Genomic DNA, 72089 nt, shown 5'->3' with positions numbered 1-72089 from the left:
TATTTTTTATGACTATATGTGGCCATATGTTGTACCTTCGTATAATTTCATAGATTTCTGAGGCTATTTATATATTATTAATTTCTTTCTACATAAAATCATCAAAGTATAATTAAAATTCATAAATACACTAGTTTTGATCCAAAATTGCAAAAAGCTTACCAAAACAAATAAACATTCTATTCAAATAAAACCTCAAGTCGCCACATGAAAATGATAAGTGAAATATTAATTATGTTGAAACTTCGATACATAAAATGATTTCACATGTAACTCACGCAATAAGTGGGAGTAGAATGGAAGAAACACCAACATCTTGTGGATTTTATAGTCTAAATGTTTTTGAGAACTATATGTGGATATATGTTGTGTCCCCGTAAAAATTCATGAATTTTTTAGGCTATTTGGTGTATTATTAATTTCTTGTTGTAGAAAATCATCAAAATACAATTAAATTCATAAAAATATTGTAGCGTCGACCGAAAATTGCAAATAAGTTACCAATATTAATAAATAGTTTATAAAAAGATAATCCTAAGTTCCCACATGGATATAATCTTAAGTCCCCACATGAAAATGATAAAGTCTATTATTTTGATATAAATTTAGACATTATTTTAATGATTTTGGCCTAAAGATATGTTTAAACAAAAATGTGATGTACTACAAAGTTATAGATCTCTTCGAGCTCTACAATTTTCATATAAACTTTATCTTCATCCGATTTCATATGTAAAAGTTATGATTTTATAACTATATTATTATGCAGAAAAAGAAAAAACGGGTACCCGAATTCCGGGTACCCGTATCCGACCCGAATATCCGGGTATTTACCGGGTAATACTCGCTCCGTATCCGACCCGAATCCGAAGCCATACTATCCGGGTATTACCCGTATCCGTCCCGAATCTAAAAAATACCCGTATCCGTATCCGAAAAATGGTCCCGAATCAGTATCCGTATCCGGTACCCGTTTCGGGTACCCTACCCGTTTTCACCCCCTAATCGCTCGCATGCATGCATGCACGCATGAAATGAACGTCGAACGCACCTCTCTCTCTCTCTCTCTCTCTCTCTCTGAAGCGCAAGTCCGGCACGCAACGCCGCTGCGTGAACCGACGGGGACGGGGGTGGGTGGTGGTGGTTGTGGTCCACGGCGAGGCGGACACCGTACCGCCGGAGGGAGAAACAAGACCGAAAGCATACAGTGAAAGCGGACCGCTGCTCGTGTCGTCTGAATTCTCACTCATCCAGCGAAGGAAATATCAGTCGCACGGGGAGAGATATTTTCTGCAAAACCGCAAACCAGCCCAATCGTGCTGACTGCTGAAGATGGGTTGAATCATAAACCAGCCTTTTGGTATTGATGCAGTGCAAGGAAACAACAAATTTTGACTGAAATTGGTGCTATCTACGGTTTCATTTTTTTTGGATTTTTTTAGTGGAGGGAGTTAGTTTCCTTTGTTCCAAGAGTAAATCTGGACGTGCCGGCAAATTTGTCAAGGGGGCCATGACCAAGCACCAGAAGCAGCGGTGACCATCAGCTGCACCTGCAAGCAGCCAAGCACTTGGGACCATGGCCAAGCGTCTCAAAACAAAACAAAAAACAAAAAAGCTCGCATATTTCAGATCAGATGTAATAAATGAAGCGGACGCAACACTGCAACAGAGGAGAGTAGTAGGAGACAAGGGAATAGTCGGTGCGTTGAACCAGAGCCACAAAGCGCACTCCCGGAGGGGCCCCCAAAAGGTCACCACCGACGCCGAGGCCCGCGGGCCAAAGCAGGCAACAGAAAAAAAAAAAGCGCAAAAGAAGCCAAGCCAAGCCAACGAAAGCAGCTGGCCGGCGAACATGGGGTGGAGATGGCGCGGCGACGGGGGCGCGCGGATAAGACCGCCATGCGAGCCACGCGTTTGCTCTTGGTGCCCGCGCCTGGCCGCGTCACCACCAGCTCATCGCCTACGCAGCAGCAGCAGGACCAGTGTTTCTGCCAGGACTATGGTAATTAGCACACTTACTGTTTCTATTTCCAATCCCATCGCCAATGCTACTACTGACAGTATCAGTACATCTTCTTTGGCTTCACCTAGCAATCAAATCAAATAGCAACGATTGCGACTACAGCAATAGTGACATGCGAAAGGACAAGAGGAGAGAAAGGACGGACGAGGCCCGTCTAGCTCGGCCGCCGTCCGCGTATTTGCTGACTCACTCGCTCGCCTTTAGGCTGCTGTCCGCAAAGGCGCATCTTCCAAAAATGACTTGGGCAGCAAAAAAACACAACACTCGTGCTTGTTCCGTTTATACTACGCAAATGCCCAATCTCGGCTACCGAGCTCAAATTCCACTGGAGGTCCTTGCTCCATGCCCCTTTTTTTTCTTCACACGTTCATGTTTCTATTTCTCATTTTTCTTTATTATAGACAAAGTGCATCGCCATAAAAATAAAATGTACTACCATGTAAAAATTGAAATAACGACAGTGTGCTGCCCAAAGGTTCCCGATTTCCCAGTGGCCACCGGCGCAAGTGGGCCGGCCCCACGCAGCCCCGCCGGCGGCTTCGCGGTTTGAACACGTCCACCCTCGCGCCACATCGGCCTCCAGCTTCGAGGTCGAGGACGCACTGACAATACTTTTCTTATCCCTTGTAATAAAAAAAAGACTGCCTTTATTATCTGGCCTTGCTCTCTCTCTCTCTCAGCCAAGTGTAAGAAAACTGCGGACGTGGTGCAGCGCTGTGCGCATCCACCGGAATATCTGACAGCGTCGCGCCGTCCTGTAATGTAAAACCCATGCTACTCTCTGATCACACTCCTCGATTCGGTTGAAGTTTGAAATAAATCTATTTGTTTTAGCCATGTGGGGTGGACATACAATTTAACGTACAGGTTTGGTACATATTTTCACTCGTGGGTGTGACCCCGTACCTGATTCGCAAACTAACGGCTTCACATAGCGGCTGATTGGTTGCTCGGTCGATCACATCGAGAACCGCCGGATACGTTGACTATGGATGTGCGCTTGATTGGTAAAATGTACCTCATCGCTCGAGCATGTATACACGGGTGCAGATCAGGTCTAAAACCACGCATTTAGCTGCATGGGCGGACAAGCGAGACACGCGCGTTTGAACAGATGCAGGCCCTCGTGAGCCAGGAGGTTAGGCTGCCGCCAACCAATCAAGCGAATATAGATTTTAAATCTCATACGCGGGTGTCCAAGGGTGTCAAAAGCCATCCGAAACTCGATAGATTTAAGTGCATGTCCAATTGATTACGGACGAGTTTGAACAGGTGTCACCTAACGGTTTGTTCGTTGATGAGTTTTTGTTCTACCCGATCCAAATCCCCTACCGGTGTCATCCCTACTAGCAGCAAATTTGGTGTCCCACGTCAGCCATGAGCCATGGTACTGTACTGGTACTCCTAATGGTTGAAAACCGACGGATAAAATCCCATCCTACCGTATCATTTTCTACATTTGACCCGACCGCTTTTGTATTTACGAAAAATATGAAAGCGGGATAGAAACGGAAGAGGGTTTATTCCGTCCGTTTCTGTGGGATTCCGTTTTTATTCGAATTGAATCCATATTTATTCTGCATTTGATAAATATGAGATGAGCGTAATATGCATTAGTATATAAACTAAAACCTCGTGTCTTTAGGTGACAGATTATAGCACAAGTGGCCATTGTAACCATCGGCTCTTATGACAAGTGGTCTAAACTATTTGTCGGGGACCATAATTAGGGGTACCCCCAAGACTCCTAATCTCAGCTGGTAACCCCCATCAGCACAAAGCTGCAAAGGCCTGATGGGTGCGATTAAGTCAAGGCTCGGTCCACTCAAGGGACACGATCTCGCCTCGCCCGAGCCCAGCCTCGGGCAAGGGCAGCCGACACCGGAGGATTCACGTCTCGCCCGAGGGCCCCCTCAAGCAACGGACACTCCTTCGGCTCGCCCGAGGCCCAGTCTTCGCCAAGAAGCAACCTTGGCCGGATCGCCACACCGACCGACCGTATCGCAGAAGCATTTAATGCAAGGATGGCCTGACACCTTATCCTGACGCGCGCCCCTCAGTCGACAGAGCCGAAGTGACCGCAGTCACTTCGCCGCTCCACTGACCGGCCTGACGAGAGGATAGCGCCGCCTGCGTCGCTCCGACTGCTGTGCCGCTCGACAGAGTGAGGGTGACAGCAGCCAAGTCCGGCTTCGGGCGCCATAGGAAGCTCCGCCTCGCCCGACCCCAGAGCTCGGCCCCCGTCTCAGCCTCGGACGACGAACTCCGCCTCGCCTGACCCAGGGCTCGGACTCAGCCTCGGCCCCGGAGGACGACGAACTCCGCCTCGCCCGACCCAGGGCTCGGACTCGGCCTCAGCTCCGGAAGACGACGAACTCCGCCTCGCCCGACCCTAGGGCTCGGACTCAGCCTTGGCCTCAGACGATGGTCTCCGCCCCGCCCGACCCGGGGCTCGGACTCGACCTCGACCTCGGAAGACAGACTCGACCTCGACCTCGGAGGAGCCTCCGCCTAGCCCGACCCAGGGCTCGGACCGACCACGTCACAGGGGGGCCATCATTATCCTACCCCTAGCTAGCTCAAGCTACAGGGAACAAGACCGGCGTCCCATCTGGCTCGCCCCGGTAAACAAATAATGGTGGCGCCCCGCGTGCTCCATGACGACGGTAGCTCTCAGCCCCTTACGAAAGCAAGGAGACGTCAGCAAGGACTCGACAGCCCCGACAGCTGTCCTTCCGCAAGGCTCCAGCGCTCCTCCGACGGCCACGACATCACATGAACAGGGTGCCAAAACCTCTCCGGCTGCCACGACGACATGTACTTAGGGCACTAGCTCCTCTCTGCTAGACACGTTAGCACACTGCTACATCTCCTATTGTACACTTGGGCCCTCTCCTTACGCCTATAAAAGGAAGGCCCAGGGCACTCGTACGGAGGGTTAGCTGCGCGGGGAGGACGGGACGGCGCGTGCAGGCCTCTCGCTCCCTCCCACGCGGACGCTTGTAACCCCCTACTGCAAGCGCACCCGACCTAGGCGCAGGACAAACACGAAGGCCGCGGGTTTCCCCTTTACGCCTGTCTCCCTGTTTTCCCCCCTTCGTGCTCCGTCTCGCGCCGACCCATCTGGGCTGGGACACGCGGCGACAATTTACTCGTCGGTCCAGGGACCCCCCGGGGTCGAAACGCCGACAGTTGGCGCGCCAGGTAGGGGCCTGCTGCGTGTTGACGAACAGCTTCCCGTCAAGCTCCAGATGGGTAGTCTCTAGCAACCTTTCCAGCCCGGGACGGTGCTCCGTTTCAGGAGTCTTGAGTTCATGTCCCTCGACGGCGGCTACGACATGATACTCCTTCCCCCGCCGCGCGACAGCGACAATGGCGGCCGACAACCCGCCCGCCGGCGGCGGAATCGACGACGTCTTCCCCACGTGGCGGAAGAACAACATTCCGGTTTGTCCCGTCGCCTCCTCCGCCGACGGAGGAGGAGGCGGGGCAACCAAGGCCAAGCAGGAGGCGGCACCTCGTCAGCTGTCGAGCGAGTCGACGACGCCGACGCCCCAACGGGGGACACGTCGAGCATCGCCCTCGCGTCTGAGACGAAGACGAGCGCCGTTTCCCCGCAACACGCCAACTCCAAGCGGACGGACGACGCCAGCACGCTCGCAAAGGACTTGCTGGGCGTCACCCTCATACCTGAGACGACGGTGCAGTCTGCCCCTGACGCGACTTCGTCACCGCCCATCGACCAAGAGGTATCGACCGATTCCCATCTCGTGCCTTTTGGATTCAGCTTCGACCCACCAAGCGACTTCGCTTCGGTGGAAGCCTTCATAGAGGCATGTCCAAACCCTCCGGGGTACGGTATGCGGTCACCCTGGGACCGGCTGACAGCCGTCTCGACCTACGTGCCCTCGGGTTCCGAGGAAGATGACGAGCCTGACTTTTGTTGGGATTTCTCCGGACTTGGCAACCCCAGTGCCATGCAGGACTTCATGACCGCATGCGACTACTGCCTTTCCGACTGTTCCGACGGTAGCCGCAGCTTCGGCGACGAGGACTGCGGTCCAAGTCGTGAATGTTTCCACGTCGATCTAGGGGGTCCCGGCGAAGGCAACCATCTTGGTATACCAGAAAACGGTGATCCCCCTAGAACAGCGCCTCGCGTTGACATCCTTCGGGGGCTAGCTGTGGTCCCAGTCCCTGCGGGGGGTCAGGACACACAGCTCGAGAAAATCCGCAAGATGCAGTCCAGGCTCGACGAGGGAGCAGGAACCCTTGAGCCGTTCCGCCGAAACATCGAGCAGGAATGGGCAGACCAAGCTCCGGCCGGAGAAGCGCGACATCCACCCCAGGGCATCCAGCACCGCATCACCGACGATGTCAGGGCAAGGCCGCCACCGGCTTCCAGTGGGGTCAGCCAGAACCTAGCTGCAGCGGCAATACTTCTTCGCGCGATGCCGGAGCCATCAACCACCGAAGGGCGGCGTATCCAGGGAGAGCTCAAGAATCTCCTGGAGGATGCCGCGGTCCGACGGGCCGAAAGCTCTGCCTCCCGAAGGCAGGGATACCCCTCGGAGCATCGCGTTGCGACTTCCCGATTCATGCGGGAAGCCTCGGTCCACGCCGGTCGCACGCGCAACACAGCGTCTGCGGCCCCGGGTCGCCTCGGCAACGAGCACCATCACTGCAACCGTCGAACCCACCTCGACGAGAGGGTGCACCGAGGCTACCACCCCAGGCGTGGGGGACGCTACGACAGCGGGGAGGATCGGAGTCCCTCGCCCGAACCACCCGGTCCGCAGGCTTTCAGCCGGGCCATACGACGGGCGCCGTTCCCGACCCGGTTCCGAACCCCGACTACTATCACCAAGTACTCGGGGGAGACAAGGCCGGAACTGTGGCTCGCGGACTACCGGCTGGCCTGCCAACTGGGTGGAACGGACGATGACAACCTCATCATCTGCAACCTCCCCCTGTTCCTCTCCGACACCACTTGAGCCTGGCTGGAGCATCTGCCTCCGGGGCAGATCTCCAACTGGGATGACCTGGTCCAAGCCTTCGTCGTCAACTTCAAGGGCACGTACGTGCGCCCTGGGAACTCCTGGGATCTCCGAAGCTGCCGCCAGTAGCCGAGAGAGTCTCTCTGGGACTACATCCGGTGATTCTCGAAGCAGCGCACTAAGCTACCCAACGTCACCGACTCGGATGTCATCGGCGCGTTCCTCACCGGCACCACCTGCCGCGACCTGGTGAGCAAGCTGGGTCGCAAGACCCCACCAGGGCGAGCGAGCTGATGGACATCGCCACCAAGTTCGCCTCTAGCCAGGAGGCGGTTGAGGCCATCTTCCAGAATGACAAGCAGCCCCAAGGCCGCTAGCCGGAAGATGTCCCCGAGGCGTCCACTCAGCGCGGCACCAAGAAGAAAGGCAAGAAGAAGTCGCAAGCGAAACGCGACGCCGCCAACGCGGACCTTGTCGCCGCCGCTTAGTACAAGAACCCTCGGAAACCTCCCGGAGGCGCCAATCTCTTCGACAAGATGCTCAAGGAGCCGTGCCCCTATCATCAGGGGCCCGTCAAGCACACCCTTGAGGAGTGCGCCATGCTTCGGCGCCACTTTCACAAGGCCGGGCCACCTGCGGAAGGTGGCAGGGCCCGCAACGACGATAAGAAGGAGGATCACAAGGCAGGAGAGTTCCCCGAGGTCCACGACTGCTTCATGATCTACGGTGGGCAAGTGGCGAACGCCTCGGCTCGGCACCGCAAGCAAGAGCGTCGGGAGGTCTGCTCGGTAAAGGTGGCGGCGCCAGTCTACCTAGACTGGTCCGACGAGCCCATCACCTTCGACCAGGGCGACCATCCCGACCGCGTGCCGAGCCCGGGGAAATACCCGCTCGTTGTCGACCCCATCATCGGCAACGTCAGGCTCACCAAGGTCCTCATGGACGGAGGCAGCAGCCTCAACATCATCTACGCCGAGACCCTCGGGCTCCTGCGGATTGATCTGTCCTCGGTCCGGGCGGGCGCGGCGCCTTTTCACGGGATCATCCTCGGGAAACGCGTCCAGCCCCTCGTACAACTCGATCTACCCGTCTGCTTTGGGACTCCCTCCAACTTCCGAAGGGAAACCCTCACGTTCGAGGTGGTCGGGTTCCAAGGAACCTACCACGCAGTGCTGAGGAGGCCATGCTACGCCAAGTTCATGGTCGTCCCCAACTACACCTACCTCAAGCTCAAGATGCCGGGCCCCAACGGGGTCATCACCGTCGGCCCCACGTACCGGCACGCGTACGAATGCGACGTGGTGTGCGTGGAGTACACCGAGGCCCTCGCCGAATCCGAGGCCCTCATCGCCGACCTGGAGAACCTCTCCAAGGAGGCGCCAGACGTGAAGCGCCATGCCGGCAATTTCGAGCCAGCAGAGACGGTCAAATCCGTCCCTCTCGACCCCAGCAACGACGCCTCCAAGCAGATACGGATCGGCTCCGAGCTCGACCCCAAATAGGAAGCGGTGCTCATCGACTTTCTCTGTGCAAACGCCAAAGTCTTTGCATGGAGTCCCTCGAACATGGCTGACATACCGAGGGAGGTCGCCGAGCACTCACTGGATATCCGAGCTGGAGCCCGACCCATGAAGCAGCCTCTGCGCCGATTCGACGAAGAAAAGCGCAGAGCCATAGGCGAGGAGATCCACAAGCTGATGGCAGTAGGGTTCATCAAAGAGGTATTCCATCCCGAATGGCTTGCCAACCCTGTGCTTGTGAGAAAGAAAGGAGGGAAATGGCGGATGTGTATAGACTACACTGGTCTGAACAAAGCATGTCCGAAAGTTCCCTATCCTCTGCCTCGCATCGATCAAATAGTGGATTCCACTGCTGGGTGCGAAACCCTGTCTTTCCTCGATGCCTACTCAGAGTATCACCAAATCAGGATGAAAGAGTCCGACCAGCTCGCGACTTCTTTCATCACACCTTTCGGCATGTACTGCTACGTTACTATGCCGTTTGGTTTGAGGAATGCCGGTGCGACATACCAAAGGTGCATGAACCACGTGTTCGGCCAACACATCGGTCGAACGGTCGAGGCTTACGTCGATGACATCGTAGTCAAGACGAGAAAAGCCTCCGACCTCCTTTCTGACCTTGAAACGACATTCCGGTGTCTCAAGGCGAAAGGCGTAAAACTCAATCCCGAGAAGTGCGTCTTCGGAGTCCCCCAAGGCATGCTCTTGGGGTTCATCGTCTCCGAGCGGGGCATCGAGGCCAACCCGGAGAAAATTGCGGCCATCACCAACGTGGGCCCCATCAAGGGCTTGAAAGGCGTACAGAGGGTCATGGGATGCCTTGCGGCTCTAAGCCGCTTCATCTCGCGCCTTGGCGAAAGAGGCCTACCTCTTTACCGCCTCTCGAGGAAGGTTGAGTGCTTCAGTTGGACCCCCGAGGCCGAGGAAGCCCTCGGGAACCTGAAGGCGCTCCTCACGAACGCGCCCATCTTGGTGCCACCCGCTGCCGGAGAAGCCCTCTTGATCTACGTCGCCGCTACCACTCAGGTGGTCAGCGCCGCGATCGTGGTTGAGAGACGAGAAGAGGGGCATGCATTGCCCGTCCAGAGGCCGGTCTACTTCATCAGTGAGGTACTGTCCGAGACCAAGATCCGCTACCCACAAATTCAGAAGCTGTTGTACGCGGTGATTCTGACGCGGCGGAAGTTGCGACACTACTTCGAGTCTCATCCGGTAACTGTGGTGTCATCCTCCCCCCTGGGGGAGATCATCCAGTGCCGAGAGGCCTCGGGTAGGATTGCAAAGTGGGCGGTGGAAATCATGGGCGAGACAATCTCGTTCGCCCCTCGGAAGGCCATCAAGTCCCAAGTCTTGGCGGACTTTGTGGCTGAATGGGTCGACACCCATCTTCCAGTGGCTCCGATCCAACCGGAACTCTGGACCATGTTTTTCGACGGGTCGCTGATGAAAACAGGAGCGGGCGCGGGCCTGCTCTTCATCTCACCCCTCGGGAAACACCTCCGCTACGTGCTGCGCCTCCATTTCCCGGTGTCCAACAACGTGGCCGAGTACGAGGCTCTGGTTAACGGGTTGCGCATCGCCATCGAGCTAGGGGTCCCACACCTCGACGCTCGCGGCGACTCGCAATTTGTCATTGACCAGGTCATGAAGAACTCCCACTGCCGCGACCCGAAGATGGAAGCCTACTGCGACGAGGTTCGATGCCTGGAAGACAAGTTCTACGGGCTCGAGCTCAACCACGTCGCCCGACGATACAACGAGACTGCGGACGAGGTGGCTAAGATAGCCTCGGGGCGAACAACGGTTCCCCCGGACGTCTTCTCCCGAGACCTACATCAACCCTCGACTCAGCCCGAGGCACCCTCGGCCCCCGAGGGTGAGGCACTGCGCGTCGAGGAAGAGCGGAGCGGGGTCACGCCTAATCGAAACTGGCAGACCTCGTACCTGCAATATCTCCACCGAGGAGAGCTACCCCTCGACCGAGCCGAAGCTCGGCGATTGGCGCGGCGCGCCAAGTCGTTCGTCTTGCTGGGGGACGGGAAGGAGCTCTACCACCGCAGCCCCTCAGGCATCCTCCAGCGATGCATATCCGTCGTTGAAGGCCAGGAGCTCTTACAAGAAATACACTCGGGGGCTTGCGGTCATCACGCAGCGCCTCAAGCCCTTGTTGGAAACTGAAAGTCGCCTAGAGGGGGGGTGAATAGGGCGAAACTGAAATTTACAAATATAAACACAACTACAAGCCGGGGTTAGCGTTAGTAATAAGAAACAAGTCCGCAAGAGAGGGCGCAAAAACAAATCCCAAGCGAATAAGCAAGTGAGACACGGAGATTTGTTTTACCGAGGTTCGGTTCTTGCAAACCTACTCCCCGTTGAGGAGGCCACAAAGGCCGGGTCTCTCTCAACCCTTCCCTCTCTCAAACGATCCACGGATCGAGTGAGCTTTCTCTTCTCAATCACTTGGAACACAAAGTTCCCACAAGGACCACCACAAATTTGGTGTCTCTTGCCTTAAATACAAGTGAGTTTGATTGCAAAGAAGGGATCAAGGAAGAAGAAAGCAATCCAAGCGCAAGAGCTCGAAAGAACATAAGCAAATCACTCTCTCTAATCACTATGGCGTTGTGTGGAGTTTGGAGAGGATTTGATCTCTTTGGTGTGTCTAGAATTGAATGCTAGAGCTCTTGTAGTAGTTGGGAAGTGGAAAACTTGGATGCAATGAATGGTGGGGTGGTTGGGGTATTTATAGCCCCAACCACCAAAAGTGGCCGTTGGGAGGCTGACTGTTCGATGGCACACCGGACAGTCCGGTGCACACCGGACAGTCCGGTGCCCCCTGCCACGTCATCACTGCCGTTGGATTCTGACCGTTGGAGCTTCTGACTTGTGGGCCCGCCTGGGTGTCCGGTGCACACCGGACAGGTACTGTTTGCTGTCCGGTGTGCCAGTATGGGCGCGCCTGACTTCTGCGCGCGCTGCGCGCGCATTTAATGCGCCGCAGGTAGCCGTTGGCGCGGAGATAGCCGTTGCTCCGGAGTTGCACCGGACAGTCCGGTGCACACCGGACAGTCCGGTGAATTATAGCGGACTAGCCGTTGGAGTTTCCCGAAGCTGGCGAGTTCCTGAGGCTGATCTTTCTTGGCGCACCGGACACTGTCCGGTGTACACCGGACAGTCCGGTGAATTATAGCGCGAGAGCCTCTGGAAATTCCCGAAGGTGGCGAGTTCGAGTTGGAGTCCTCTGGTGCACCGGACACTGTCCGGTGTACACCGGACAGTCCGGTGCTCCCAGACCAGAGGGCCTTCGGTTGCCTCTTTGCTCCTTTGTTGAATCCAAAACTTGATCTTTTTATTGGCTGAGTGTGAACCTTTTACACCTGTATAATCTATACACTTGGGCAAACTAGTTAGTCCAATTATTTGTGTTGGGCAATTCAACCACCAAAATTAATTAGGGACTAGGTGTAAGCCTAATTCCCTTTCAATCTCCCCCTTTTTGGTGATTGATGCCAACACAAACCAAAGCAAATATAGAAGTGCATAATTGAACTAGTTTGCATAATGTAAGTGTAAAGGTTGCTTAGAATTTAAGCCAATATAAATACTTACAAGATATGCATGGATTGTTTCATTCTTATATAACATTTTGGACCACGTTTGCACCACATGTTTTGTTTTTGCAAATTCTTTTGTAAATCTTATTTCAAAGATCTTTTGCAAATAGTCAAAGGTAAATGAATAAGATTTTGCGAAGCATTTTCAAGATTTGAAATACTCTCCCCCTGTTTCAAATGCTTTTCCTTTGACTAAACAAAACTCCCCCTAAATGAGATCCTCCTCTTAGTGTTCAAGAGGGTTTTGATATATCATTTTGAAATACTACTTTCTCCCCCTTTTGAACACAATAGGATACCAATTGAAAATATTCAACACTTAAGTTTTTGAAATTGGTGGTGGTGCGGTCCTTGCGGTCCTTTTGCTTTGGGCTCTTACACATTCTCCCCCTTTGGCATGAATCGCCAAAAACGGAATCATTAGAGCCCTCGAAGTGCGATCTTCCCCTTTGGTCATAAATAAAAGAGTTAAGATTATACCAAAGACGAAGTCCGATCTTTTAGCTTTGGGCTCTTACTCTCTCCCCAAAGTCCTTTTCTTTGATGCTCATGCTTGTCTCCCCCGAGAATGGAGAGTTGCTTGGAGTGACGACGAGGGATGAGTTACGGAGTGGAAGCCTTTTGTCTTCGCCGAAGACTCCAATTCCCTTTCAATACACCTATGACTTGGTTTGAAATAGACTTGAAAATACATTAGTCATAGCATATGAAAGAGACATGATCAAAGGTATATAGAAGAGCAATGTGTGCAATTTAACAAAAGAAATTCCTAGAATCAAGAATATTGAGCTCATGCCTAAGTTTGTTAAAAGATTGTTCATCAAGAGGCTTGGTAAAGATATCGGCTAATTGATCTTTAGTATTAATGTAAGAAATCTCGATATCTCCCTTTTGTTGGTGATCCCTAAGAAAATGATATCGAATGGCTATGTGCTTAGTGCGGCTATGCTCGACGGGATTGTCAGCCATTTTGATTGCACTCTCATTATCACATAGCAAAGGGACTTTGGTTAATTTGTAACCGTAGTCCCGCAGGGTTTGCCTCATCCAAAGCAATTGCGCGCAACAATGACCTGCGGCAATGTACTCGGCTTCGGCGGTGGAAAGAGCGACCGAATTTTGCTTCTTAGAAGCCCAAGACACCAAGGATCTTCCCAAGAACTGGCAAGTCCCCGATGTGCTCTTCCTATTGATTTTGCACCCTGCCCAATCGGCATCCGAATAACCAATCAAATCAAATGTGGATCCCCGAGGATACCAAAGCCCAAACTTAGGAGTATAAGCCAAATATCTCAAGATTCGTTTTACGGCCGTAAGGTGAGCTTCCTTAGGGTCGGCTTGGAATCTTGCACACATGCATACGGAAAGCATAATATCCGGTCGAGATGCACATAAATAGAGTAAAGAACCTATCATCGACCGGTATACCTTTTGATCCACGGACTTACCTCCCGTGTCGAGGTCGAGATGCCCATTGGTTCCCATGGGTGTCTTGATGGGCTTAGCATCCTTCATCCCAAACTTGTTTAGAATGTCTTGAGTGTACTTCGTTTGGCTAATGAAGGTGCCCTCTTGGAGTTGCTTCACTTGAAATCCTAGAAAATACTTCAACTCCCCCATCATAGACATCTCGAACTTTTGTGTCATGATCCTACTAAACTCTTCACATGTAGACTCGTTAGTAGACCCAAATATCATATCATCAACATAAATTTGGCATACAAACAAGTCATTTTCAAGAGTTTTAGTAAAGAGTGTAGGATCGGCCTTTCCGACTTTGAAGCCATTTGTAATAAGGAAATCTCTAAGGCATTCATACCATGCTCTTGGGGCTTGCTTGAGCCCATAAAGCGCCTTAGAGAGCTTATAGACATGGTTAGGGTACTCACTGTCTTCAAAGCCGGGAGGTTGCTCAACATAGACCTCTTCCTTGATTGGTCCATTGAGGAAGGCACTTTTCACGTCCATTTGATAAAGCTTAAAGCCATGGTAAGTAGCATAGGCTAATAATATGCGAATTGACTCAAGCCTAGCTACGGGTGCATAGGTTTCACCGAAATCCAAACCTTCGACTTGGGAGTATCCCTTGGCCACAAGTCGAGCTTTGTTCCTTGTCACCACACCATGCTCATCTTGCTTGTTGCGGAAGACCCATTTGGTTCCTACAACATTTTGATTAGGACGTGGAACTAAATGCCATACCTCATTCCTAGTGAAGTTGTTGAGTTCCTCTTGCATCGCCACCACCCAATCCGAATCTTGAAGTGCTTCCTCTACCTTGTGAGGCTCAATAGAGGAAACAAAAGAGTAATGTTCACAAAAATGAGCAACACGAGATCTAGTGGTTACCCCCTTATGAATATCGCCGAGGATGGTGTCGACGGGGTGATCTCGTTGGATTGCTTGGTGGACTCTTGGGTGTGGCGGTCTTTGTTCCTCTTCCTCCTTGTCTTCCTCATTTGCATCTCCCCCTTGATCATTGCTATTATCTTGAGGTGGCTCATTTGCTTGATCTTCTACTTCATCAACTTGAGCTTCATCCTCATTTTGTGTTGGTGGAGATGCTTGCGTGGAGGAGGACGGTTGATCTTGTGTTCTTGGAGACTCTTCGGGTTCCTTAGGACACACATCCCCAATGGACATGTTCCTTAGCGCTATGCATGGAGCCTCTTCATCACCTATCTCATCAAGATCAACTTGCTCTACTTGAGAGCCGTTAGTTTCATCAAACACAACGTCACATGAGACTTCAACTAGTCCAGTGGACTTGTTAAAGACCCTATATGCCCTTGTGTTTGAGTCATAACCAAGTAAAAAGCCTTCTACAGTCTTAGGAGCAAATTTAGATTTTCTACCTCTTTTAACAAGAATAAAGCATTTGCTACCAAAGACTCTAAAATATGAAATGTTGGGCTTTTTACCGGTGAGGAGTTCATATGATGTCTTCTTGAGGATTCGGTGTAGATACAACCGGTTGATGGCGTAGCAAGCGGTGTTGACCGCCTCGGCCCAAAACCGATCCGAAGTCTTGTACTCATCAAGCATGGTCCTTGCCATGTCCAATATAGTTCTATTCTTCCTCTCCACTACACCATTTTGTTGTGGCGTGTAGGGAGAAGAGAACTCATGCTTGATGCCCTCCTCCTCTAGGAAGCCTTCAATTTGAGAGTTCTTGAACTCTGTTCCGTTGTCGCTTCTTATTTTCTTGATCCTTAAGCCGAACTCATTTTGAGCCCGTCTCAAGAATCCCTTTAAGGTCTCTTGGGTTTGAGATTTTTCCTGTAAAAAGAATACCCAAGTGAAGCGAGAATAATCATCCACAATAACTAGACAGTACTTACTCCCGCCGATGCTTATGTAAGCAATCGGGCCGAATAGGTCCATGTGGAGTAGCTCAAGCGGCCTGTCGGTCGTCATGATGTTCTTGTGTGGATGATGGGCACCAACTTGCTTTCCTGCTTGGCATGCGCTACAGACCCTGTCTTTCTCAAAATGAACATTTGTTAGTCCTAAAATGTGTTCTCCCTTTAGAAGCTTGTGAAGATTCTTCATCCCAACATGTGCTAGTCGGCGATGCCAGAGCCAGCCCATGTTAGTCTTAGCAATTAAGCATGTGTCGAGTTCAGCTCTATCAAAATCTACTAAGTATAGCTGACCCTCTAACACACCCTTAAATGCTATTGAATCATCACTTCTTCTAAAGACAGTGACACCTATATCAGTGAATAGACAGTTGTAGCCCATTTGACATAATTGAGAAACGGAAAGCAAATTGTAATCTAATGAGTCTACAAGAAAAACATTGGAAATAGAATGGTCAGGAGATATAGCAATTTTACCAAGACCTTTGACCAAACCTTGATTTCCATCCCCGAATGTGATAGCTCGATGGGGATCTTGGTTTTTCTCATAGGAGGAGAACATCTTCTTCTCCCCTGTCATGTGGTTTGTGCACCCGCTGTCGAGTATCCAACTTGAGCCCCCGGATGCATAAACCTACAAAACAAGTTTAGTTCTTGACTTTAGGTACCCAAATGGTTTTGGGTCCTTTGGCATTAGACACAAGAACTTTGGGTACCCAAACACAAGTCTTTGACCCCTTGTGCTTGCCCCCGACATACTTGGCAACTACTTTGCCGGATTTGTTAGTTAAAACATAGGATGCATCAAAAGTCTTAAATGAAATGTCATGTTCATTTGATGCATTAGGAGTTATCTTAGGCAATTTAGCACGGGTTGGTTGCCTAGAGCTAGATGTCTCACCCTTATACATAAAAGCATGATTAGGGCCAGAGTGAGACTTCCTAGAATGAATTCTCCTAATTTTGCTCTCGGGATAACCGGCAGGGTATAAAATGTAACCCTCGTTATCCTGAGGCATGGGAGCCTTGCCCTTAACAAAGTTAGACAATCTTTTAGGAGGGGCACTAAGTTTGACATTGTCTCCCCTTTGGAAGCCAATACCATCCTTAATGCCAGGGCGTCTCCCATTATAGAGCATACTTCTAGCAAATTTAAATTTTTCATTCTCTAAGTTATGCTCGGCAATTTTAGCATCTAATTTTGCTATATGATCATTTTGTTGTTTAATTAAAGTCATATGATCATGAATAGCATTAATATCAATATCTCTACATCTAGTACAAATAGATACATGCTCAACAATAGATGTAGAGGGTTTGCAAGGATTAAGTTCAACAATCTTAGCATGAAGAATATCATTTTTATCCCTAAGATCGGAAATTGTAGTTTTGCAAACATCAAAATCTTTAGCCTTAGCAATTAAATTTTCATTTTCTATTCTAAGGCTAGCAAGAGAAATGTTCAATTCTTCAATCCTAGCAAGCAAATCATCATTATTATCTCTAGGGTTGGGAATTGAAACATTGCAAACATGGGAATCAACCTTAGTATTTAAACTAGCATTTTCATGTCTAAGGTTGTCAATCATCTCACGGCAAGTGCTTAGTTCACTAGATAATTTTTCACATTTCTCAATTTCTAGAGCATAAGCCTTTTTAACCTTAACATGTTTTTTGTTTTCTTTAATTAGACAATCCTCTTGGGAATCCAAAAGGTCATCCTTTTCATGAATAGCACTGACTAATTCATTTAATTTTTCCTTTTGAGCTATGTTAAGGTTGGCAAAAAGGGAACGCAAACTATCCTCCTCATCACTAGCATTATCATCACTAGAAGATTCATATTTAGTGGAGGAGTTAGATTTAACCTTTTTCTTTTTGCCGTCCTTTGCCATGAGGCACTTGTGACCGACGTTGGGGAAGAGAAGCCCTTTGGTGACGGCGATGTTGGCGGCGTCCTCGTCGTCGGAGGAGTCGCTTGAGCTTTCGTCGGAGTTCCACTCTCGACATACATGGGCATCGCCGCCTTTCTTCTTGTAGTACCTCTTCTTCTCCTTTCTTCTCCCCTTCTTATCGTCGCCTCGGTCACTGTCACTAGATATAGGACATTTAGCAATAAAATGACCGGGCTTACCACACTTGTAGCAAACCTTCTTGGAGCGGGACTTGTAGTCTTTCCCTCTCCTTTGCTTGAGGATTTGGCGGAAGCTCTTGATGACGAGCGCCATTTCCTCATTGTCGAGCTTGGAGGCGTCTATTGGTTGTCGACTTGGTGTAGCCTCCTCCTTCTTTTCTTCCGTCGCCTTGAATGCGACGGGTTGAGCTTCGGATGTGGTGGGTTCGTCAAGCTCGTTGATTTTCCTCGAGCCTTCGATCATGCACTCAAAACTTACAAAATGCCCGATAACTTCCTCGGGGGTCATTTTAGTATATCTAGGATTACCACGAATTAATTGAACTTGAGTAGGGTTAAGGAAAATAAGTGATCTTAGAATAACCTTAACCACCTCGTGGTCGTCCCACTTTATGCTCCCGAGGTTGCGCACTTGGTTCACCAAGGTCTTGAGCCGGTTGTACATATGTTGTGGCTCTTCCCCTTTGCGAAGCCGGAACCGACCGAGCTCCCCCTCGATCGTTTCCCGCTTGGTGATCTTTGTGAGCTCATCTCCCTCGTGCGCGGTTTTGAGCACATCCCAAACCTCCTTGGCGCTCTTCAACCCTTGAACTTTGTTATACTCCTCTCTACTTAAAGAGGCAAGGAGTATCGTTGTTGCTTGAGAGTTGAAGTGCTCGATTTGGGCCACCTCATCCTCATCATAATCCTTATCCCCTACCGATGGTACCTGTGCACCAAACTCAACAACATCCCATATACTTTTGTGGAGTGAGGTTAGATGAAATCGCATTAAATCACTCCACCTAGCATAATCTTCACCATCGAAAGTTGGTGGTTTGCCTAATGGGACGGAAAGTAAAGGTGCATGTTTAGAAATGCGAGGGTAGTGTAGGGGGATCTTACTAAACTTCTTACGCTCTTGGCGTTTAGAAGTTACGGAGGGCGCGTCGGAGTCGGAGGTTGATGTTGATGAAGTGTCGGTCTCGTAGTAGACCACTTTCCTCATCCTCTTTTGTTTGTCCCCACTCCGATGCGGCTTGTGGGAAGAAGATTTTTCCTTCTTCTCTTTGTGGTGAGAAGAAGATTTCTTCTCCTTCCCTTTGTTGGAGGAGCTCTTCTTCTTCTCCCTCCGTTTGGTGCGGGACTCTTCCGATGAAGTGCTCTCGTTGCTTGTAGTGGGCTTTTCGCCGGTCTCCATCTCCTTCTTGGCGTGATCTCCCGACATCACTTCGAGCGGTTAGGCTCTAATGAAGCACCGGGCTCTGATACCAATTGAAAGTCGCCTAGAGGGGGGGTGAATAGGGCGAAACTGAAATTTACAAATATAAACACAGCTACAAGCCGGGGTTAGCGTTAGTAATAAGAAACAAGTCCGCAAGAGAGGGCGCAAAAACAAATCCCAAGCGAATAAGCAAGTGAGACACGGAGATTTGTTTTACCGAGGTTCGGTTCTTGCAAACCTACTCCCCGTTGAGGAGGCCACAAAGGCCGGGTCTCTCTCAACCCTTCCCTCTCTCAAACGATCCACGGATCGAGTGAGCTTTCTCTTCTCAATCACTTGGAACACAAAGTTCCCACAAGGACCACCACAAATTTGGTGTCTCTTGCCTTAAATACAAGTGAGTTTGATTGCAAAGAAGGGATCAAGGAAGAAGAAAGCAATCCAAGCGCAAGAGCTCGAAAGAACACAAGCAAATCACTCTCTCTAATCACTATGGCGTTGTGTGGAGTTTGGAGAGGATTTGATCTCTTTGGTGTGTCTAGAATCGAATGCTAGAGCTCTTGTAGTAGTTGGGAAGTGGAAAACTTGGATGCAATGAATGGTGGGGTGGTTGGGGTATTTATAGCCCCAACCACCAAAAGTGGCCGTTGGGAGGCTGACTGTTCGATGGCACACCGGACAGTCCGGTGCACACCGGACAGTCCGGTGCCTGATAGTTGCCTAGAGGGGGGGTGAATAGGGCGAAACTGAAATTTACAAATATAAACACAACTACAAGCCGAGGTTAGCGTTAGTAATAAGAAACGAGTCCGCAAGAGAGGGCGCAAAACAAATCCCAAGCGAATAAGCAAGTGAGACACGGAGATTTGTTTTACCGAGGTTCGGTTCTTGCAAACCTACTCCCCGCTGAGGAGGCCACAAAGGCCGGGTCTCTTTCAACCCTTCCCTCTCTCAAACGATCCACGGATCGAGTGAGCTTTCTCTTCTCAATCACTTGGAACACAAAGTTCCCACAAGGACCACCACAAGATTGGTGTCTCTTGCCTCAATTACAAGTGAGTTTGATTGCAAAGAAAGGATCAAGAAAGAAGAAAGCAATCCAAGCGCAAGAGCTCGAAAGAACACAAGCAAATCTCTCTCTCTAATCACTATGGCGTGGTGTGGAATTTGGAGAGGATTTGATCTCTTTGGTGTGTCTAGAATTGAATGCTAGAGCTCTTGTAGTAGTTAGGAAGTGGAAAACTTGGATGCAATGAATGGTGGGGTGGTTGGGGTATTTATAGCCCCAACCACTAAACTTGACTGTTGGCTGGGTTGTCTGTTCGATGGCGCACCGGACAGTCCGGTGCACACCGGACAGTCCGGTGCCCCTGCCACGTCAACACTGCCGTTGGATTCTAGCCGTTGAAGCTTCTGACTTGTGGGCCCACCTGGGTGTCCGGTGCACACCGGACATCTACTGTTCCTTGTCCGGTGTGTCGGAGTGGGCGCGCCTGCCATCTGCGTGCGCAGAGCGCGCATTAAATGCGCGGCAGAGAGCCGTTGGCGCGGAGATGACCGTTGCTCCGGAGTCGCACCGGACAGTCCGGTGCACACCGGACAGTCCGGTGAATTATAGCGGACTAGCCGTTGGAGTTTCCCGAAGCTGGCGAGTTCCTGAGGTCGACCTCCCTTGGCGCACCGGACACTGTCCGGTGTACACCGGACAGTCCGGTGAATTATAGCCGAGTCGCCTCCGGAAATTCCCGAAGGTGGCGAGTTCAAGTCTGAGTCCCCCTGGTGCACCGGACATGTCCGGTGGCACACCGGACAGTCCGGTGCGCCAGACCAGGGGTACCTTCGGTTGCCCCTTTGCTCCTTTGTTGAATCCAAAACTTGGTCTTTTTATTGGCTGAGTGTGAACCTTTTACACCTGTATCATCTATACACTTGGGCAAACAAGTTAGTCCAAAGATTTGTGTTGGGCAATTCAACCACCAAAATTATATAGGAACTAGGTGTAAGCCTAATTCCCTTTCAATCTCCCCCTTTTTGGTGATTGATGCCAACACAAACCAAAGCAAATATAGAAGTGTATAATTGAACTAGTTTGCATAATGTAAGTGTAAAGGTTGCTTGGAATTGAGCCAATATTAATACTTACAAGATATGCATGGATTGTTTCTTTCTTGTATAACATTTTGGACCACGCTTGCACCACGAGTTTTGTTTTTGCAAATTATTTTGTAAATCCTTTTCAAAGTTCTTTTGCAAATAGTCAAAGGTAAATGAATATGATTTTTGCAAAGCATTCTCAAGATTTGAAATTTTCTCCCCCTGTTTCAAATGCTCTCCTTTGACTAAACAAAACTCCCCCTAAAAGAGATCCACCTCTTAGTGTTCAAGAGGGTTTTGATATACCATTTTTTTTAAATACTACTTTCTCCCCCTTTTGAACACAATAAGATACCAATTGAAAAATATTCAACACTAAGTTTTTGAAATTGGTGGTGGTGCGGTCCTTTTGAAATTGGTGGTGGTGCGGTCCTTTTGCTTTGGGCTCAATTCTCCCCCTTTTTGGCATGAATCGCCAAAAACGGAATCATTAGAGCCCTTGAAGTGCTATCTTCCCCTTTGGTCATAAATGAGTTAAGATTTTACCAAAGACGAAGTCCGGTCTTTTTGGCTTTGGGCTCATTTCTCCCCCAAAAATGGAGAGTTGCTTGGAGTGACGGCGAAGTATAAGTTACGTAGTGGAAGCCTGTGTCTTCGCCGAAGACTCCAATTCCCTTTCAATATACCTATGACTTGGTTTGAAATAGACTTGAAAACACATTAGTCATAGCATATAAAAGAGATATGATCAAAGGTATATAAAAGAGCAATGTGTGCAATTTAACAAAAGAAGTTCCTAGAATCAAGAATATTGAGCTCATGCCTAAGTTTGTTAAAAGATTGTTCATCAAGAGGCTTGGTAAAGATATCGGCTAATTGATCTTTAGTATTAATGTATGAAATCTCGATATCTCCCTTTTGTTGGTGATCCCTCAAAAAGTGATACCGAATGGCTATGTGCTTAGTGCGGCTATGCTCGACGGGATTGTCGGCCATTTTGATTGCACTCTCATTATCACATAGCAAAGGGACCTTGGTTAGTTTGTAACCATAGTCCCGCAGGGTTTGCCTCATCCAAAGCAGTTGCGCGCAACAGTGGCCTGCGGCAATATACTCGGCTTCGGCGGTGGAAAGAGCGACCGAATTTTGCTTCTTTGAAGCCCAAGACACCAAGGATCTTCCCAAGAATTGGCAAGTCCCGGATGTGCTCTTCCTATTGATTTTGCACCCTGCCCAATCGGCATCCGAATAACCAATCAAATCAAATGTGGATCCCCTAGGATACCAAAGCCCAAACTTAGGAGTATAAGCCAAATATCTCAAGATTCGTTTTACGGCCGTAAGGTGAGCTTCCTTAGGGTCGGCTTGGAATCTTGCACACATGCATACGGAAAGCATAATATCGGGTCGAGATGCACATAAATAGAGTAAAGAACCTATCATCGACCGGTATACCTTTTGATCCACGGACTTACCTCCCGTGTCGAGGTCGAGATGCCCATTAGTTCCCATGGGTGTCTTGATGGGCTTGGCATCCTTCATTCCAAACTTGCTTAGAATATCTTGAGTGTATTTTGTTTGGCTAATGAAGGTGCCCTCTTGGAGTTGCTTGACTTGGAATCCTAGAAAATACTTCAACTCCCCCATCATAGACATCTCGAATTTCTGTGTCATGATCCTACTAAACTCTTCACAAGTGGACTCGTTAGTAGATCCAAATATAATATCATCAACATAAATTTGGCATACAAACAAGTCATTTTCAAGAGTTTTAGTAAAGAGTGTAGGATCGGCTTTTCCGACTTTGAAGCCATTAGCAATAAGGAAATCTCTAAGGCATTCATACCATGCTCTTGGGGCTTGCTTGAGCCCATAAAGCGCCTTAGAGAGCTTATAGACATGATTAGGATACTCACTGTCTTCAAAGCCGGGAGGTTGCTCAACATAGACCTCTTCCTTGATTGGTCCATTGAGGAAGGCACTTTTCACATCCATTTGATAAAGCTTAAAGCCATGGTAAGTAGCATAGGCTAATAATATGCGAATTGACTCAAGCCTAGCTACGGGTGCATAGGTTTCACCGAAATCCAAACCATCGACTTGGGAGTATCCCTTGGCCACAAGTCGAGCTTTGTTCCTTGTCACCACACCATGCTCGTCTTGCTTGTTGCGGAAAACCCATTTGGTTCCTACAACATTTTGGTTAGGACGTGGAACTAAATGCCATACCTCACTCCTAGTGAAGTTGTTGAGCTCCTCTTGCATCGCCACTACCCAATCCGAATCTTGAAGTGCTTCCTCTACCCTGTGTGGCTCAATAGAGGAAACAAAAGAGTAATGTTCACAAAAATGAGCAACACGAGATCTAGTGGTTACCCCTTTATGAATATCACCGAGGATGGTGTCGACGGGGTGATCTCGTTGGATTGCTTGGTGAACTCTTGGGTGTGGCGGCCTTTGCTCTTCATCCTCCTTGTCTTGATCATTTGCATCTCCCCCTTGATCTATGCCGTCATCTTGAGGTGGCTCATTTGATTGATCTTCTTCTTCATCAACTTGAGCCTCTTCCTCATTTTGAGTTGGTGGAAATGCTTGCATGGAGGAGGATGGTTGATCTTGTGTATTTGGAGGCTCTTCGGATTCCTTAGGACACACATCCCCAATGGACATGTTCCTTAGCGCGATGCATGGAGCCTCTTCATCACCTATCTCATCAAGATCAACTTGCTCTACTTGAGAGCCGTTAGTTTCATCAAACACAACGTCACATGAGACTTCAACTAGTCCAGTGGACTTGTTAAAGACCCTATATGCCCTTGTGTTTGAGTCATAACTAAGTAAAAAGCCTTCTACAGTCTTAGGAGCAAATTTAGATTTTCTACCTCTTTTAACAAGAATAAAGCATTTGCTACCAAAAACTCTAAAATATGAAATATTGGGCTTTTTACCGGTGAGGAGTTCGTATGATGTCTTCTTGAGGATTCGGTGTAGATATAACCGGTTGATGGCGTAGCAAGCGGTGTTGACTGCCTCGGCCCAAAACCGATCCGAAGTTTTGTACTCATCAAGCATGGTTCTTGCCATGTCCAATAGAGTTCGATTCTTCCTCTCCACTACACCATTTTGTTGTGGCGTGTAGGGAGAAGAGAACTCATGCTTGATGCCCTCCTCCTCAAGGAAGCTTTCGATTTGAGAGTTCTTGAACTCCGTTCCGTTGTCGCTTCTTATTTTCTTGATCCTTAAGCTGAACTCATTTTGAGCCCGTCTCAAGAATCCCTTTAAGGTCTCTTGGGTTTGAGATTTTTCCTGCAAAAAGAATACCCAAGTGAAGCGAGAATAATCATCCACAATAACTAGACAGTACTTACTCCCGCCGATGCTTATGTAAGCGATCGGGCCGAATAGATCCATGTGTAGGAGCTCCAGTGGCCTGTCGGTTGTCATGATGTTCTTATGTGGATGATGAGCACCAACTTGCTTCCCTGCTTGGCATGCGCTACAAATCCTGTCTTTCTCAAAATAAACATTTGTTAATCCTAAAATGTGTTCTCCTTTTAGAAGCTTGTGAAGATTCTTCATCCCAACATGAGCTAGTCGGCGGTGCCAGAGCCAACCCATGTTAGTCTTAGCAATTAAGCAAGTGTCGAGTTCAGCTCTATCAAAATCTACCAAGTATAGCTGACCCTCTAACACTCCCTTAAATGCTATTGAATCATCACTTCTTCTAAAGACAGTGACACCTACATCAGTGAATAGACAGTTGTAGCCCATTTGACATAATTGAGATACGGAAAGCAAATTGTAATCTAAAGAATCTACAAGAAAAACATTGGAAATAGAATGGTCTGGAGATATAGCAATTTTACCAAGACCTTTGACCGAACCTTGATTTCCATCCCCGAATGTGATAGCTCGTTGGGGATCTTGGTTTTTCTCGTAGGAGGAGAACATCTTCTTCTCTCCTGTCATGTGGTTCGTGCACCCGCTGTCGATGATCCAACTTGAGCCCCCGGATGCATAAACCTACAAAACAAGTTTAGTTCTTGACTTTAGGTACCCAAATGGTTTTGGGTCCTTTGGCATTAGACACAAGAACTTTGGGTACCCAAACACAAGTCTTTGACCCCTTGTGCTTGCCCCCAACATATTTGGCAACTACTTTGCCGGATTTGTTAGTTAAAACATAAGATGCATCAAAAATTTTAAATGAAATATTATGATCATTTGATGCATTAGGAGTTTTCTTAGGCAACTTAGCACGGGTTGGTTGCCTAGAACTAGATGTCTCACCCTTATACATAAAAGCATGATTTGGGCCAGAGTGAGACTTCCTAGAATGAATTCTCCTAATTTTGCTCTCAGGATAACCGGCAGGGTACAAAATGTAACCCTCGTTATCCTGAGGCATGGGAGCCTTGCCCTTAACAAAATTGGACAATCTTTTTGGAGGGGCACTAAGTTTGATATTGTCTCCCCTTTGGAAGCCAATGCCATCCTTAATGCCCGGGCGTCTCCCATTATAAAGCATGCTACGAGCAAATTTAAATTTTTCATTTTCTAAGTTGTGCTCGGCAATTTTAGCATCTAGTTTTGCTATATGATCATTTTGTTGTTTAATTAAAGCCATATGATCATGAATAGCGTTAACATCAATATCTCTACATCTAGTGCAAATAGATACATGCTCAACAATAGATGTAGAGGGTTTGCAAGAATTAAGTTCAACGATCTTAGCATGAAGAATATCATTTTTATCCCTAAGATCGGAAATTGTAGTTTTGCAAACATCAAAATCTTTAGCCTTAGTAATTAAATTTTCATTTTCTATTCTAAGGCTAGCAAGAGAAATGTTTAATTCTTCAATCCTAGCAAGTAAATCATCATTATTATCTCTAGGATTGAGAATTGAAACATTACAAACATGTGAATCAACCTTAGCATTTAAACTAGCATTTTCATGCTTAAGGTTGTCGATCATCTCATGGCAAGTGCTTAGCTCACTAGATAACTTTTCACATTTCTCAATTTCAAGAGCATAAGCCTTTTTAACCTTAACATGCTTCTTATTTTCCTTAATGAGGAGGTCCTCTTGAGAATCCAAAAGGTCATCCTTTTCATGAATAGCACTAACCAATTCATTTAATTTCTCCTTTTGAGCTATGTTAAGGTTGGCAAAAAGGGAACGCAAACTATCCTCCTCATCACTAGCATTATCATCACTAGAAGATTCATATTTAGTGGAGGAGTTAGATTTAACCTTTTTCTTTTTGCCGTCCTTTGCCATGAGGCACTTGTGGCCGACGTTTGGGAAGAGAAGTCCTTTGGTGACGGCGATGTTGGCGGCGTCCTCATCGTCGGAGGAGTCACTTGAGCTTTCGTCGGAGTCCCATTCCCGACAAACGTGGGCATCGCCGCCCTTCTTCTTGTAGTATCTCTTCTTCTCCTTTCTTCTCCCCTTCTTGTCGTCGCCTCGGTCACTGTCACTTGATATAGGACATTTAGCAATAAAATGACCGGGCTTACCACATTTGTAGCAAACCTTCTTGGAGCGGGACTTGTAGTCTTTCCCCCTCCTTTGCTTGAGGATTTGGCGGAAGCTCTTGATGACGAGCGCCATTTCCTCATTGTCGAGCTTGGAGGCGTCTATTGGTTGTCGACTTGGTGTAGCCTCCTCCTTCTTTTCTTCCGTCGCCTTGAATGCGACAGGTTGAGCTTCGGATGTGGTGGGTTCGTCAAGCTCGTTGATCTTTCTCGAGCCTTCGATCATGCACTCAAAGCTTACAAAATGCCCGATAACTTCCTCGGGGGTCATTTTAGTATATCTAGGATTACCACGAATTAATTGAACTTGAGTAGGGTTAAGGAAAATAAGTGATCTTAGAATAACCTTAACCACCTCGTGGTCGTCCCACTTTATGCTCCCGAGGTTGCGCACTTGGTTCACCAAGGTCTTGAGCCGGTTGTACATGTGTTGTGGCTCCTCCCCTTTGCGAAGCCGGAACCGACCGAGCTCCCCCTCGATCGTTTCCCGCTTGGTGATCTTTGTGAGCTCGTCTCCCTCGTGCGCGGTTTTGAGCACATCCCAAACCTCCTTGGCGCTCTTCAACCCTTGAACTTTGTTATACTCCTCTCTACTTAAAGAGGCGAGGAGTATTGTTGTCGCTTGAGAGTTGAAGTGCTCGATTTGGGCCACCTCATCCTCATCATAATCCTTATCCCCTACGGATGGTACCTGTGCACCAAACTCAACAACATCCCATATACTTTTGTGGAGTGAGGTTAGATGAAATCGCATTAAATCACTCCACCTAGCATAATCTTCACCATCAAAAGTTGGTGGTTTGCCTAACGGAACGGAAAGTAAAGGTGCATGTTTAGAAATGCGAGGGTAGTGTAGGGGGATCTTACTAAACTTCTTACGTTCTTGGCGTTTAGAATTTACGGAGGGCGCGTCGGAGCCAGAGGTCGACGTTGATGAAGTGTCGGTCTCGTAGTAGACCACTTTCCTCATCCTCTTTTGTTTGTCCCCACTCCGATGCGGCTTGGGGGAAGAAGATTTTTCCTTCTTCTCTTTGTGGTGAGAAGAAGATTTCTTCTCCTTCCCTTTGTTGGAGGAGCTCTTCTTCTTCTCCCTCCGTTTGGTGCGGGACTCTTCCGATGAAGTGCTCCCGTTGCTTGTAGTGGGCTTCTCGCCGGTCTCCATCTCCTTCTTGGCGTGATCTCCCGACATCACTTCGAGCGGTTAGGCTCTAATGAAGCACCGGGCTCTGATACCAATTGATAGTTGCCTAGAGGGGGGGTGAATAGGGCGAAACTGAAATTTACAAATATAAACACAACTACAAGCCGAGGTTAGCGTTAGTAATAAGAAACGAGTCCGCAAGAGAGGGCGCAAAACAAATCCCAAGCGAATAAGCAAGTGAGACACGGAGATTTGTTTTACCGAGGTTCGGTTCTTGCAAACCTACTCCCCGCTGAGGAGGCCACAAAGGCCGGGTCTCTTTCAACCCTTCCCTCTCTCAAACGATCCACAGATCGAGTGAGCTTTCTCTTCTCAATCACTTGGAACACAAAGTTCCCACAAGGACCACCACAAGATTGGTGTCTCTTGCCTCAATTACAAGTGAGTTTGATTGCAAAGAAAGGATCAAGAAAGAAGAAAGCAATCCAAGCGCAAGAGCTCGAAAGAACACAAGCAAATCTCTCTCTCTAATCACTATGGCGTGGTGTGGAATTTGGAGAGGATTTGATCTCTTTGGTGTGTCTAGAATTGAATGCTAGAGCTCTTGTAGTAGTTAGGAAGTGGAAAACTTGGATGCAATGAATGGTGGGGTGGTTGGGGTATTTATAGCCCCAACCACTAAACTTGACCGTTGGCTGGGTTGTCTGTTCGATGGCGCACCGGACAGTCCGGTGCACACCGGACAGTCCGGTGCCCCTGCCACGTCAACACTGCCGTTGGATTCTAGCCGTTGAAGCTTCTGACTTGTGGGCCCGCCTGGGTGTCCGGTGCACACCGGACATCTACTGTTCCTTGTCCGGTGTGTCGGAGTGGGCGCGCCTGCCATCTGCGTGCGTAGAGCGCGCATTAAATGCGCGGCAGAGAGCCGTTGGCGCGGAGATGACCGTTGCTCCGGAGTCGCACCGGACAGTCCGGTGCACACCGGACAGTCCGGTGAATTATAGCGGACTAGCCGTTGGAGTTTCCCGAAGCTGGCGAGTTCCTGAGGCCGACCTCCCTTGGCGCACCGGACACTGTCCGGTGTACACCGGACAGTCCGGTGAATTATAGCCGAGTCGCCTCCGGAAATTCCCGAAGGTGGCGAGTTCAAGTCTGAGTCCCCCTGGTGCACCGGACATGTCCGGTGGCACACCGGACAGTCCGGTGCGCCAGACCAGGGGTACCTTCGGTTGCCCCTTTGCTCCTTTGTTGAATCCAAAACTTGGTATTTTTATTGGCTGAGTGTGAACCTTTTACACCTGTATCATCTATACACTTGGGCAAACAAGTTAGTCCAAAGATTTGTGTTGGGCAATTCAACCACCAAAATTATATAGGAACTAGGTGTAAGCCTAATTCCCTTTCAGTGCCCCCTGCCACGTCATCACTGCCGTTGGATTCTGACCATTGGAGCTTCTGACTTGTGGGCCCGCCTGGGTGTCCGGTGCACACCGGACAGGTACTATTTGCTGTCCGGTGTGCCAGTATGGGCGCGCCTGACTTCTGCGCGCGCTGCGCGTGCATTTAATGCGCCACAGGTAGCCGTTGGCGCGGAGATAGCCGTTGCTCCGGAGTTGCACCGGACAGTCCGGTGCACACCGGACAGTCCGGTGAATTATAGCGGACTAGCCGTTGGAGTTTCCCGAAGCTGGCGAGTTCCTGAGGCTGATCTTTCTTGGCGCACCGGACACTGTCCGGTGTACACCGGATAGTCCGGTGAATTATAGCGCGAGAGCCTCTGGAAATTCCCGAAGGTGGCGAGTTCGAGTTGGAGTCCTCTGGTGCACCGGACACTGTCCGGTGTACACCGGACAGTCCGGTGCTCCCAGACCAGAGGGCCTTCGGTTGCCTCTTTGCTCCTTTGTTGAATCCAAAACTTGGTCTTTTTATTGGCTGAGTGTGAACCTTTTACACCTGTATAATCTATACACTTGGGCAAACTAGTTAGTCCAATTATTTGTGTTGGGCAATTCAACCACCAAAATTAATTAGGGACTAGGTGTAAGCCTAATTCCCTTTCAGAAACGCCTTCCGACAAGGTTTCTACTGGCCGACCGCGGTGGCCGACGCCACTAGAATTGTCTGCACCTGCCAAGGGTGTCAATTCTATGCAAGGCAGACCCACTTGCCCGCTCAGGCTCTGTAGACGATACCCATCACCTGGCCGTTTGCTGTGTGGGGTCTGGATCTCGTCGGTCCCTTGCAGAAGGCACCCGGGGGCTACACGCACCTGCTGGTCACCATCGACAAATTCTCCAAGTGGATCGAGGGCCGACCCCTAAACAGCATCAGGTCCGAACAGGCGGTGGCATTCTTCACCAACATCATCCATCGCTTTGGGGTCCCAAACTCCATCATCACCGACAACGGCACCCAGTTCACCGGCAGAAAGTTCCTGGACTTCTGCGAGGATCATCACATCCGGGTGGACTGGGTCGCCGTGGCTCACCCCATGACGAATGGGCAAGTAGAGCGTGCCAACGGCATGATTCTGCAAGGACTCAAGCCGCGGATCTACAACGACCTCAACAAGTTCGGCAAGCGATGGATGAAGGAGCTCCCCTCGGTGGTCTGGAGTCTGAGGACAACGCCGAGCCGAGCCACGGGCTTCACACCGTTCTTTCTAGTCTATGGGGCCGAGGCCATCTTGCCCACAGACTTAGAATACGGTTCCCCGAGGGCGAGGGCCTACGACGACCAAAGCAATCGAGCTAACCGAGAAGACTCACTGGACCAGCTGGAAGAGGGTCGGGACATGGCCTTACTACACTCGGCGCGGTATCAGCAGTCCCTGCGACGCTACCACGCCCGAGGGGTTCGGTCCCGAGACCTCCAGGTGGGCGACTTGGTGCTTCGGCTGCGATAAGACGCCCGAGGGCAGCACAAGCTCACGCCTCCCTGGGAAGGGCCATTCGTCATCGCCAAGGTTCTAAAGCCCGGGACGTACAAGCTGGCCAACAGTCAAGGCGAGGTCTACAGCAACGCTTGGAACATCCGACAGCTACATCGCTTCTACCCTTAAGATGCTTTCAAGTCGTTTGTACACCTCGTTCACACACAAAGTCTAACCATCAAGGAAGGGTCAGCCTTGCCTCGGCAAAGCCCGACCCTCCCTCGGGGGCTAGAAGGGGGGAACCCCCTCTGCGTCAAAATTTTCCTCGGAAAAGATCTTTTCTGCCAGAACGTCTTTCGTGCTTTTCGACTACTTCGAAAGTGGGATCCTGAAAACGACGGAGTACACATAAGCAGCCAAGGCTGACCGAGCCGAGGGACTCCTACGCCTCCGGGATACGGATACCTCACTCATCACCTTCTGCGATAAGTAACTCACGCTCGGATAAGCAATTCCGCGGACCGAACAAGTCTTCACGCTCGAAAACTCTTCTGTCGAAACGATTTTTCGGGCCTTCTCGACTATATCGATAGTAGAATCCTACGGACGAGTAAGAGTACACGTAAGCGGCAAGGCCGACCGAGCCGAGGGACTCCTACGCCTCCGGGATACGGATACCTCACTCATCACCTTCCGTGAAAAGTAACTCTCGCTCGGACAAACAATTCTGTTACCGACAAATGAGTCCAGATACTCGAAACAGGAGGAAAAGAAACGCAGCTTTACAACACGACGACAGTATGTTTGGGCCTCGGCGGCCGCAGAAAACATACACACACTACAAGATGAACCGATCCTGCAGGCTCAGACGTCGACGGAAGGGGAGCAGCAGCACCCTCGGCGTCAACTCCACCTTTGGCGAAGTCCGACCGAGCCTCGGACGACAACGCGGTCAGAGGATCTCCACTCTGAAGGACGACGTCGGCACCGCGCCCGGGCCATCGTCGCCAGGGTCTTCTCCAGGAATCCGGCCCGAGCAGACGGCTCGGCCGGCCGCCACGAAGCCTCAGCCAGCTGTCCCCCGAGGACACCAGCCCGGCTCATGGTCTCGGCAACTCAACTCCGGCGTCGATCCCGCCAGTGGACGGCCCGGCCAGGCTCCGGCCGACGAAGTCTTCTTTTCGAGCCAACTCTGCCTCTGTCCATGCTAACACCGCTGCCTCCGGTTTCGGCTCATCGAAGAGCGGCCGAGGGTTCCCTTAACTATGTAAGAGAAGCCTTGGGCAGCGAGGCCGACCGAGCCGAGGGACTCCTACGCCTCCGGGATATGGATACCTCACTCGTCACCTTTGCACGAGGCGACTCACACTTGGTTAAGCGGTTCAGTTAGCCGACAGGCAAGTCCTAGTGCTCGAAATGAGGAAAAAACACGGCTCCGTGCCAAAAATACATACATGTTCAGGCCCCGACAGCCACAATGAACAGACACCGGCACTCAAGGTGCCATTACAAACGGAACTCCGGTTCCGCCTCCGTGGGTACGAACAACCCCCCACATTGGAGGGCCCGCGGGGCGACAAGGCTCCAGGTGGCTCACCGCCGCCCGCTCCAGCAGCAGCGACAACGACCTCCGCTCCAGGTGACCAAACTGCAGCGGCGATGGCCTCAGGGCGGACACCGCTGCAACAATGCCCTCGCCCACGTCTCCGCTCGAGGGGCGAGGACAAGCTATCAAAGCCAAAGAGCCGGAGGCCCGGAGCGCGGATGGTGGCGGTGATCCCGTCGGCGACGAGGACTTCTTCAGCCGCCACCACCTCAGCGCCGACGACGGAAGCCATCTGCCCACCGGCAGATCCCCACTCGGATCCTCCCGGACGAGCGGAGCACCGACCTCCGCGCAGAGGCGCCGTACCGGGGCAAAGGCATGACAGCCCCAGAACACGAACGCCGCCCTAGCAGCGCGCGACGTCTTGGGCGGTCCTCCGGTGCGCGCGGCGCGACAACCGCTCTTGCGGCGGGAGGGGGCACCGGGAGCCGAGCCAGAGCCAGCTGAGCCAGCGAGCCCAACGCGCTGAAGCTGACGACGCTCACCGCCGACCAGCCCCGCGTTGTCGAAGTCCGACCCTCCCGCTAGGCCGGTGAGCGCCCTCTCCCTTGAATGCTGGGGGAGAAGGTGACCCACGAACCCGCGCGGGAGGTAGAGCTCCGGCTCAGCCCGGCCTCCGCCCCAGCCAGGATGATGAAGATCCTTGAAGCTGAGGGCGGGACCAAGATCGCAGCCCGGCTCGCTTCTCCCCACCATTGAACTGGTGGTCACCGTCTTGGGTGGCCACCGGCGAGGGGATGTGGCCGGGCTGTCTGATGAAAATCCTTGAAGCCGAACGATGGCTGAAAGGTACCAACTTCCGCGAAGTTGTGTTCCTCCAACGACGACAAGGCGGAAGAACTGCGGGCGCCCCCCACCCGGGGGCTCGAAAGGTGGAAAGACGCGATGCATGAGGGGAGCGCAAAGACATGGTTGCCTTTCAAGGGGGTCACCCTCCTTTTAAAGGCAACTCTCCCCACTTGCGTCCTCAGCCGTCGCGGGCTGACTCTTCTCCAACACGCTCCAAGGTCCTCCCCCTACGACACGGGGGCTGGATCCCACGCGTCGTGCAAGATGGCCCAGGGCAGAAAAAAGCCAAACCGCCGCGCGCGGTGCGCACAACTGCCCAGCGGTTACGAGCATTCCTCCACTTCCGCCCAGGCCAGCGGGCGAAAGGGCAGACCGCCATGCAGGCGACATGCAACCGCACCAAGGGGGCGCACTCTTTCGACTTCGACGCGTCCAGCATGGAGGCCTAGGCCCACACGTCATGTAACCAGCGCGCCGGTTATTGCGTACAAGAAACTGCACCGCCACTCGCGCCACTACCGTGCCTCCTCGACTGCGGAACCAGTACCGCGACTCGAGGCGACCCTGCGCATGACCTGACAAGTGCCAACCGAGCACATCGGTCACAAGTCAGTCAGCCACGGGAAAAGGCGCGATGGTCGATACGGCCAGAAATGGGCCGGCAGTAATGGCGGTGGCAGGCGGGCGGAAGCAGCGGTCAAGTCGTCAGCCAAGCTCACGTCCCCTCCTGGGACAGTGAGAGAACCCTCTCCCACGGCGTGAAGACGACGCGCCCGTGTTCCGTTCCTCGAACAGCTCGCGCGCGCGCAACGGCTGCCCCGCGAACCACTCGTCCCGTCGCATTAACTCTGCGGCAGGACAGGCGGCACCTTTGGCAGGCGAAGCAGGCGACGCTTCGCTTCCGCCATAATGACCACGTCAAAAAAGGTGTGCCACGTCATTCGATTTCGTATCCTTTCCCTTTTCCTCTTTCTCTCTCTTACAACAGGGACTAGGAAAGGGGATATCCCGAAAGGGATCCTTCTCCGCGAAGGAAGCGGGCCCCGAGCCCCCCTACTGATCAGAGGTTCGAAGGCTGGACCCTCGGAAGGGTTCAACAGCCACCTCAGAGCACTCGGGCTCCGCGCCCACTACTGGTCAGAAGTTTGAAGGTCGGCCCCTCGAAAGGGTTCAACGGCCGCCTCAGGCCACTCGGGCTCCGTGCCCACTACTGATCAGGGGTTCGTAGGCTGGCCCCCCGAAGGGTTCGACAGCCGCCTCAGACGTAGAGCGAGGGATGACCCTGGGTACGTTCGATACATAACCAAGGCTCGGGCTACGCTCCCGAGGTACCCTAGGACATTTCCGAGACCAACGGGAACAATTTTGTAACGGAATCCCACCAGAGAGAGGCATCGAGCCCTCGGACCCCGTCAAAAGGGGACCGGGTCCGGCAAATCACCCGTAGGTACTTTTGGAGCGCGCCTCCGGGCCACTAGCCGACCCCTAACGAATGGGGCACGGGCGTCCACTCGGATTACCCGTTAGCAACTCATTGGAGACACCATGTTCGGCGCCCTCCGAGGGCAACATGGCGCTTTCCCCCCTCCTCCTTGCGGAAAGGCGACGCAGGGGCGTATGTAAAAAAGTCGAGTCTGTCCTTGACCGTCCTCTCGCTCTGTGCGGAGGCTCGGGGGCTGCTCTCGCAAACCCGGCTCCGGCCAAACCGTTGACAACGTCAACATACCAGCCCGAGAACTTGGGACTCGACTGTGCACCCGGGCTACGGCCAGTTCGCATGAGGGAACAATCAGACCGGCCGAAGCATCACGAAACACATTAAGACCTCGAAGGAATCAAACCACTTCTCCGAGGCCTCGGGGGCTACACCCGGCGGGTGCGCTCGCGCGCACCCACCGGAACGAAACGCAACCGAGAAAGGTCGGTCCCCTTGCAAAAAAGTGCGACAAAAGCCTCCAAGCGAGTATTAACACTCCCATTGAGGCTCGGGGGCTACTGTCGGGGACCATAATTAGGGGTACCCCCTAAGACTCCTAATCTCAGCTGGTAACCCCCATCAGCACAAAGCTGCAAAGGCCTGATGGGTGCGATTAAGTCAAGGCTCGGTCCACTCAAGGGACACGATCTCGCCTCGCCCGAGCCCAGCCTCGGGCAAGGGCAGCCGACCCCGGAGGATTCACGTCTCGCCCGAGGGCCCCCTCAAGCAACGGACACACCTTCGGCTCGCCCGAGGCCCAGTCTTCACCAAGAAGCAACCTTGGCCGGATCGCCACACCGACCGACCGTATCGCAGAAGCATTTAATGCAAGGATGACCTGACACCTTATCCTGACGAGTGCCCCTCAGTCGACAGAGCCGAAGTGACCGCAGTCACTTCGCCGCTCCACTGACCGGCCTGACGAGAGGACAGCGCCGCCTGCGTCGCTCCGACTGTTGTGCCGCTCGACAGAGTGAGGCTGACAGCAGCCAAGTCCGGCTTCGGGCGCCATAGGAAGCTCCGCCTCGCCCGACCCAGAGCTCGGCCCCCCGTCTCAGCCTCGGACGACGAACTCCGCCTCGCCCGACCCAGCGCTCGGACTCAGCCTCGGCCCCGGAGGACGACGAACTCCGCCTCTCCCGACCCAGGGCTCGGACTCGGCCTCGGCTCCGGAAGACGACGAACTCCGCCTCGCCCGACCCCAGGGCTCGGACTCAGCCTTGGCCTCAGACGATGGTCTCCGCCCCGCCCGACCCGGGGCTCGGACTCGACCTCGACCTCGGAAGACAGACTCGACCTCGACCTCGGAGGAGCCTCCGCCTCGCCCGACCCAGGGCTCGGACCGACCACGTCACAGGGGGGCATCATTATCCTACCCCTAGCTAGCTCAGGCTACGGGGAACAAGACCGGCGTCCCATCTGGCTCGCCCCGGTAAACAAATAATGGTGGCGCCCCGCGTGCTCCATGATGACGGCAGCTCTCAGCCCCTTACGAAAGCAAAGAGACGTTAGCAAGGACTCGATAGCCCCGACAGCTGTCCTTCCGCAAGGCTCCAGCGCTCCTCCGACGGCCACAACATCACATGAACAGGGTGCCAAAACCTCTCTGGCTGCCACGACGACATGTACTTAGGGCACTAGCTCCTCTCTGCTAGACACGTTAGCACACTGCTACATCTCCTATTGTACACCTGAGCCCTCTCCTTACGCCTATAAAAGGAAGGCCCAGGGCACTCGTACGGAGGGTTGGCCGCGCGGGGAGGACGGGACGGCGCGTGCAGGCCTCTCGCTCCCTCCCACGCGGACGCTTGTAACCCCCTACTGCAAGCGCACCCGACCTGGGCGCAGGACAAACACGAAGGCCGCGGGTTTCCCCTTTACGCATGTCTCCCTGTTTTCCCCCTTCGTGCTCCGTCTCGCGCCGACCCATCTGGGCTGGGACACGCGGCGACAATTTACTCGTCGGTCCAGGGACCCCCGGGGTCGAAACGCCGACACTATTAAACAAATTTGGATGTAGCTAAATGTACACTATTAACAAACCAAACAACAATAGAACATTGTCTTTCTATACCTATTTGTTTTATGTTATTGTCCTGCCAATCAATCACTAGTCAAACATCAATATCATTTGTATTTGTATTAAATTATGAGCTTCCGTTAGTATTTCCGTTTCCGTTCGTTTTTGCAATTCCGTTTATCCCGCTCTCATTTCCATTCCCAACTATTTCGTACCTGATTCTGTTTCCGATGATAAAATACAGATACGAAAACAAGAGAGATTTCTCGTCGGTTTCTGTCCGTTGTCATCCCTACTAATATGGTAGCATTATTTTCCGTAGTATGCATGCCAATGTGTGCATGGATAGTGATGCAGGACAGGTGTCAGGCAGGGACAATCAGCTGCAGCCTGATGGGACAAATTAAATAAAATGATTTGGATAAGATCACCAGCGGCGTCTGTCAGCCGCAGCGGGCAACGGAACGGACAGACGGGTAGATAAGCTGACGCAATGATCAGTCTCCAACTAGATCGCGTCCATTTGATTATAGTCCTAATCCTAGTCGTTAATAATTTGATTAGGGATAAGCGCCCGTGCCATCCATCGCCGTCGCTCCCCGGCTCCACCGGCAACTCTCTATAAATACAGCTCCCAGCGCACAGCGAGACTCTCTCAATTCCCCACTCATATAGTCATATTTGCTCAGCCTTTTGCAAACGAGTTGAAATCACCTTGTTCAAATCGTCCCCTCCTCTCTCTCGCTCGCTTGCCAAGCACAATCTTCTGCGCGTTCGTCTTGCGGATTTGTTAATTGGTTGGTCAGCTCCTCTCTGACCCAGAGGCAAAGCCATGGCTCTCACGCTGCGTTCCTCGACATCGTTCCTGTCGCCTGTGGACCCCACGTCCAAGCTCCTCCACAAGCCCGCCGACGAGGCGCAGCCCTGCTGCGTCGCCGTACCCCCAGCGCCCGGCCGCAGGCCGCGCGCGCTCAGGGCGGCCGCGGCCGCTGCGACCTCACCGGCGACGGGCCGCGCGCCGGCGGAGGCGGGCGAGCTGCTGCACGGCGGCGGCGCGGACCAGCACCACGGGCTGCCGCGCGGCGGGGTGCCGGTATACGTGATGCTGCCGCTGGACACGGTGGGGCCAGGCGGCCAGCTGTCGCGGCAGCGCGCGTTGGCGGCCAGTCTGATGGCGCTGCGGGGCGCCGGGGTGGAGGGCGTCATGGTGGACGTGTGGTGGGGCGTGGTGGAGCGGGAGGGCCCCGGCCGCTACGACTGGGAGGCCTACGCCGAGCTCGTGCGCATGGTGGAGCGAGCCGGCCTCCGACTCCAGGCCGTCATGTCCTTCCACCAGTGCGGTGGCAACGTCGGCGACACCTGCAAGTAAGCATCTCCGTTCCATGAATCACCTTGTCTGGGTTATCTGGTAGCTGTAGCAATCACGCTGTTTATTTTGCCACTAGATTTGTTTTGAGCTGAACTATTGATGCTTGAGCTGAACACTTAGAGGTGTCTGGTTTAATAAATTCGTCTCTGTCATTTAGTTTCCATCTCTATAATTAGTTTTATAATTAAAATATACTTCATCGGTTTTTTTTTTTTTGCAGTTTAGTTCAAAAATAACTAGTTGTTTGTTGCGGTTTAGTTCAAAAATAACTAGTAGATGATAAATATTCAATAACAGAGATAATATTTAATATCTATAATTGTTATTGAAATATTTGATGTTACACTTTAGCTAGGTGGAATCAAACACTCACCTTCAAAGGCGTCTAATCTAATCTAAAAGAATGAGGGCTCCTTTGGTTCATAGGATTTTCAAAGGAAAAATGTAGGAACCATGAATCCTTTGGAATTAGCACTGTAGAGCCGTTTGGTTCGTAGGAAACAACCTGACGAAAATCTTTGGAAATTTTCCTATCCTCCAACTTCTATAGGAAAACCATAGGAAAGAAACAATCCACTCTGACCTCTTTTTTTTCTGCAGCTCGCATAGGATCGAGGCAAACAGCTGGTTATTTAGTCCGTGCTGAGCAAGCAACAACAATAAAAAATAACACTTTGTAAATCAATACATACGTAAGCTATGATGAGTTACATTAACTACATAGTATACTCTAAGCATTCCTATGTTTGTCCTGTGTCATCCAAACGTCTCTTTAGGGATTTTTCCTTTGGTTTTGAATCCTCTGTTTTTCATATCAATTCCTTTCCTATTCCTATGTTTTTCCTATTCCTATGATTTTGGATTCCTGTGTTCCAAAGGAGCCCTGAAGCTCAAACAGGGGTGGGGGTTACTGGGTTCGGTAGACGGTTACTTCGCTTAATCTGTAGTTTCCCGCTTTTCATTTGCTGGTTTCTTGCACGCAAGGACTTGGTATGTCTGGGTCGGCAAGCAATCAGAGCACTATACCCGAAAGAGAACAGACAGAGAGACGCCCCTATCACAGGAATTGAAGGGAGAATTGTGCCTGATCATCATTTTGCAAACGTCTAATCAAGATCACAAATTGTGCGTGAGTAAAGCTTGTAGTGTTAAACTGCGAACCAACAACAGCGAATTGTGCCCAATATAAGTTGGCGCAATTAATTTTGCAACAGATTTAAATAAAAACAGAGTATGCGTAACAAACTTGGATGAAAAGGGTGAACGATTTCTTTGTTGTTGGTACTCTTAATTGACTGATTGACGTTTGCAGCATCCCGTTGCCGCCATGGGTGCTGGAGGAGATGAGCAGCAACCCGGACATCGTGTACACGGACAGGTCCGGCCGCCGGAACCCCGAGTACATCTCCCTCGGCTGCGACACGCTGCCGGTGCTTAAGGGCCGGACCCCCATCCAGGTCTACACCGACTACATGCGCAGCTTCCGCGAGAGATTCCGTGACTACCTCGGCAATGTCATCGCGGTAATGACCAGTTAAAACCACACCGTTATCACGATCGATTAGCATTGCGATAGCAGTTGAGCATAATAATTTCATGATGCTGTGATCCTTAGACTAAACCACTTGTGTTTCACTGGTACACAGGAGATCCAAGTGGGCATGGGTCCTTGTGGAGAGCTGAGGTATCCTTCATACCCTGAGGCCAACGGAACCTGGCGTTTCCCGGGCATCGGCGAGTTCCAATGCTATGATAAGGTAGGGAACAACAAAGCGCACTTTGATAATAAATTGTTGGAATGGTATTCAGAGTTGCTGCCGGTGAACGTTTGCTGAATTGTTGTGCGTGCTTGCGTTGTTGGTACAGTACATGCGGGCTTCGCTGGAAGCGGCGGCGGTGGCGGCGGGTCACCAGGAGTGGGGGAGGGGCGGACCCCATGACGCCGGGGAGTACAAGCAGATGCCCGACGACACGGGCTTCTTCCGGCGCGAGGGCACTTGGAGCACAGAGTACGGGCATTTCTTCCTGGCGTGGTATTCAGGCATGCTGCTGGAGCACGGCGACCGCGTCCTTGCCGCGGCCGAGGCCGTGTTCGGCGGCACGGGCGCAACGCTCTCCGCCAAGGTCGCCGGCATCCACTGGCACTACCGGACTCGGTCCCATGCGGCGGAGCTCACGGCCGGGTACTACAACACGCGGGACCGCGACGGGTACGCGCCGATCGCGCGCATGCTGGCCAAGCGCGGCGCCGTGCTCAACTTCACATGCATGGAGATGAAGGACGAGCAGCAGCCGAAACACGCCAGCTGCTCCCCGGAGCTGCTTGTGCAGCAGGTCAAGACCGCGGCCAGCGCCGCCGGGGTGGAGCTCGCCGGCGAGAACGCGCTGGAGCGGTACGACGAGGCGGCGTTCTCGCAGGTGGCGTCGACAGCGCGCGGCGCCGGCCTGGCCGCGTTCACGTACCTGCGCATGAACAAGACGCTCTTTGACGGCGACAACTGGCGGCAGTTCGTGTCCTTCGTCAGGGCCATGGCCGACGGCGGCGCGAGACCAGCACTGCCACGGTGCGACACGGGGCACTCGGACCTGTACGTCGGGTTCCTCGACGCCGCCAAGAAGAGCAAGGCGCCGGAGGCTGAGGGCGCCGCCACCGCCGCGGCATTGTAGGTGGATGCTCATGCCTGTGCGTGCACACAGACACATGCGCCGTGCTGTTGTATAACGTGCACCGGAGAAGGGGAACTGTATGTATAGATTCAGGGCCTTGCAGGTTGCAGAGTTTTATAGGCTGTAATCGAGCAGGTCGGTAAGGAGGCAGGCATGTCAGAACTTAGGCTGTCTTCAGTTCATTTGTCCCATTTGGAACTGTATTGTTATAAGTCTAATCTCTGTAGAGAGAATTCTATATGGTGTTATTTTCCATACTAACATAATATACATATAATAAAATATAATATAAGGATGAAACATATACTTTTAATAGAAAGTTCTATATTTTTTATAGATATTTAATTATAAAGATAAATGCATCGGTGGCAGCTGATCTTGTTAAGAGATGTCACTTAGGTCGTGTTTGTATCCCACTGGCTAATTATTTGCTAGTGGCTAACAATTAGTCGGTAAATAATTAGCTAGCAACAATTACTTAGGGTATGTTTGAAGTCTTGGCTGATGGATGTTTTTTTATATGATCTATTAGCATATATTAATTGGCTAATGGCTAAACATTTTGCCAGCCCTACAACTAACAATTAGTCAATTTATTAGCCAGCCCGTATAGAGGCCAATATGCTAAAATTAGCCGACAAACTGTTTGCCACACGGATCCAAACAGACCCTTAAATAGGAAATAGGGTCAAACTAATTGAAAGGGAAATAGGGTCAAACCTTTTCCTAAATGATTTTGGTGGTTGAATTGTCCAACACAAATAATTGGACTAACTAGTTTGCTCTAGATTATAAGTTCTACAGGTGCCAAAGGTTCAACACAAACCAATAAAAAGTCCAAGAAAGGGTTCAAAAAAAAGAGCAAAAGACAACCGAAGGCTGCCCTAGTCTGGCGCACCGGACTGTCCGGTGTGCCACTGGACAGTGTTCGGTGCACCACCGGACAATGTCCGGTGCACCAGGGAGATCAACTCCAAACTTGCCACCTTCGGGTTTCTGGGATTGCCTCTCCGCTATAATTCACCGGACTGTCCGGTGTAGCACCGGACTGTCCGGTGTGCCAAGCGGAATAACGGCTACAGCGCCAACGGTCGTCTACAAAAGGTGAACAGTGCGCTACAGTGTGTGGGCTGCGCACGCAGAAGTCAGAGCAGGCGCAGATGGCGCACCGGACAGTGAACAGTGACTGTCCTGTGCACCACCGGACTGTCCGGTGGCCCCACATGTCAGAGCTCCAACGATCGAACCCTAACGGTTGGGTGACGTGGCTGGCACACCGGACTGTCAGGTGCGCCCTTCGACATCAGTCTTCCCCAACGGCCACTTTGGTGGTTGGGGCTATAAATACCCCCAACCACTAGCACTTCAAGGTATCCAAGTTTTCAGCCAACACATTCAATACAAGAGCTAGTGCATTCAATACAAGACACAAATAGAGTGAATCAAAATCTCTCCAAGTCCCAATTTCACTCAAAGCAATAGTGACTAGAAGAGAGAGTTTTGTCGTGTTCTTTTGAGCTCTTGCGCTTGGATCCCTTTTCTTTTTCCCCATTTCTTGTTTCCAAGTTCTTTGTAATCAAAGCAAGAGACACCAATTGTGTGGTGGTCCTTGTGGGGACTTAGTGTCCCAATTGATTGAGAAGAGAAGCTCACTCGGTCTAGGTGACCGTTTGAGAGAGGGAAAGGGTTGAAAGAGAACCTGTCTTTGTGACCACCTCAACGGGGAGTAGGTTTGCAAGAACCGAACCTCGGTAAAACAAATCACTGTGTCATCCGCCTTATTTGCTTGTGATTTGTTTTTCGCCCTCTCTTTCGGACTCGATTATATTTCTAACGCTAACCCCGGCTTGTAGTTGTGCTTAAACTTTATAAATTTCAGATTTGCCTATTCACCCCCCTCTAGGCGACTTTCAATTGGTATCGGAGCCCGATACTTCATTAAGAGCTTAACCGCTCGAAGTGATGTCGGGAGCTCACGCCAAGAAGAAGATGGTGACCGGCGAGAAGCCCGCCACAAGCCACGGGAAGGCTCCATCGGGGGAGTCCGGCAACAAGAGGGAGGAATCACCTCCCCGCGTTAAGTCGCACCGGAGTGGCGACAAGAAGAAAATGAAGAAAGTAGGTCTACTATGAGACCGATTCTTCGTCGCCTTCCACCTCCGGCTCTGACGCACCGTCCGTCACTTCTAAGCGCCATGAGCGCAAGAAGTTTAGTAAGATCCCCTTACGCTATCCTCGCATTTCCAAACACACTCCTTTACTTTCCGTCCCACTAGGCAAACCACCGGTTTTAACGGTGAAGATTATTGTATGTGGAGTGATAAAATGAGGCACCATCTAACCTCACTCCACGCTAGTATTTGGGACATTGTTGAATTTGGAGCGCAGGAACCATCCGTGGGGGATGAAGGCTATGATTCGGACAAGGTAGCCCAAATTCGGCACTTCAACTCCCAAGCCACTACTATACTCCTCACCTCTCTAAGTTGAGAGGAGTATAATAAGGTGCAAGGGTTGAAGAGTGCCAAAGAAATTTGGGACGTGCTCAAGACCGCGCACGAAGGAGATTAGGTGACCAAGATCACCAAGCGGGAAACGATCGAGGGGGAGCTCGGTCGATTTATGCTCAACCAAGGAGAGGAGCCACAAGCCATGTACAACCGGCTCAAGACCTTGGTGAACCAAGTGCGCAACCTCGGGAGCACTAAATGGGATGACCATGAGATGGTCAAGGTTATTCTTAGATCACTCATTTTTCTTAATCCTACTCAAGTTCAATTAATTCGTGGTGATCCAAGATATAAACTAATGTCTCCCGAAGAAGTGATAGGAAAGTTTGTGAGCTTTGAACTCATGATCAAAGGCTCCAAACAAATAATCGAGCGAGGCGCCACATCTACACCCGAGGTGCAACCCATCGCATTAAAAGCGACGGAGGAGAAGAAAGAATAGTCTACATCAAGTAGGCTCTGAAAGGGAAATGTGCCCTTGGGCCATTTCTAAAGTATTTTGGTGATTGAGTGCCAACACAAGTGCTTAAATGTGAATTTATGCCCATGGATGAACAAAGTGCAAATCAAGAGTAAAGGTATGTTTCTAAGCATTAGTACATTGGTTTTGTGTACTAATATACTTGTCTAAGTGTTAGAAACAGAAAGAAGAAGAAAAGAAAAGAGGTGAAAAAGACTTGGCTGTGTACAGCCAAGACTCAGCTCAGTCTGGCACACCGGACTGTCCGGTGGTGCACCGGACAGTGTCCGGTGCGCCAGGCTGACTCGGCGTGAAGAAGCCGCTCTCGGGAATTCGACGACGGCGTACGACTATAATTCACCGGACTGTCCGGTGTGCACCGGACTGTCCGGTGAGCCAACGGTCGGCCGGGCCAACGGTCGGCCGCGCGATCTGCGCGGGACACGTGGCCGAGCCAACGGTCGGAAGGGGGCACCGGACTGTCCGGTGTGCACCGGACATGTCCGGTGCGCCAACGGCTCCCAGATCTGCAACGGTCGGCTGCGCTGTTTAAGGAAAGAAATCGGGCACCGGACAGTGTCCGGTGTGCACCGGACTGTCCGGTGCACCCGACGACAGAAGGCAAGATTGGCCTTCCAGATTTGCTCTCAACGGCTCCTAGCTGCCTTGGGGCTATAAAAGGGACCCCTAGGCGCATGGAGGAGACAACCAAGCAACCTTAGAGCATTCTTGATCATCCACACTCAGTCTTTGCGCATTCGTTTGTCATTCTCTGTGATTCGAGCTCCGTTCTAGTGAGAACTTTGAGATAGTCTTTTGAGCTCAATTCTTGACCGTGTGTGCGCATTTTGCTGTGGATTTGTGTGTGTTGCTTCCCTCCCTTACTCCGTACTTCTTTGTGAAATTCAATTGTAAGGGTGAGAGTCTCCAAGTTGTGGAGATTCCTCGCAAACGGGAAAAGATCAAAGTAAAGAAGAACACCGTGGTATTCAAGTTGATCATTGGATCACTTGAGAGGAGTTGAGTGCAACTCTCGTCCGTTGGGACGCCACAACGTGGAGTAGGCAAGTTTTGTACTTGGCCGAACCACGGGATAAACACCGTGCCATCTGAAAGTGCATTCATCCCTTTTGTGAGTTTTGGTGATTTGGATAACAACACATTTAAAGGTCTAACAAGTTTGCTAAGTGTTGAACAGGGAATTCAGTATGATGAACATACTTGAATAGTGTATAATGATCAGTGAACAAAGTTCAACACAAGGTCAAATAACCAGTGAGACAATGCAAATGGATATAATATGGTCTCTATATTGGTTTGAATATATGGACAAGTCCTGAGAAATCACTATGCATAAATATGATCATAATAGAGGTTGAAGTGATTAAGAGGATTGGTCAAGCCAAAGTGAACAAGATATGAGGAATCGTGAATTGGCTTGACCATATTACTATTAGTCCATATATGAATATATGAGAATCAAACTAGAGCTTGATTGATCTTAGCAGTTATATCTATATGACAGCAAGGTTCACAATATTGAAGAAATGATTCTCTCAATGGATGCTCAATAGGATGTGACTCAAGAATGGCTTGATAGGGTGAAGATAGCAAGGAAAGGGCTTCGAGGAACTAAGCGAAGGTGAAGGCCAAGCGACGGCTTGTAGACCGAGGTACCATGGCTAAGGTGAAGAAGAGAGTACTTGCACTAAGTCGATGAACTAATCAGCTATGAAGAGTTACAACATGTTGATGCATCAGTAAGGTGACTTGAAGCCATGATTTGAACTCATATATGGTGAAATGGCACAAGTCATAGGCTCGATTTGTGTTTGCTTCAAAAGGTGAGACAAAGATGTTTGTGATCCTTATGAAGCAACACCATGGAGAAATCACACTTGAGACAGCAATGACTCAAAGAGTTTACTTAATTATATTTTATTTAACTTGAGTATAGGAATCGTCGTACTATCAAGGGGGATCCAAAAAGAAGGTTGGTGTTGGTACTAAAGCTCAAAAATCCTTGATCCAAAACTTCCATTTTACCCTTATTAATCCTTAGTGAAAGTATGTAGTACAACCTTTTAAAGTCTATCTTGGCCAAAATTGCTTTTTGGAAAAACAGGTTCAACCGGTTTTTGCACTGTTCACCCTTTTTCAAAATACTGGTTCAGCCGGACACTCAACCGGTTTTTGTCTGGTGGAAACCGGTTCAACCGGTTCTAAAACCGGTTCAACCGGTTTTTGCACTGTTCACTTTTTTCTGCCAGTCTGCTGTGTCAGCCAAAAAGCTGTACGTAGCTTTTTGAAAACCGGTTCAACCGGTTTTGGGACCGGTTCAACCGGTTTTTGGGCAGAAAAGTCAAAAACGGCTAGTTTTGGAGCCCCACCTATATATACTCACTCCTACCTCTCTCCCCACAGAAGAGCACGCACAAAACTTCATTCCCAACCTGAGAAACACCTCCCACTCTCTCTCACACACCTCTTGCCTCTCCCATTTCAAATCTTTGGAGAAGAAATCTTTGAGTGAGTTTGAGAGCTGCGGTTTTTGTGCTTCATCTCCAAATCTCTCTTACTCTTCTTCATTCGAGCTTTGGTACTACATCGAGTTCTTTGTGGATTCATTACTCTTGGAGCTTCTAGCTCCTAGACGACTAGGTGTCTCTTGTGAGTCTCCAAATCTTGTGGAAGACCACAAGAAAGTTTGTATTACCCGCTCGTTTGAGCAAGGATTAGTGTGTGGGCTTGACCTTTGTGGTTGGCAAAGGGAGGATTAGGGTTGAAAGAGACCCGGCTCTTTGTGGGCGTCTCAACGAGGAAGTAGGGCACCTTGGTGGTGTGACCGAACCTCGGGATAAATCTTGTGTCTCTTGTGTTCTTGTTCATTGTGCTTATTTGTGTTCTTCGTTCTCTCACCATTCCGTGAAATATTTGTTTATATCTTTTTGGTGTGTGGATTTTTAGAAGTGCCCTTCTCAGATCTACTACTTTGAACCCTGTGGATCATTTAGAACATCTCATTTCCAAAGTTAACTGGGTGAATTTCGAGATCAATTCAGTTTTACCCAGTTTGCTTCTAGTTTTTGTTGAAAAAGTTTTAACTTGCCTATTCACCCCCCCTCTAGGCAACTTTCAATTGGTATCAGAGCCTAATCCTCGTTCTAACGCTTAACCGCGTGAGGAAAGATCATGTCGGGGGGACTAAGAAACGAAAGTGCTTCTAAGCTTGAAAAAGTTGAGGTTGCCTCGACTTCATCTTTTGTTACAGATGTTGATCCTAGGGCAATAGATCTTGCCATGAGAATCGCCGAAAGGATGTTCCTCAAAATGAAGGAAGATGAGGCAAAGAACAAAATTGAAGAAGAAAATAATCGATGGAGACCAAACGACGAATCCACCTCTTCACAAGGTTCGTCTTTCAAATCCACTTCTCATATGTGCTTTATTGCTAATGGGAGTGACAGTGAAAGCGAAAGTGAGGATGAGGAGGAGCAAGAAAGTGATAGTGAAGATGAGGAAGATCTTCAAAAATTCTTCGCTCAACTAAGCAAGAAGAACCGGATGAGCTTGCTCAAACTCATGAAAAGAGCGGAAGAACAAAAGGAAATGCTTCATAAGCAAGAAGATATCCTCATCGAAAAAATCAAAGACTTGGAGAAGTTGACCAAAGAGAATGAGAATCTAAAGTGCTCTCATGATGATTTGGTCCAAAGGTATGAAGACATTTCAATTGAGCAAATTAAAGCTATTAATCATTCATCATATATTGCTCAATTAGAAAATAAAAATGCTATGCTCAAGAACACGTTAGAAAAGCTAAATATTGAAAATCTAGCTTTGCAAGAAAAACATGATAAGCTTGTGTGCTCTCATAATAAATTTATGGATTCACATATCATGTTAGAAATGGCTCATGAGGTTGTGTTAACTAATTTGAAATCATATCAACCTCACATATGCACATGTACTCATATAGAAACTATATTATCATGTGCTAACAAATGTTGCTCTCAAGAAAGCCAATCTTCCATTGAGCTAGAATTTTCAGGAACAAGTAATGTTTCCTATGCAAAAGAAAACAATGAGCTCAAGGAAGAAAATGAGAGGCTAAAAAGGAGCTTGACTCAATTGAAGGGAAAATGTCATGCTCAACCTTCTCAAGATAACCGTGATAATATGGTGAAAAAGCTTGAGAAGGGGACAACCGTAGCATGCACAAAACCCCTTCAAAAGAATATCAAGCTTTCCAAGAAAGGCATGAACAAACATCAAGAGAAGAAAGACAAAGCTCATGACAAGTGCCTCAACCACGCCTCCACATGCTCCACACAAGGTAACAAACAAGCCACTCTTTCAAATAAGAGAAGATGCACTAGAAAGTGTTATCAATGTCATGAGAAGGGACATGAGATTAAGTCATGTCCCTACATAAAAGATAGTGGCTTAAATTTGGAAAGAAAGAGGCTCACTAACCATGTAGCAAACAAGAAGCAAGGCAAGAAGGAGTCTTGCAAAATTAAAAATCATATTTGCTACACTTGCCGAAGAAAGGGACACCTTTGCAAGGATTGTCCCATGAGTAAGTATCCTAAGCCTACCATGTCAATTCATTCATACTCGCTTAGGAGACCCAAAAATGACACTTGTGCTAGAAAGGAAATTAGTTCACCTAAAACTAGCACAAAGGCCATTTGGGTGCCTAAGTACTTATTAGCTAACCTTGGTGGACCCATCCAAAAATGGGTACCAAAATGTACTTAATAAGTTTTGCAGGTACCTAGAGATGATATGAAGCTTTGGGGTGCTTGAGCGGTTTAACTCAATTCTTATCTCAAGCTATCAATCTTACATTATCTATCCTTTAAGATTGACCCAAAGATGAATTGAATTGTTATATCACTAACTTCATATTCATCTCTAGCAAGAACTTGTGTTGTAGGGAATAAGGATTAACCTTTGTGGGAATCAAGCAAAAGGCCTATAACCAAGTGATATCCAAAGGATGGTAACAATTAATTTTTAAGTGCACATTGCTTTTAATTGGTATATTCCTTTGTGTCTTTTGTATCCACATAGGAAAAATGAAGCACTTGAGAATGAACTTAAAAGATTTTACCTTGCTTTGGAAAGGATCTAATTATATGGTAGATTGCAAGTTCATATTTTTATATTGTGACAATCTACATGCTTTAAATTGATTTTATGTATCTTATGGCATATTTCAAGTTAATCATCATATTATTGCCATGACCTAGACATAAAGAGTATTATCCCATGTTCTTAAATGAATAGAGTGCTAAGTAAGAAATTCAAATTCTTATAGCACTTACCAAATGGGGAATTCTCTATATGACTAGAGTTGTGAGACTAATGTTTCTATCTAAGTGTTTATGTAGTCTCACAACATGAGAATGTGTTTCCCAAATGGAGTGTGCCATTCAACATTCAAAGAAGATCGAACCAATACTATGTGATGTATTCATTCTTGTTTAAATTGGTTTTGAGTCTTCTACATTAATCACTCACCATGCTATGAATTAAACTTGCCATGTAAACTTAATTAAATAATCATGCTACTTTCATCTTTTTTTTCAATTGATGTTATGCATGATGCTTGTAAGGGTAATTTAGTTCATATCATGAGGTTTCCTTGTTTTAGTAACCTTCTTGTCATTCATATACTAGAGGTTGCTAAATAGGAAACTATTGCTTGTGTTACTAATACAATCTCTTTTAAGATATTTCATGGAAATTCATAAGTAGAGATTGTGTTCTTTCAATTGGTAAAATCACAAGCATTAAAGGTTAATCTTCACCTAAAAGAAAGATTATGAATGCTCAAGGCAAAGGTATGGAACAAATTGCTTCAATTGGTAGTTGATCAATAGTAGTTCCTTCCAAGTGGCATTCTTTCAATTGGTAATAATATATTCTATGGAAAGGAATGCCAATATGAAGGTTAAATTCCTTTTGGCTTAAATTTGTAAATTAGTGCATATTGTGAATTCACTGCTCCATGTGCATTAACTTAAAAGGAATTTAATTTATGCCTTTACGCCTCATAAATGATGATTTGTTTGCCATTCATATACAGATATCATCATTCATTAAATACTTCCTTGTACCACTAATATCTCTCTTTCAAAGTGCTTTTTCGACTAGTTTTAAAAGGAAAAGAGATAACAAGCTAAAGAAGGAAGTCTCCACAAATGAAGAAAAGAAGAATACTTAGATGACACCATCTCATATAGTAAGATCTTTCAATTGATATAACAAATGGTACATTCTATATGGTGGTAAGTATTCTTAGGCATAAGTTAATTCATTGCAAATTTTTCATGCCTTGACCAATATATGTAATGTACTCCTCTTGAGAATCTTCATTGAATTGAAAGTGCATTTGATAAGTCATTCAAATACTTGATGCACATATCTAGTGGGAGCACATTATATATATCTTGTGTCATAGAGAATAAGTTTCCCTTGAGTAAGCTATACTAAGACAATCCAAAATGGTAAATTTGTATCTCATTCATATGGATTGTAATCTTTGTTTTCTAAATAGCTACTCTTGATGCAGTTTAAAATTCCCTTATCGTTAAATCTAAAAGTGCATAAGAATCTTTTTGTTGATATTCATGACATACATATGCACTAACATGGACATGATTTTTAAACTGTAAAAGGTACAATTAGTGATCCATTCTCTCTAAAATTTGGAAACCCGTATTTTCATATCTCAGAAATCTACTTAAATCGGTATCCATATGCTTCACATTGAATTGGATCACTAAGTTATAAATTCCATGCATAACTTGTCTTCATGTTATGAATGCTTGTGTGACTAACCTTGATAAGCTAGGTGCACCCAAGGTCAAGCTAGGTTCATCATCGAGAAGGCAACACAACAATGTATCAAGAAAAGGAGAAAAGGCTCCTATTATTAACTCTTGCTTTTATCTGTGTGATTAAATATTGACTTGAAACCATGTAAGATGGTTGTCAAGTATATGTGGGTGCCTACACAAAGAGAAAGGCCACAATAAGGATTGTGTGGGTACTCAAGGCTCTTACCACTAATCTCAAAGGACCCAATTCAAATTGGGTACCAAGATATGAAGCTTAAACTTGTTTTGCAGGATCACTCCTTCAATGGATCAAGTTGGGTGCTCGATAATGAATGTATAAATCATCTTTGGAGATAGTAGCTAGGGTGGTAACAACTGAATCTCAAGTGCATATTATTTTCAAATCTTATCTTTTTGTGACTTGTGTAGCCACTAAGGAAAAAGAAGCACTTGAGGATATACATCAGATGTTGATTATGAAATAAAGGTCTAATTGGAAGTTGTATGAATATTATCATATGGTGAACAATCCAAAATTATGTGATGTATTCTCTATCTAGTTAATTTGGATTTGATTCTTCTATATTAGACACTCATCATAATATGGATTAAGTCATCCCTTTAGACTTCATTGAATAACCATGCATATTATCCATGTCATTCAAAATATTGTGCATGAGGGTTCAAGGAAATTTAGTCCATATTATGATGTTTCTCTACTTTAGCAACACACTTGTCTTCCACATATAAAGGGTTGCTAAATAAGAAACTAGTGCTTGTGCTACTAATGCCATCTCTTGTGTTGAGTTTATCCATAGAAAATCTATGTTAAGAGATGGTACTTGTTTTAAATTGTATAAATCACAAGCTTAAAGGATTCTATTCAACTAAAGTAAGAAGAAGTTGATAAGAGGCCAAGGTATGAAAACTTCCTCTCCTTCAGTTGTTTTAGTATTCTATCCTTAGTGGGATGTACCATAGTATAGGTTAAATTTCCTTGCAATATAAAATGTTCAATAGTGCATATAACTTTGACATCAACTATATGTGTGCACTAATTTAAAGGAATTTAATCTATCCTTTTGGGTTTCAAGAATGATTATTCATTTTCCATCCACATATAAGGATTATTATTTGTGAAACCCTCCCTTGTGTTTCTAATGCTCTCTTTTCTAAGTGTTTCAATAAGGTCTTTCCAAGTGCTTTCAAGATGGATTCAAAATCTACGGATATAAGAGTCTTGGTTCTTTCAATCATTGAGTTTCAATGGGTCTCATATCAAGTATGATTGAACCAAGCAAAGATGAATAAAGTTCAAGATCACTTGGTTGGATGAAATCATAAAAGAAAAGAAAGCACAGTCATTCAAGAAGGGAGTTACACTTTTTGTCAACCAAATAATGAAGATGTAGTGACATATTTATATGATATCCTTCATTATGAGGTTTGAGGTTCATATTAGCATGCTTTACCCTTTAGGATTTCAATTGATATACTTTCAGTTCTTAAACTTTCAATTGGTTTGATTTTCATCATCTATGTAAAGCATGTTATGTTACACCAAGATATAGTGCAAACTTCACCTTTAACCTCGTATTGTTGATGTGCATAAGTGTACTTTGTGTACTCTTGCATGCACAATTTAAGGGAGAGTTTAGCCTATATCTTGTGAGACTAATGATTTCTTTCAAGTTCATGTTGTGTAGTCTCACACCTTGGTGAAAGAAGAACATCAAACGAGGATGAGTGGTTCCAAGGAAATGATCAAATAATTACCACATGTCACCCCATGGATTAGTTCTTTTGGGGAACGATATGTGTTCTCTAGCATGATTTGAAATTGTTGCAAATTTATTATGCCCTGGCCAAGATATATGATGAACCCCTCTAAAAATCTTAATTGAATCAAGTGCATGTTACAAGTAATTTGAGTACTTGATGCACACATTTAGGGGGAGCTCATTCTATATCTTGTGTCCTTAAAGACTAACATTTTCTTTTAGTGAATTTGTGTAATTCTTTGAAGAGAATGAGTTTCTCTTGATCGTTTAAAGAGGATAAGTTTCTCTTTGAAATGTCCAGCCTATCAAAAGCTAAGATAGAAATTCATGATTATAATAAAGACCATATGGCATGGAACAAAGGTGTGTCACTCCATGAACTATTGTATTACATTTGTGTATCTAGGCTCTTACAAGTTAGTGTATGCATGTATATGCAATATCTTAAGTCACATCATAAGGTTGCACTTGAATCTTGGCTTAAAATATTGCATATCATGTCTATTAGTATACCGTTTGATTATGAGTAATTCCTTAAATTGGTGCAATTTTCATACTTTATTTGTACCAAGGTTCAAATTGTAGAACTTAATCCCCTGGCCTCACAAGTCCAAGTGCATAAAGTAAAACAAGTATTCATCACTTGTATGCACACATTTAGGGGGAGAATGGTCTATAATTTGAATCTTTGAGACTAACTTCATTTTCAAGTCTATTATGTGTGTAGTCTCAAATTAGAAAGGAATCTTCAAGCAAAGACAATCGCTTCCACTGCAAATTTTGATGGGTATCAAAGATTCTTTGCTCCAATAAATGTATCTGCTATACATTTCATAAGAGAATGAGCTTCTCTTGTATATGCTACTCCAACGTCATCTAAAATTGGTAAATATGTATCACATCTTTTTGAATTACAAATATCTGAAGTAGCATAGCTTATAAATTCTCCTGTCTAGCACTTAATTGATTAAATAGTGTGCATGTTCCCTATGTTACATGATTATGTTCAATTGATACTCCTTGTATGCCAATGGTACTTTAAGTTGCAAATAAGTACTCTCAATAGGTATCAATTGAATTCATATATATGTGTGCACTAAAACTTGAGGAGAACTTAGTGTAATATGCAATTAGTGATCTGATTATCTCTCAAATTGTATCAATTGGTGGTTTTTAATTGATATTTTTTGAACATGATCACTAGTTGTATAATCCATACTTGTGCGATTTTCATGTTGTCTCTTGTTATGATAAGAAAATGCTAGATGACATCTAGACTCCAGGTATCAAGATTTATCTTTCAATTAGTATGACAATATTCAGCTGATATCTTGGACCTATGTCACAATTATGCCAACAAGAGATTGCAAAATGAACTTTAAATACAACACAAGTGTGGAACACCCCTTTGAAAAGGTAAAACGCAAAGGTACATCACTTATGGCACTTCTCCATTACCTTTGTGCCATATAAGGACCCTTTTCATGATAATGTGTTCAAATCTTGATTAATCATAATTTCTACCCTTTATATTCTTTATATCTTTTTTGGAGATTTATGACAAAGGGGGAGAAATTTTGCATTAAAGCTTACCTTTAGTCTTATGTAACTAAGTGTTAGAAGACTTTAAAAAGGGGAGAAATATTTAAAAAAAGGGGAAGTCATAAGAAAAACATAAGATGTAGAAAGTTGATGAGTGCATACTATGTCATGAGCATCACGTTTATTTTATGACGCACTGCATCCTATGAATAGTATGATATAAGTTGTCTCCATACTTTGACCCAAATATGTGCTTTTGGCATTTGAGTACAAAATTGGTATTTCTGAAATGCACATATTTAGGGAGAGGAAACTATATCATAGGATTCAAAATCTTATTTATCAAATCTTATGTAAGCTTTAAATGTGTTGTCATCAATCACCAAAAAGGGGGAGATTGAAAGTGCATTCATCCCTTTTGTGAGTTTTGGTGATTTGGATAACAACACATTTAAAGGTCTAACAAGTTTGCTAAGTGTTGAACAGGGAATTCAGTATGATGAACATACTTGAATAGTGTATAATGATCAGTGAACAAAGCTCAACACAAGGTCAAATAACCAGTGAGACAATGCAAATGGATATAATATGGTCTCTATATTGGTTTGAATATATGGACAAGTCCTGAGAAATCACTATGCATAAATATGATCATAATAGAGGTTGAAGTGATTAAGAGGATTGGTCAAGCCAAAGTGAACAAGATATGAGGAATCGTGAATTGGCTTGACCATATTACTATTAGTCCATATATGAATATATGAGAATCAAACTAGAGCTTGATTGATCTTAGCAGTTATATCTATATGACAGCAAGGTTCACAATATTGAAGAAATGATTCTCTCAATGGATGCTCAATAGGATGTGACTCAAGAATGGCTTGATAGGGTGAAGATAGCAAGGAAAGGGCTTCGAGGAACTAAGCGAAGGTGAAGGCCAAGCGACGGCTTGTAGACCGAGGTACCATGGCTAAGGTGAAGAAGAGAGTACTTGCACTAAGTCGATGAACTAATCAGCTATGAAGAGTTACAACATGTTGATGCATCAGTAAGGTGACTTGAAGCCATGATTTGAACTCATATATGGTGAAATGGCACAAGTCATAGGCTCGATTTGTGTTTGCTTCAAAAGGTGAGACAAAGATGTTTGTGATCCTTATGAAGCAACACCATGGAGAAATCACACTTGAGACACCAATGACTCAAGGAGTTTACTTAATTATATTTTATTTAACTTGAGTATAGGAATCGTCGTACTATCAAGGGGGATCCAAAAAGAAGGTTGGTGTTGGTACTAAAGCTCAAAAATCCTTGATCCAAAACTTCCATTTTACCCTTATTAATCCTTAGTGAAAGTATGTAGTACAACCTTTTAAAGTCTATCTTGGCCAAAATTGCTTTTTGGAAAAACAGGTTCAACCGGTTTTAAAACAGGTTCAACCGGTTTTTGCACTGTTCACCCTTTTTCAAAATACTGGTTCAGCCGGACACTCAACCGGTTTTTGTCTGGTGGAAACCGGTTCAACCGGTTCTAAAACCGGTTCAACCGGTTTTTGCACTGTTCACTTTTTTCTGCCAGTCTGCTGTGTCAGCCAAAAAGCTGTACGTAGCTTTTTGAAAACCGGTTCAACCGGTTTTGGGACCGGTTCAACCGGTTTTTGGGCAGAAAAGTCAAAAACGGCTAGTTTTGGAGCCCCACCTATATATACTCACTCCTACCTCTCTCCCCACAGAAGAGCACGCACAAAACTTCATTCCCAACCTGAGAAACACCTCCCACTCTCTCTCACACACCTCTTGCCTCTCCCATTTCAAATCTTTGGAGAAGAAATCTTTGAGTGAGTTTGAGAGCTGCGGTTTTTGTGCTTCATCTCCAAATCTCTCTTACTCTTCTTCATTCGAGCTTTGGTACTACATCGAGTTCTTTGTGGATTCATTACTCTTGGAGCTTCTAGCTCCTAGACGACTAGGTGTCTCTTGTGAGTCTCCAAATCTTGTGGAAGACCACAAGAAAGTTTGTATTACCTGCTCGTTTGAGCAAGGATTAGTGTGTGGGCTTGACCTTTGTGGTTGGCAAAGGGAGGATTAGGGTTGAAAGAGACCCGGCTCTTTGTGGGCGCCTCAACGAGGAAGTAGGGCACCTTGGTGGTGTGACCGAACCTCGGGATAAATCTTGTGTCTCTTGTGTTCTTGTTCATTGTGCTTATTTGTGTTCTTCGTTCTCTCACCATTCCGTGAAATATTTGTTTATATCTTTTTGGTGTGTGGATTTTTAGAAGTGCCCTTCTCAGATCTACTACTTTGAACCCTGTGGATCATTTAGAACATCTCATTTCCAAAGTTAACTGGGTGAATTTCGAGATCAATTCAGTTTTACCCAGTTTGCTTCTAGTTTTTGTTGAAAAAGTTTTAACTTGCCTATTCACCCCCCCTCTAGGCAACTTTCACCATCTCTGTGTTTGATTTCTTGTGGTTATTGTGTTTGGACTCATCTCTAGCCACTTGGCAACTATTGTGCAAACACTTAACAAGTTTTTGTGGCTATAAGTTTAAGTTTCACAGGATCACCTATTCACCCCCCCTCTAGGTGCTCTCAATTGGTATCAGAGCCGTTCTCTTCAAGAAGGGGACTAACCGCCCGAAGAGATGGATCCTAAGGGGAAGGGAATCGTGATCAACGACAAGGAGAAGGAGTCCTTCGTCAACGAGCCGAAGGATGACAAGCCTACTGACTCAGGCTCGGGCCACAAGCGCAAAGATGGGAAGAAGAAGAAGACAAGGCGCATCAAGGAGATTGTCTACTACGACGATAGCGATGAGTCTACATCTTCCCAAAAGGACGACGACAACGACTACAGGAAGACGGTCAATTCGAACTTTTCATTTGATTATTCTCGCATTCCACACAGTTTGAATTCGCATTTGCTTTCCATTCCTCTTGGCAAGCCTCCACACTTCGATGGGGAGGACTACGGATTTTGGAGTCACAAAATGCGTAGTCATTTATTCTCTCTCCATCCAAGCATATGGGAGATTGTAGAGAATGGAATGAAATTTGATAGCTCGGATAGCCCTATGTTTATTAATGAACAGATTCATAAAAATGCACAAGCTACTACTGTGTTGCTAGCCTCTTTGTGCAGGGACGAGTACAATAAGGTGAGCGGCTTGGACAATGCCAAGCAGATATGGGACACCCTCAAGATTTCTCACGAGGGGAACGACATCACCATGCTCACTAAAATGGAGTTGGTGGAGGGCGAGCTTGGAAGGTTTGCAATGATAAGGGGCGAGGAGCCAACCCAAACATACAACCGGCTCAAGACCCTTATCAACAAAATAAGGAGCTATGGAAGCACGCGATGGACGGACCATGACGTCGTCCGACTATTACTAAGGTCCTTTACCATTCTTGATCCTCATTTGGTGAATAATATTCGTGAGAATCCCAGGTACACCAAAATGTCGCCCGAAGAAGTCCTAGGAAAATTCGTCAGTGGGCGAATGATGATTAAGGAAGCAAGGTACGTGGACGACGCCTTGAATGGACCGATCAACGAGCCGCAACCTCTTGCTCTCAAAGCAACAAGAAGCAAGGAGGCGCTACCTAGCAAGGTGGCACAAATTGAGGCGGCCGGACTTAATGATGAAGAGATGGCTCTCATCATCAAACGCTTCAAGACGGTGCTAAAGGGTCACAAGGGGCAGCCAAGCAAGACCAAGACAAAGGGGAAGCGCTCATGCTTGAAGTGCGGTAAGATTGGTCATTTTATCGCTAACTGCCCCGATAATGATAGTGACCAGGAACAGGGAAACAAGAGGGAAAAGAAGAAGAATTACAAGAAGGCAAAGGGCGAGGCGCATCTAGGCAAGGAGTGGGACTCGGACTGCTCCTCTTCCGACTCCGACAATGAAGGACTCGCCGCCACCGCCTTCAACAAATTAACCCTCTTCCCCAACGAGCGTCACACATGCCTTATGGCAAGAGAGAAGAAGGTATGTACTCGAAACTCTACCTATGCTTCTTCAAGTGAGGACGAATCTAGTGATGAGGATGAAGTAGATTACTCATGTTTGTTTAAGGGCCTAGATAGAACCAAGGTAGACAAAATTAATGAATTGATTGATGCCTTGAATGATAAGAATATGCTTTTAGAAAAGCAAGAGGATTTGTTGTACGAAGAACATGATAAATTTGTAGAAGCACAAAGATCTCATGCTCTAGAAATTAAAAGAAATGAAATGCTTTCTTGTGAATTATCTTCTTGCCATGAGACAATTTCCAAATTAAGAAGCATTAATGATGATTTGAATGCTAAGTTAGAGATTGCTAGTAAATCTATCTCTTGTGTAGAAAATATTGTAACGTGCACTAGGTGTAAAGATTTCGACATTGATGCTTGTAATGAACACCTAGTTTCAATTTCTAAGCTTAATGATGAATTGGCTAGTCTTAATGCTCAACTTAAGACTAGCAAGAATGATTTCGATAAGCTAAAATTTGCAAGGGATGCCTACACGATTGGTAGACACCCCTCAATTAAGGATGGACTTGGCTTCAAGAGGGAAGCCAAGAACTTAACAAGCCATAAGGCTCCCATCTCCGCCAAGGAGAAAGGGAAGGCCCCTATGGCAAGTAGTACTAAAAAGAACTATGCCTTTTTGTATCATGATAAGAGACAATCCAGAAATGCTTATCGGAGTTATAATGCATATGATGCTTTTGATTCTCATGCCATGATTGCTTCTAGTTCTTCCTATGTGCATGATAGAAATGTTAGTAGGAGAAATGTTGTTCATAATATGCCTAGGAAAAATGTTGTTAATGTTCCTAGGAAAGCGAATGAACCTTCTACAATATATCATGCTTTAAATGCTTCATTTGCTATTTGTAGAAAAGATAGGAAGATAGTTGCTAGAAAATTAGGGGCAAGATGCAAGGGAGACAAAACTTGCATTTGGGTCCCTAAGGATATTTGTGCTAACCTTGTAGGACCCAACATGAGTTGGGTACCTAAGACCCAAGCCTAAATTTGCCTTGCAGGTTTATGCATCCGGGGGTTCAAGCTGGATTATCGACAGCGGATGCACAAACCATATGACGGGGAGAAGAAGATGTTCACCTCCTACGTCAAGAATAAGGATTCCCAAGATTCAATTATATTCGGTGATGGGAATCAAGGCAAGGTAAAAGGGTTAGGTAAAATTGCAATTTCTAATGAGCACTCTATCTCTAATGTGTTTTTAGTAGAGTCTCTTGGATATAATTTGCTATCGGTTAGTCAATTATGCAATATGGGATATAACTGTCTATTTACAAATATAGATGTGTCTGTCTTTAGAAGAAGTGATGGTTCACTAGCTTTTAAGGGTGTATTAGACGGCAAACTTTATTTAGTTGATTTTGCAAAAGAAGAAGCCGGTCTAGATGCATGCTTAATAGCTAAGACTAGCATGGGCTGGCTGTGGCATCGCCGCTTAGCACATGTGGGGATGAAGAACCTTCACAAGCTTCTAAAGGGAGAACACGTGATAGGTTTGACTAACGTGCAATTCGAAAAAGATAGACCTTGTGCAGCTTGTCAAGCAGGTAAACAAGTGGGAGGAGCACATCACAGCAAGAATGTGATGACCACCTCAAGACCGCTGGAGCTGCTGCATATGGACCTCTTCGGACCCGTCGCCTATCTGAGCATAGGAGGAAGTAAGTATGGTCTAGTTATTGTTGATGACTTTTCCCGCTTCACTTGGGTGTACTTTCTGCAGGATAAGTCTGAAACCCAAGGGACCCTCAAGCGCTTCCTCAGGAGAGCTCAAAATGAGTTTGAGCTCAAGGTGAAGAAAATAAGGAGCGACAACGGGTCCGAGTTCAAGAACCTTCAAGTGGAGGAGTTCCTTGAGGAGGAAGGGATCAAGCACGAGTTCTCCGCTCCCTACACACCACAGCAAAACGGTGTGGTAGAGAGGAAGAACAGGACGCTAATTGATATGGCGAGGACTATGCTAGGAGAATTCAAGACCCCCGAGTGCTTTTGGTCGGAAGCCGTGAACACGGCTTGCCACGCCATCAACAGGGTCTACCTTCATCGCCTCCTCAAGAAGACTTCATATGAGCTTCTAACCGGTAACAAACCCAATGTATCTTACTTTCGTGTATTTGGGAGCAAGTGCTACATTCTAGTGAAGAAGGGTAGAAATTCTAAGTTTGCTCCCAAAGCTGTAGAAGGGTTTTTGTTAGGTTATGACTCAAATACAAAGGCGTATAGAGTCTTCAACAAATCATCGGGTTTGGTTGAAGTCTCTAACGACGTTGTATTTGATGAGACTAATGGCTCTCCAAGAGAGCAAGTTGTTGATTGTGATGATGTAGATGAAGAAGATGTTCCGACGGCCGCTATACGAACCATGGCGATTGGAGAAGTGCGGCCACAGGAACAAGATGAACGAGATCAACCTTCTTCCTCAACAACGGTGCATCCCCCAACTCAAGACGATGAACAGGTTCATCAAAAGGAGGCGTGTGATCAAGGGGGAGCACAAGATGATCACGTGATGGAGGAAGAAGCGCAACCGGCACCTCCAACCCAAGTTCGAGCGGTGATTCAAAGGGATCATCCCGTCGACCAAATTTTGGGTGACATTAGCAAGGGAGTAACTACTCGATCTCGATTAGTTAATTTTTGTGAGCATTACTCTTTTGTCTCCTCTATTGAGCCTTTCAGGGTAGAGGAGGCCTTGCTTGATCCGGACTGGGTGTTGGCCATGCAAGAGGAGCTCAACGACTTCAAGAGGAATGAAGTTTGGACGCTGGTGCCTCGTCCTAAGCAAAATGTTGTGGGAACCAAGTGGGTGTTCCGCAATAAACAAGACGAGCACGGAGTGGTGATGAGGAACAAGGCTCGACTTGTGGCAAAAGGTTATGCCCAAGTCGCAGGTTTGGACTTTGAGGAGACTTTTGCTCCTGTGGCTAGGCTAGAGTCCATTCGTATCTTGCTAGCATATGCCGCTCACCATTCTTTCAGGTTGTTCCAAATGGATGTGAAGAGCGCTTTCCTCAACGGGCCAATAAAGGAGGAGGTGTACGTGGAGCAACCCCCTGGCTTCGAGGATGAACGGTACCCCGACCACGTGTGTAAGCTCTCTAAGGCGCTCTATGGACTTAAGCAAGCTCCAAGAGCATGGTATGAATGTCTTAGAGATTTTTTAATTGCTAATGCTTTCAAGGTTGGGAAAGCCGATCCAACTCTTTTTACTAAGACTTGTGATGGAGATTTGTTTGTGTGCCAAATTTATGTCGATGACATAATATTTGGGTCTACTAATAAAAAGTCTTGTGAAGAGTTTAGCAGGGTGATGACACAAAAATTCGAGATGTCAATGATGGGCGAGTTGAACTACTTCCTTGGGTTCCAAGTGAAGCAACTCAAGGATGGCACCTTCATCTCTCAAACGAAGTACACGCAAGACTTGCTAAAGCGGTTTGGGATGAAGGACGCCAAGCCCGCAAAGACTCCGATGGGAACCGACGGACACACCGACCTCAACAAAGGTGGTAAGTCGGTTGATCAAAAAGCATACCGGTCCATGATAGGTTCTTTGCTTTATCTATGTGCTAGTAGACCGGATATTATGCTTAGCGTATGCATGTGTGCTAGATTTCAATCCGATCCTAAGGAGTGTCACTTAGTGGCAGTGAAGCGAATCCTTAGATATTTAGTTGCTACGCCTTGCTTCGGGCTCTGGTATCCAAAGGGGTCTACCTTTGACTTGATTGGATATTCAGACTCCGACTATGCTGGATGTAAGGTCGATAGGAAGAGTACATCAGGGACGTGCCAATTCTTAGGAAGGTCCCTGGTGTCGTGGAACTCTAAGAAACAAACCTCCGTTGCCCTATCCACCGCTGAGGCCGAGTATGTTGCCGCAGGGAAGTGTTGCGCGCAACTACTTTGGATGAGGCAAACCCTCAGGGACTTTGGCTACAATCTAAGCAAAGTCCCACTCCTATGTGATAATGAGAGTGCTATCCGCATGGCGGAAAATCCTGTTGAACACAGCCGCACAAAGCACATAGACATCCGGCATCACTTTTTGAGAGACCACCAGCAAAAGGGAGATATCGAAGTGTTTCATGTTAGCACCAAGAACCAGCTAGCTGATATCTTTACAAAGCCTCTAGATGAGAAGACCTTTTGCAGGTTGCGTAGTGAGCTAAATGTCTTAGATTCGCGGAACTTGGATTGATTTATAGCATACATGTGTTTATGCCCTTGATCATGTTCATTCTGCATTTTGTTGCTTATTATGGTGCTCAAGTTGTACAAACACTCCCTGGACCTCACAAGTCCGTTGCAAAGTGATGCACATGTTTAGGGGGAGATGTGTTACAACTTGACCCTTTGAGACTAACCATATGCTTGAGTTATGCTTGATTTAGTCTCGAAGGAGACTTGAAAGGGAAAAGGTGGACTTGGACCATGAAAGACTTCCACTGCACTCCGATGAGAGGGTAACTTATTCCAAGTTCATCTCATGAACTCTTATTGCCATTTTCTCTTAATTGAAGATTTTGGTAAGGCAATGGGGTTAAAAGGGCCAATATTAATCCCGTTTTGGTGCTTGATGCCAAAGGGGGAGAAAATAAAGGCCAAAGCAATAGATGGATCAGCTACCACTTGAGAGATTTGAAAATAGTAGAGTAGAGTTTTTGTTTTGTCAAAACTCTTTTATTGTCTCTCTTGTCAAAAGTTGGCTTCTTGTGGGGAGAAATGTTGATTATGGGAAATAGGGGGAGTTTTTGAAATCTTTGATAAATCTCTTTTTGAATGACTCTCTTTATGCTTCAACATGTGTGTTTGACTTAGAGAGAGAGATTTGAGTTTGATTTGCAAAAACAAACCAAGTGGTGGCAAAGGATGATCCATATATGCCAAAATTGAATCAAAATAAATTTGAGTTTTATTTGAAGTGTTTTTGCACTTGTTCTAGTTGCCTTATGTTGTGTTGGCATAAATCACCAAAAAGGGGGAGATTGAAAGGGAAATGTGCCCTTGGGCCATTTCTAAAGTATTTTGGTGATTGAGTGCCAACACAAGTGCTTAAATGTGAATTTATGCCCATGGATGAACAAAGTGCAAATCAAGAGTAAAGGTATGTTTCTAAGCATTAGTACATTGGTTTTGTGTACTAATATACTTGTCTAAGTGTTAGAAACAGAAAGAAGAAGAAAAGAAAAGAGGCGAAAAAGACTTGGCTGTGTACAGCCAAGACTCAGCTCAATCTGGCACACCGAACTGTCCGGTGGTGCACCGGACAGTGTCCGGTGCGCCAGGCTGACTCGGCGTGAAGAAGCCGCTCTCGGGAATTCGACGACGGCGTACGGCTATAATTCACCGGACTGTCCGGTGTGCACCAGACTGTCCGGTGAGCCAACGGTCAGCCGGGCCAACGGTCGGCCGCGCGATCTGCGCGGGACACGTGGCCGAGCCAACGGTCGGAAGGGGGCACCGGACTGTCCGGTGTGCACCGGACATGTCCGGTGCGCCAACGGCTCCCAGATCTGCAACGGTCGGCTGCGCTGTTTAAGGAAAGAAATCGGGCACCGGACAGTGTCCGGTGTGCACCGGACTGTCCGGTGCACCCGACGACAGAAGGCAAGATTGGCCTTCCAGATTTGCTCTCAACGGCTCCTAGCTGCCTTGGGGCTATAAAAGGGACCCCTAGGCGTATGGAGGAGACAACCAAGCAACCTTAGAGCATTCTTGATCATCCACACTCAGTCTTTGCGCATTCGTTTGTCATTCTCTGTGATTCGAGCTCTGTTCTAGTGAGAACTTTGAGATAGTCTTTTGAGCTCAATTCTTGACCGTGTGTGTGCGCATTTTGCTGTGGATTTGTGTGTGTTGCTTCCCTCCCTTACTCCGTACTTCTTTGTGAAATTCAATTGTAAGGGTGAGAGACTCCAAGTTGTGGAGATTCCTCGCAAACGGGAAAAGATCAAAGTAAAGAAGAACACCGTGGTATTCAAGTTGATCATTGGATCACTTGAGAGGAGTTGAGTGCAACTCTCGTCCGTTGGGATGCCACAACGTGGAGTAGGCAAGTTTTGTACTTGGCCGAACCACGGGATAAACACTGTGCCATCTCTGTGTTTGATTTCTTGTGGTTATTGTGTTTGGACTCATCTCTAGCCACTTGGCAACTATTGTGCAAACACTTAACAAGTTTTTGTGGCTATAAGTTTAAGTTTCACAGGATCACCTATTCACCCCCCTCTAGGTGCTCTCAGGCTCCCCATCAACGCCTCCAAGCTCGACAATGAGGAGATGGCTTTAATCATCAAAAGCTTTCGCCAAATCCTCAAGCAAAGGAGGGGGAAGGACTACAAGCCCCGCTCCAAGAAAGTTTGCTACAAATGTGGTAAGCCCGGTCATTTCATTGCTAAATGTCCATTATCTAGTGATAGTGACAGGGGTGACGACAAGAAGGGAAAGAGAAGAGAAAAGAAGAGATACTACAAGAAGAAGGACGGCGATGTCCATGTTTGTCGGGAGTGGGACTCCGATGAGAGCTCCACCGACTCCTCCTCCGACGAGGACGCCGCAAACATCACCATCAACAAGGGCCTTCTCTTCCCCAACGTCGGCCACAAATGCCTCATGGCAAGGGACAACAAAAAGAAGGTAAAATCTGGAGCATCCACTAAATATGCAACATCTAGTGATGAGGATAACTTACTTGCTCTTTTTGCCAACCTAAACATGCAACAAAAAGAAAAAAATAAATGGATTGATAGGTGCTATTCATGAGAAGGATGAACTCTTGGATAGCCAAGAGGACTTCCTAATTAAGGAAAATAAGAAGCATGTTAAGGTTAAGAATGCTTATGCTCGGGAGATAGAAAAATGTAAAAAATTGACTAGTGAGCTTAGCACTTGCCATGATATCATATCCAACCTTAGAAATGATAATGCTAATTTAATTGCTAAGGTTGAAAAGCTAAATGTTTGTGATGATTCAATTATCAATCTTAGAAATGACAATGCTAGTTTAATTGCTAAGATTGAAAAGTTGAATGAATCAATTGCTAGCCTTAAAATTGAGAATGAAAAATTAATTTCTAAGGCTAAAGATTTAAATATTTGCAATGATGTTATTTCCAATCTTAAGAATGAAAATGCTATTTTACATGCTAAGATTGATGAACTAAATATTTGCAAACCCTCTACATCTACCATTGAGCATGTTACTATATGTACTAGATGTAGAGATATTAATGTTGATGCTATTCATGATCACCTAGCTTTAATTAAACAACAAAATGATCACATAGCTCAACTTAGTGCTAAGATTAATGAGCATGACTTAGAAAATGAAAATTTTAAATTTGCTAGAAGCATGCTCTATAATGGGAGACGCCCTGGGATTAAGGATGGCATTGGCTTCCAACAGGGAGACAATGTCAAGCTTAATACCCCTAAAAGATTGTCTAATTTTGTTAAGGGTAAGGCTCCCATGGCTCAGGATAACGAGGGTTACATTTTATACCCTGCTAGTTATCCCGAGCACAAAATTAGGAGAATTCATTCTAGGAAGTCTCACTCTGGCTCTCATCATGCTTTTATGTATAAGAGTGAGGCATCTAGTTCTAGGCAATCCACTCATGCTAAATGTCACACCCGGTTTTAAAAGGCAAACCGAATGCGAACCATGTACGTGCCAGGATCAGTTATTCACGTACACAGCAGTTACATAATATGGACATCATCACACAGTGCTCAAAATAGTATTAAAAAGGGAAATAGTCGATTACATCATACGTCTGAGACGTCCATATAGATCTTACAATAAATCAAAGTGCAGAAAAGAAACGTAGATAACCGCGGCCTTCACAGGCAGCCGACTGGGGGTTGCCGCTAACCCACACCTAGAACTCGTCGTAGTCTTGGAACTCCTGGAAGTCTCCTTCCACAGCTTCATCTTCGCTTGAGCAGTGGTTGCAATGCTGACAACCTGGGGATGGGGGGGGGGTTTGGTGTGTAGAGCAAGGGTGAGTACACATCAACATACTCAGCAAGTATCCTGTTTGGCTGTAGTGGGCTAGCTTTATGTGGGGATAAGTCAAGCAGTTGCTTTTAGTTGGTCAGATTATTACTTACTAGTAGAAAGCCAAGTTTTAGCATTAACCCAAGTTATTAGCCCAATGTATCCTTTCCAAACGGAAAGAATACCACTTACCAATACCATAATCATAATCAGAACCATCAATCTCATTGCCACCTGTACCAAAGTATCTCTGATCGAGTACCACTAATCACTGGAGCTCCCTTGGCCGCTCATAACCGTGAGCACGGCTGATATATCAGTTTTTCAAACACTCTGCAGAGGTTGTGCACTTTACCCACAAGCCGTGATTCCCATTCTGCCCGGAGAGAGCTACTCCCCATTGACCACTACCTAGGTGGCCTAGCAGGGCATCACTACGTAGCCTTTACAAAGATTCCCCGGGGCTGTAGCCACCCGTTAGGTTTCCTAAATGCACCGCACTCCTCCCCAAGGGGCGAACCCAAACTTGGCAGAGCGAGCCGCATACACCGAGCCCCATTGACGGCACGACGGCTAAGTGAACTACACCCCGGATCCTCTAATTATTCAGCTAAGGGCACCCCATTCCACCCTCATGGTTGCACTGTTTTCCCGGGCGGTCATCCATAGAACAGGTCCTTACGGAGAGGCACTCGAGAAACCACTCGAGCCCCCTTGAAGACCACAAGCATAACATCATAATAAGAGAGGGGAAAACAGCGTATCATAGATAATCTCATCATGTTCATTGATTAGAGTTAAGCAATAGCATAAAGCTAAACAGTAATAATCCAACCCAGATAGGTAAACAAGGACATGGATAACAAAAGCTAGTCAATCCTTAGGTATAAATGTGTAAAGCGGGAGGTGAATTAAATAATGAATAGGACATAGATAGGTCAAAGGACACTTGCCTCCACCAACCGACTGCTGCTCAGGGGCTTCTCCTGCGAATTCCTCGGGCTCTTCGACCGGATCGTTCTCTATGCGAGCGCAAACATACATACATCCATATATTTAATACAAAAGAACAGTACACCATACAAGGGAACAAATAAAGTGAGTATGCATCAAGTATGACATTTGATATCGCATTTATTATGATTAAAAAGAAACGGGAAAGGGTCTCGCAGGGGGTTAAATCTTATGCACTAACGATCAATTACAATTGGTTCTTAACAAAAGAACTCTGTTATATGCACTAATGGAAACCTATTCATTTTAAGTTGATCAACATCGCACGAGATAAATAGTTAATCACATGAATCAATTAGCGTAACGGAATTCTAAATTAAGCTTCCTATTTCAATGGCATGAACAATGATTAACCTACCTAAAATAAAGTAACTAGGATCACAGAAAGTAAATAAAATAAACTAAAAAAAATAAAAAAAACAGAGGGGGGGGGCGGTTGAACCGGCCCTAGGGGCGGTTGAACCGGCCCTAGGCAGGGCGGCCGAGCTGGGGCGGGCGCGCGGGGGAGGGGGGGCTGAGCCGGCCGAACCGGCGGCCAGGGCGGCTGAGCCGGGGACGTGCAGGGGGGGGGGCGGCCGGGCTGGCCAGGGCGGCCGAGCCGGCCGAGCGGCCAGGGGGCGCGGCCAGGGCGCGCGCAGCCAAGGGCCAGGCAGACGCGCGGCCAGGGCGGCCAGGCGGCCAAGGGCCAGGCGGCCAGGCGGCCAGGCGGCCGGACGGCTGGGCGGTTGGGCCAGGGAGGGAGAGGAGGGGAGAGGGGAGAGGGAGAGGGGGGCTCACCGGCGTTGGGGAGCGACGGCGAGGGGCGGCCGGCAGTAGGGGGCGGCCGAGGGCGGCGGCGGCGGCTTAGGGCAGGGGCGGGTAGGGGCGGCGCTAGGGAGAGAGAGGGAAAATGAGAGGGAGAGGGAGGGGAATTGAGGGGAAAAGGGGAGGTGGGGGGGGGGCGGCTGGGCTTGCCAAGGCCCAAGAGGGGGCGCCAGGGGCGGCTGGGCCGGCCGGGGTCGGCCCACGGCGCGGGAGAGAGAGAAAAAGAGGAGAGAGAAAGAGAGAGAAAAAGAAAGAAAAGATCTTCTCCTCATTTTCGAAATCCGATCTTTCTACATGAATGCATTTGCACTTTCAAAGCAATCAAAAGAAATGCAAGGTTCGGCATGGTGCATCAAACAACATAAAGTATTTAGGGTTTTTCATTACACGGGAATTCCAAACCGAATCCCGCTAGAACTTTGGAAAAGGTCAAGGTTTAGCGAGGGAAAAAAGAAAAAGAAAAGGTAACGCCCGAATTTTGGCGAGTAAAGAAAAAGAAAAAAATTCAACTGCAAAATTCGGGGCGTTACAAACCTATCCCCCTTAAAAGAATCTCGCCCTCGAGATTCAGGGCTGGCTAGCAAAGAGCTCTGGGTACTTGGCCATCAGATCATCTTCACGCTCCCAGGTTGCTTCTTCCTCAGAGTGATGATCCCATCTGACTTTGCACATTCTGATGGTCTTCCTTCGGGTGACTCTATCTGCAATCTCAAGGATCTGAGCTGGCTTCTCAACATAGGTCAAGTCCTCCTGGACTTCCAGACCTTCCACTGGCAACTGCTCTTCTGGCACACGCAAGCACTTCTTCAACTGAGACACATGAAAGACATTATGCACAGCAGACAAATTCTCGGGCAAACTGAGCTGATAGGTCACTTCTCCACGTCTTGCAAGAATCTGATACGGACCAATGTAGCGGGGTGCTAGCTTGCCTTTCACTCCGAATCTTCTGACTCCTCTGATCGGTGACACTTTCAGATAGACAAAATCTCCGACTTCAAAACTCAACTCTCTTCTTCTTGTGTCTGCATAGCTTCGCTGCCTCGACTGCGCTATCTTCAGATTCTCTCGGACCATCTTGATGTTCTCTTCGGCTTCAAGCAAAATATCTGGCCCAAATACTTGCTTCTCTCCAGGCTGATCCCATTGCAACGGAGTTCTACAACTCCTTCCATAAAGCGCTTGAAACGGTGACATCTTCAAACTGGCCTGATAACTGTTGTTATAGGAAAACTCTGCATAAGGCAATCGCTTATCCCATCCGGACTGATCTTGCAACGCACAGGCTCTCAACATGTCTTCAAGAATTTGATTGGTTCTTTCAGTCTGACCATCTGTCTGTGGGTGATAAGCTGAACTGAAATTCAGATGCGTGCCCAAAGCTTCATGCAACTGCTGCCAGAAATGAGAGGTGAACTGCGTTCCTCTGTCTGACACTATCTTCTTTGGCACACCATGAAGACAAACGATCCGAGACATATACAAATTTGCCAATACTGCACTGCTGTAGCTGGTCTTGACAGGTATGAAGTGGGCTGACTTGGTCAAACGGTCCACCACTACCCAAATAGAATCGTAGCCGGCTCGAGTGCGAGGCAATCCGACTATGAAATCCATACCGATTTCATCCCATTTCCACTGAGGGATCTGCAACGGTTGCAACAATCCAGCAGGTCTCTGGTGTTCCGCCTTAATTCTTCGACAACTATCGCACATAGCCACGTGCTCTGCGATTTCCCTCTTCATCCCGTACCACCAGAATTTCTTCTTCAGATCCTGATACATCTTCTCACTGCCAGGGTGAATCGAATAAGCGGTCTCATGAGCTTCCTTGAGAATCAACTCCCGAATGGACTGGACATTGGGAACACACAAGCGGTCTTTGAACCATATCACGCCTTCTGCATCTTCTCGAAAATCTTTGCCTTTGCCATCTAGAATCAGTCGCCGGATCTCACTGATTTTCTCATCATTCTTCTGCGCTTCTTTGATTTCACGCTCCAAGGTAGGTTCCAACTCAACTGTGACTCCTCGCGAATTGTTCAGAAATCCGAGACTCAACCTGTCAAACTCCTTGGCCAACTCATAAGGCATCGGACGAGCGACCATCAGATTGACTTGACTCTTTCTGCTCAAAGCATCTGCCACTACGTTTGCTTTGCCTGGATGGTAATGAATTTCCAACTCATAGTCTTTGATCAATTCTAACCATCTTCGTTGCCTCATATTCAACTCTGACTGAGTGAATATGTACTTCAGACTCTTGTGGTCTGTGTAAACATCGCATTTCTGTCCATACAAATAGTGCCTCCATGACTTCAGCGCGTGAACCACTGCTGCCAACTCTAGATCATGGATTGGGTAATTCTTCTCATGAACCTTCAACTGTCGGGACGAGTAAGCCACAACTCTTCCCTCTTGCATCAACACACATCCCAAACCTGTGTAACAAGCATCGCAATACACCGAGAAGGGCTTGTGCACATTAGGCAAGACTAGGACAGGCGCTGTAGTCAACTTCTCTTTCAGCGCTTCAAAGGCCTCTTGGCATTTCTGGGTCCACTTGAACTCAACTTTGTTGCCTAGCAACGCTGTCATTGGTTTCGCAATCTTCGAAAACCCTTCAATGAATCGCCGATAATATCCGGCCATTCCAATGAAGCTCTTGATTCCTCTAGCATCTGTTGGCGCTTTCCAGTTCAAAATGTCTGCCACTTTCTTCGGATCCACAGCCAATCCTTCTTTGTTGATTATGTGACCCAAAAACAGGACTTCACTGATCCAGAACTCACACTTACTCAACTTTGCATACAACTGGTGCTCTCGCAATCTCTGCAATACCATCCTCAAATGATCTGCGTGCTCTTCTTCGCTTTGAGAATAAACCAGAATGTCATCAATGAATACCACCACAAACTTATCGAGATAATCCATGAATACACTGTTCATCAAGTTCATGAAGAACGCTGGCGCATTGGTCAAACCAAAAGACATCACTGTGAATTCGTACAACCCATACTTGGAAATGAATGCCGTCTTCGGAATGTCCGAAGGTCGGATCCTGAGCTGATGATAACCTGACCTCAGATCTATCTTGGAGAACACACTGGCTCCTCTCAACTGGTCGAACAGATCCTCTATTCTGGGCAAAGGATACTTGTTCTTGATCGTGACTTCATTCAGAGCTCGGTAATCAATGCACATCCTTTTGGTGCCATCTTTCTTCTCCACAAATAGGACAGGGGCGGCCCAAGGCGAGGTGCTTGGCCGAATGTAACCTTTCTCTGACAGCTCATCAATTTGCTTCTTAAGTTCATCCAACTCTGGTCCAGATATTCTGTAAGCTCTCTTGAAAATAGGGGCGGTTCCAGGAAGAAGCTCTATAGCAAACTCAACTTTCCGCTCTGGTGGCATACCCGGTAAGTCCTTTGGAAACACATCTGGGAACTCGGACACAACCTTGATGCTCTCAATTGGGTCTGCTCCACTGCTATCTACAGCTATCTGATAACAACTTCCTTTCTTTGGCTCGGGCGGGACTAACACGGTCACCACTTCCTCTCCTAGTGGGGACACCAACTTGATTGTCCTTTTATCACAACTGATAACTGCCTGATACTTATCTAGCCAATTCATCCCTAGGATGACATCTATTCCCTGAGTACCCATTACTATAAGGTTGGCGGGAAACGCTATCCCCCTTATTTTCACACTTATATTCAAACAAATGCTATCGGCTCGAATTCTACCACCGGCTGAGTCAATTTGAATGGGGGTTGACATGGTAGTTATTGGAAGATTATGTGCTTCTACCCATGATGCAGTAATGAAAGAATGTGTTGCTCCAGTATCAAATAACACTTCTGCAATATGGGAGTCGACTGGGAACATACCTACTATCATGCCGGGGGTCTCCTGAACTGCTTCAGCCTCCAAGTGGTTCAGTCTCCCATGATTATAGCGCGGTTGAGAGCGATTGCCTACTCCGGGCTGAGGCACATTCTGCTTTGCTGGGGCATTGGGGCCTGACTGCTGCTGGGCTGCCTTCTTCGGACATTGCATCACCCAGTGGCCTTGCTCTCCACAGTGGAAACATGCCCTGTTTCCAACCTGAGCTGGTGCTGCCTGACTGTTCTGCTGGCTTGCTGGGGCAGGAAGGCGAGGTGCCTGCTGATTCTGCCTTTGAAACTGACCTCCTGACTGATTGCTCTGACGGTTCTGGTACTGATGCTGAGGATACTGCCTTTGGAACTGCTGATGCTGCTGACGCTGCTGAGGTGGACGCTGGTTCTACCTGAACTGCTGAGGTTGATTGCCTGAAAAACGAGGGCGGCTGCTGCTTCCAGGCTGGGGTCCACTGATCTTGCGCTTACGATCTTCCATCTCCTTACGCTTTCTCTCTGTCATGATCGCTCTATCAATCAGGTGCTGGAATGTCGGGAAGGTGTGATTCATCAGTTGGTACTGCAGAGGGTCAACCAAGCCTCTCAAGAAACGGTATTGTCGCTTGGCGTCAGTGTTGACATCTTCAGGAGCATAGCGAGACAATTGCAGAAACCTGTCCCGGTACTCACTGACAGACAATGGCCCTTGCTTGAGAGCCAGGAATTCCTCCTTCTTCACTGTCATCAGACCTGCAGGCACATGGTACT

General features: G+C 47.6%; 1 protein-coding gene across 1 annotated transcript; it reads left to right on the top strand.

The window, feature by feature from the left end:
• Positions 1–36952: 36952 nt before the first annotated feature.
• On the top strand, positions 36953–40717 carry LOC103637673 (beta-amylase 3, chloroplastic). Its single transcript, XM_008660243.4, has 4 exons — positions 36953–37759; positions 39076–39286; positions 39410–39520; positions 39630–40717. Exons 1-4 carry the CDS (start codon positions 37227–37229, stop codon positions 40428–40430), a joined length of 1656 nt encoding a protein of 551 aa, XP_008658465.1. The 5' UTR covers positions 36953–37226; the 3' UTR covers positions 40431–40717.
• The last annotated feature ends 31372 nt before the right edge of the window (positions 40718–72089 follow it).

Source organism: Zea mays, chromosome 1, assembly GCF_902167145.1.
Source record: "Zea mays cultivar B73 chromosome 1, Zm-B73-REFERENCE-NAM-5.0, whole genome shotgun sequence".
Classification (NCBI taxonomy): Eukaryota; Viridiplantae; Streptophyta; class Magnoliopsida; order Poales; family Poaceae; genus Zea; species Zea mays.
The sequence above is the reverse complement of the archived record's forward strand: the minus strand, read 5'-3'. Positions and strand labels throughout refer to the sequence as shown.

Excerpts from the sequence above, each read along its gene's own strand:
- LOC103637673 (XM_008660243.4), top strand. The coding sequence starts at position 37,227 with ATGGCTCTCACGCTGCGTTCCTCGACATCGTTCCTGTCGCCTGTGGAC. Across the intron at positions 37,760-39,075 it reads AACGTCGGCGACACCTGCAA|CATCCCGTTGCCGCCATGGG; the intron begins GTAAGCATCTCC and ends TGACGTTTGCAG. Across the intron at positions 39,287-39,409 it reads ACCTCGGCAATGTCATCGCG|GAGATCCAAGTGGGCATGGG; the intron begins GTAATGACCAGT and ends ACTGGTACACAG.